Genomic DNA, 60,948 nt, shown 5'->3' with positions numbered 1-60,948 from the left:
AAATATGACGTTTTGGTACCAGTTGTTTTGTTCCGTATTTATTGCTTTTAAGCTTTGGGAATAGGAAAAAAATTGCAACTATATACAGCTTTTACACTGAACTTAGTTCTGCTTGCCAAAGTGTAAGGACTATATACCATTTAAGCACAATTGTTCAATACTGATTTCAAAGTGTTCATCTTTAGTAAGAAAATGTTGGACATAGCATTTTTAAATACGTACTTTTACTCTAGGTTTTTACTGCAGTATTTAGTTAGAAGCTAGAATTCCGAACAACATTATAGATATTTCTGCTATTTTTTCTTTTTTTTTTAGTTTTGATAAACATGAAGTTTGATGAACAAATTAATTTATAAAGGTGTTGCTCCTGCATTTGTGTTGAAAATAAAGTCAGCATTCATTAGATGCCTAACTTGTGTAGGTGCATTGGAAAGCTACAGCCACTTATCCTCATCATGCCCCACGTCCTGCAACATCTTAGAATTACATAATGTTCTCCCATTTCGTTCCTCTCTGATGGGGGGGGGGGGGGGGGGGGGGGGGGCGCAGAATTTTACCTTTTTCCACTTTCTAATTCAACTTTGAATAAACTTACCTAGCAAAAATGTTCTCTTAACCCGAGGGCAAAATTAAGGGAAAAGAAACAAAACCACCTTTCTGCAAGGCCAACGAGTACCCTTACAGTTGGGAAAAATGCAAAGAAAAAGCCATGAGTTATCTATTTTTTATGACATTTTTTTCAGATTCTACATACAGCAAACCAATATTTCAAGGTACACCAATACAACATCCCTTTAAAAGATGAGTAATTTTAATTACTTGAGTCATTTTCTAAGACAATTCTAAACATTACCACTATTACAGAATAAAATTTAGAATTTATTTGATCCCCTTCAACACAATTTTATGTATTTCTTTCTTAGTATGTAACAAAGCAGAAGAAAACAGTAAATTCTCATAAGTACATCAGCTTTCAGTGTCTGGTTTGCTTTTCTTTTTCAAATTACCAAGCCATCTGAGAGATTCAGCTGCTTCCCTTCTTTTCCTCCCTTTTTCCCCTGTCCCCAGTCCCTCAACAAGAGGCTTTATGCTTAAAGTTTTGGAACTTCTATATCACAGGCAACTCCACTTCTAACACAGACATACTATGCAGACACAATCATAAGGAAGTTTGTAAAAAATTAAGGTTTTGTGAAAAGCTTTAATAATAAACCCTGTATATACTTAAATATAAAGTGTACTTCAGTGCACAGTTGACAGGATTTCTCCAAAGTAATTTATTGAAACTAGAACTGCTCAGTACTTCTATGATTAACGTTTTACCTTACCCACCACCACCTAAAAAAAACCTTTTGATTTTTCAATTATGTATATCTAAAGAATTTTCAGTGAGTTATTATACAGAAGATGAGTGCAGTTTCTTAAACTGTAACGCGTGAAATATTTTTACCATACACTCATATTTACACATTTTCTTCTGAAGCCTCCACCTAAAAACCCAGACCCTTTTTAATTCAGTCATTTTTAGAAATAAACTCTATTATAGAATGGTTTCACAGTTCTCAAAGACAATTCCAGTTTATATATAATTATGATAACTTTTAGCATAATTTGTTAGGAATGAACATGCTTCTGAAAAAGCACTTACAGTGTAACCCTGTGTATACTACCTACAACGTAAGAAACATACAAGTTGATTTTTAACTCTGCCTTCTACTCCCCCAAAAGAGCAGCATATTTAAATTATAAAGTGACATTCCATTAGTAAGAACCATCTAGTGTCCTGCATTTAGTAAAGTCAATTCCATAAGAATATGTATGCACTATTTGTTTTTTCCTAATGCATCATAAATATCACCATTTCTATTCATCCTTAATGCAGGCCATATCCTTCGGTTTACTAAGGCTCTTCACTTCATCCAGTAGTTTTTTAGGTGTCAAAATATGAGTAGAACCTGACAAAAGAACATAAGTATTAACAGTATCAGTTCCAGGCCAGTGTTTTTCACAGTATCTGGAAAACTGAAAATACAACAGTTCAAAGTGTCATCACATGTTACCATACAAAGTGCCATCATGTAAGTGTCACCATTAGGCAGGCAGTGACCCTTTTCCACACACTGAGACATCCACACCTCCAGATTAGGACTCTTACTTTGGATACCAGTTTCAAGTCCCTGCTCTGCAGGGTTTGAAACATCGGCTTGAACCTGAGCCACATTTGCTGCATGCAGTTGTCCCAGCCTGCAAGAGATCTGCCCATTTTGTGAAAGGGTGAGTTAATGACAGGCTTTATCCTAGAATCAAGAAACCACCTGGATTAAAGATTATTACGAACAGTAGTTTTCCACAGAAATATCAGTTACAGCAAATTGGCTTTTACTGACTAACGTTTCCTTGAAAAAAATGCAACAAATCCCAAGTCTGGAGCCGCAAAGAAAATCCTCATTATTCTTCAGGACTGCACAACTACCTCCCTTGTTCTCAGAGAAAATGATTATAACTTCTGCCACGAAGGGTCACCCTACAGTTAAAGGGAATTCTTAACTGTTCATTAGGGCTGTCTTGAACCTTTAGTTTTAGCTGCATCAATCTGAATGGGCTAATATTCCTTGAGTTCTGAATCAGGAATACTGCAAGGTGAAAATCTTCCTGTAAGTCGCACGGAAATTTAGCGGTTATCATCTTCCCTCAGAAATCAGGATTATGAACAAAATTACAAGAATCATCTCTATACAAAAGGGAAGACGGTGCTGTGTTTAGTACCGGGTATTACAGTGAAAGAGCAACCTACGCTACACATGGCTTTGTAAACAAGTCTCAGATGAAGAAACAGTCTTGTTATACTACATACCTGTTGTCCTAGTCTTTCCATTGCAACTCAAAACTAGGACCAGCATTAAACCTACCTGAGCCACCACCAATGAAACCAGCAAACAGGAAACCAACCAAAAAAAAAAAAAAAAAAAATCAACCATACACACACACACACACACACAGAGCTACAACGCTATTAATACCCTATTGATATAATACCCTGCTATTATGAGGTAACAGACTCGATCTCAGAATCAAGGCTGTCATGGCTTTAGGGAAGAGTATTTTTTTAATTAGAATTATGGTAGATAGATGTAATCCTTTTTGAAACTCAACACTAATTTTAATTGCCAGACATCGGGCATCTCAAGTGGTTTCAAATGCTTTAGATGACCATGCACTCAGACACCAGCTGCTACTGCAGATGGATACAGGTCTCTGGTAAAGTTCTGTACCTAGGAGCTCTGTTTTGTTCTATCATGCAAATGTTTTAGCACCTAAATTTAGATAGCATTACAGGAAATTATTATTTGAAGCACAGCAGCCAATGAAACAAGCATTTGCTGCCTCTGAAGTATTAACTGAGAGATTGCTACCACAGCTGGAAATCCATGCATTTACTGCCAAACCTTGAGATTAGGGAGATTACTTCAGTTTTCAGGGCATAAGCTATAAATCATGGCATGGTTTATGTAAATTCTCTGAAGAAACCTAACAAAAACTAGAAGATGTTACAAAGTCAACTGAGCAACACTGAAAAAAGTTTTTTGACTTGGGTTGGTTTGTTTGGGGTTTTGGTTTTCTTTAATACTTCCCCTCCTTCCAAAGCGAGTGATTTTGCACTTGTCTGCCAGCTTTCCTACTACTTCCAAAAGCAATGGACAGTAATAAGTCTAGCTGAAGGTAAAGCACAGGCAGATGCAAAAGTCTGTGAGGAAACTAACACAAGGAAATATAGATCTGTTTAAATTCTTTTTGCTATACATCAGGCTACTTTAATAATATGTTTGTCTGATATAATTCACAATGATTCCTCTATAGAGCATAATTGTATTTATTGTTCTTAAAATCTTGCTGCAAAAAAACCATCCAAATATCAAACATTCTAGATAAAACTATGCTCTTAGACCGAAAATATTCTAAGAAATACACTGACTATAGTATTAGTTTACTGAACACAGGGACTGTAAGAAAAGAAACACACAATAGTAAAACCCCTACATACCGCCCTTTTCCCAAGACAAGCTTACCTATAACAACTTCACAGGACTTGTAGACTTGAGAAACTTCATAAGCACTGCGCATCTCAGAATATGTAATTCCTCCAATCACAAATATAATCAGCCTTGCACTACTCTTTCGCTCATCTTGATAACTCGCTTTAGGTTTCTGGCGGGCACTGTAGATCATAAGATGACATTTTTATAGCTTTAGTAATTAATTTTGGTAAAAGTTATACACTCAAGCAGCAACAATGTCTGTCACGCAGTTCATGGTTTGATTACAGTTTCAGCAAAAGAACTCAGACAGATTGATAATTAGAAGAATTTTAATGAAAACAAGTTAGCACATTACTCAAACTATTCAGTTATCACAACGGGGAAAACAAATACAAAGTGAAAACCTTGCTGCACACACAGCTAACACTCAAAGGACTTCTACCAAGCAGCTTAATTCTGCATGCTAGTAATTCCAATGGCATTTTTCACGAGAGGTTCATTTGAAAAAAATAGAGTCTTAGGTATTTCAGCCTCCAAATATGACCGGAATGTCTAAATAAAATAAAATAAAAATCTGGCTGTTATCACGGAAGATTCAGACAGCTAGGAACAAAAAAACCCATCATACTTTCTAACACAGATCTAATAATTGCAGATTCAGATTAAAATCATCTGCAGTCCTGATCTCTCGCTGCTGGGGTGCCTAAAAGATTCCCACATTTCACCACCCTGTAAGACAAGGATCCAGTTACAACACACAGGGACTTGCTCTAGTGTTTCCTTGCACTGATCATCCAGGAACATAAGGACACGTCAACAGCTTGGTTAGCAGTGGAAGCAACAAAACTGTTTTCCTAAGGCTACGTATCTGTACCTTCTGTCTTTTGTTTAGAAAGGTAGAAAATCCAACTCAAGTGGGTCCTTCACATTTAGGATATGTATAATGTTTCCCTCCCTACAAATTCCACCACCCGATTAGTGCAATGAGCATTCCTGTGACAGAAACACTCTTCTCTCTAATTCAGCTGTCTCACTATTTAAATAACACTACCAAAAGTGAAAAAGCTGTCACATACACAGATATTGGTCATCAGGTTCAAAAGCCAGTGGGATTAAAAAGGGGAAAAAGGGACAGTACAAGTTGGCAAGCTAAAAAAATTCCAAAAATCACTTCAGTGCTACTCAGTAAATATGCAAGTACATGGAACACATCATTCCACATTCATTAGCAGAGAATTGATTTCAAGACCTCTGACTTTCCTACACCTTCTCTAAATCATCACCTCACAACAGGGGTCAAATGTCTAACAGGCCCATATTCCTTAATGAGACAGCTACAGAAGTTGAATTTAACTTGCTGAAATCATTAACTTCAAGAAAAACACAACCACTACCACGGCAGAAATAATTTTCAGAAGAAATGAAAACATTCCTTTGCCAAAGTCACCATATACTGATAATCCATTCCTGAAACTACTTCACATGAAAAAGCTCAATGGTTTAAACTTCTCATTCTGGGAATATGGAAATGTTATTTCTAACTCTGAAGCAAAAGGAAGATACTCCAAATAACAAGCTGTATACAGCTAAGAAGAGTTACTAAAGTAACAACTAAGTTCACTATGTTTTAGGTGAAATAAAAATGCAGAGTTTACTCATTAACATCACCTTATATACATTATTTCACCACTTAGTAAGCACACTTCCATAACACTTCAGAATGTACATTTCAAAAACACTGAAAAATGGCTAAATTATATGTCAGAAAATTAAACCATTTACCTTACTGCTCCCGAACCATTCCAGGTAGGAGGACACCGGGAACAATAAGGCCAGTCTTTTGAATCTAGTTTGTTTTCTATAGCATCCTGAAGGGCAAAACAAATATCTATTTTAGAGAGCCACGCAGACCTAAAACCCAACAAGTTTCAACTCCCAGTAAAGAAGTTAACTGGAATCTAATGCTCACACATGCAACATCTTAGGATATCCAACTGCAAGCAGCATCTCATGAACAACACTCCTACGTAACAAAACGCTAGAATACATAATGCTGAAAATTACTACAAGGCTTTTTGGTATCACAAGAAGTTGGAAGCGTATATGCTTTCTTTATAAGCATGATATTGATTCAACTGTTCAGATTTCACTAGCAGCTTTTCATCTCTAGTAACCTTCATATTTAATTTCTCTATAGCAGTATATAAGAGAAGTTCTCTGCAGACACAATGAACATGTGAAAGTCACCAAGAACCTGTGAATGACAGCACTGCATCAACACTAAAGGTCCAGTGAACTCACTATTCTGACATCAGCCGTCAAGTGATGCTTCACAAGAGATTTAAGAACAGATCAACTGAACTGGCAAGTAACATTTTCCAGCCCCTCCTGACCTACAGTTTATGATCTGAATTGCAGTTTAAAGAGGCACTGGAGAAAAAAAAAAAATCCAGATCTTTAAATTACACTGAACACCGTCAGTCACAGGACAAGCTGTTCAAAAGGACTTTTTGCTTTCACTTTTATTTGCTTCACCTTCAGAACAACCTCCAAAAAGGAGCATTGCTAACAAACAGCAGTCCGATATTCTATATTAGAGACAGACTAGAAGTGATCACTTTGCTCAAGAGATGTATTTAAAAAAAGTAACTCAAGATACTACGGAATTTCAAAAGACTAGCTAGAACTGCTCACTTGAGTAAATTTCTGCACTGCACCCATGAATTAACTAGTTGGTAAAATATACCTCCATAACATCTTTGATAACAGGCGTCCACCTAGAAAGCTGAAAAGTTTCTTCTGAAGAACGATCCCTTCTTGGGTGTTTATGCTGCTGAGCAGCAGACTGAAAAAGATTTTCAGAACATGGCTTTATTATACAATGTATTTGTATTTTTGAAACTTACTCCCAGTTATTAGTGGGGGGAGGGGGGAATCAGTAGGACTTTTAAAAGAAATAACCACAAAGAACAATTAATACCTCTAGAATTCAGGATACACTAGAAATACTAACTTCAGAGACAAGCAACTAAGTTGGCACTTTCCAAAACCAACTAGCTCAAGTCACCATCTGATTATTTTGGAGGGAATGTTATAGGTATCTTTCTTTGAAAATGATTCATGTTAATTGTTTAACAGATTTACCACTTAGACATATCATAAAAACAAGAATTCCTAGTATCTGCCTGCTCAAAAAAAAAACAAAAAACAAACAAACCATGAAACACCCCTGGTTAATACCACTAAGAGTTGCTGAAAGAGCTGTAACAAGTGTTTGGGTGGTAGGAAATTACAGAATAAATAAATACATTCTTACTGAAGAGATAACAGGGACATCAAGATATTTCCAATTTCTTATCATATCACTATCACTTTCTATCTGTACATTCTGGATCAGCTTGTCCAAGTTCTCCTGGGTAGTTCCTTCAATACAAGGAAAAAGTACAGCTTAATTACCACGTGACTGTGAATAAGACCAATTTTGTCTCACATTCTGGGCTGTTAATTTAGTCCAGGATATTTTTTTTTTGTTTGGCCAGTCTAAGTTTAACATAGTATTTTACACAAATTTTTTGTAAATGCTCCATTTGTGAGACAAAACTCAATGTTACAGATTCCTTAGACCCACATTCTGCCAATTTCTTCCTCTCCCCACCGACTTAGTTTTCAGGTTGCAATGAACATGGAGACCACCCTTTAACAGCTTCAATAGGAAGTGAAAAGGAGCAAATTTGAGCTGTTGCACACACCCAAGCACAGGAATGATGCTACTTGTACTGCATCTCTTAACTCCTTACCAATAGTATCTTTGGTACTAATTTGAGAGAAGAAAAACTACACAGGATAGACAGTATTTCTTCCAAACTTGGCCATCAACTCCAATACAGATGCTTAGGTTAAAGAAAAATACTGGACTATCCCAATACTTGGGTTGAAGTCCATAGAACTGAGAGAAGAAAAAAAAAAAAAAAAAATAGGGCAGCTTGTCATACCATTTGTGCTAAAGATATAGAGGAGAATAGCTCTAATTTTGTCATAGCTCTCATGACTTTTGTTGAGCAGAACTGGAAGGAGGACTCTCATTGGATCTTTCACTTTTTGACCTTCTGCATCAGTTCCAAGAGCCAAGTCCTAAATTTAAAACAAACAAAAAAAACCAAAACATGGTTTTAGTGAGTAATCGTTAAAAAACAAACAACATTGGTTTGTGTGTTTTGAAAGGCATTTTAATGAAACCATAGGTTTCGTGAAACAAGCTACATCAATTAAAACTGAGCATGAAAAATCTTTGAAATAATTATTTCAACAGTTACAGAATTATGATAACACTACGCAACGCGAACACGTAAAACCATTTGATAACTACAATCAATATAAATAGAAGTTATAGTTTTTAATGAGATGAGGTATTACACTGTACTACTAACCCTAACAAGTGCTTTTCCCAGACACTTTAAAAAGGCTTCCTTCTACAGAAGATAGTAAGACAACTTCATAGGTGTTTTCAACAAAGAAAACAAAGATGATCCTTAAACAAATTAGCCAGATTCAAAGACCAAAAAACAAAAGTAGAAGCATCTTTCACTGGCAGAGTAAGAGCCTTGTATAACTCCCTTAGCTTTAATACTACTACCTCAAAAAGTGATCGCAAAAAAAGCAAAAGGCAGAGACACACTACTTTTGTCCATTAAAGCAACATCTACTCCTGCAAACAAGTGTCACATTCACACACTTCTTTGATTTGTGGTTCGTTTTGGATTTTTTTAAAAAAACATACCTGTTCAGTCTTACAGAGCCTTTCTATGTTAGATTTGAACTTGCTCATGCAATCTTCTGCTATGTTAAGATGAACAACTTGCTAGAAGACCAAAAAACAAAAACCATACATGTATGTATGCTGTAACTTGGTTGTTTTTTTGGTTTGGTTTGGTTTTGGTTTGTTTGTTGGGGGGGGGGGGGGGGGGGGGCAGGGAACAAAAAAAAACAACACATCAAGCAATCATTTACTGGGTACAAGAGTCAATCCTTCAACTATCCCTCAGTACCATCATGCATTTTCTGTGCTTTACCCTTCACTTAAGAGACTAACCCCCATAATACCTTTTAGAACATTACACTACTCTGCTATCTTCAATCCTCAAAGTACAAAAATCATTTAAGTAGGCTTTTTACATACTAAAATGAAACACCTGCAAACAAGTTCTTCTCAAAATTCTGCAGTAGGTGAACATACTCATTTGGAGAAAAGCAATATAGCACACCTAACAGGAAAATGACAGAATGAAACCAGACCTCAACAACACAGAACTACAGTGTATAAAATGATTTATTGTGAAGCTGTTGTTACAAAAGACCCCTTACCCTACTAATCTCTTTACGATAGTGCGGCATCTTTTTCATTAACTGGGCCAGAGCAGATATCGATAACTGTGAAGAAACGATACAAGTTAAAAAAATGTTCGCCCAATATTTGACATACTTTTTTTTTCCCTTCCTGTTGCAGCCTTGCTTACTCCCTGTCCCGCCAAAAAAGTCACCACTGAGTAAGCCTCCATTTCTACAAGTCCATGAATTTACATAGATCTGATGAGCTGTAAATAATTGAACTACCAGGAAAAACAACACTAATTTCAACAACTTACTTTTCCTTCTGTTGCTTTTCTTTTTGATGAAACTTCTTTCAAAAGTTTTGGTATTTCCCTAAGGGGGAGGAGAGGAAAAGAAAAAGAAAAAAAGGAAATCAATGAAATGCAACAGCACCACAGTTCTTAAATTTTAAGATCTTTACTTAAAATTTTAAAAGGACCGCTCAACAAGAACTTCTGAATGAAAGTAAAAGCTGCACATACAGGTCTACTTCACAGAAAAGTGTTCTTTGATACAGGAAACAAAGTTAAACATTCCGTTTATGATACATGCATAATGTCATTTGATGCAGTAACTTGCCAGTACTTTAGGCAAAATAATCCCTTCAGATTTAAACAATTTTAAGATACTTCTCAGGAAATAATTTCCATTTTCCTTAAGAACTGTAATTAATATTAGTAAAATTGCATACCTCTGTGCATACTGTATTTTTCAAAGTATGTTTTCTTCCTGGCATCAGTTATTTAACAGGATGTAGTCTACAGTGCAAGCCATCTTCACTACCGCCTGTACTCCTGCTTAACAGCTCAAATGCATTCCCTCAAAGAAACTTTTATAAACTTGCATAAACTTAGTTTTTGTTATTTATTCACATACTCTATCACATCTGCAATATGCTTGTGCCGAATCTTCACCCAGAGCTCGTCATCTTCCTCCAGAATTGCCTCCCGTTCCTTCCCAGCAAGTCCTTCTGTTTTGTATCTTCCAAGAGAAAATTCAGACAGTTGTTTGGTTTGGGCCACCGCCTCCCCCCGCCATCCCATTCTCATAACTTAAAGAGTATTAATTGTTATGGTTTAGTCAACAGACACAGTAATACCAGTAACATACACAGGTTTTAACTTACAAGCCAAGCTACTGCCCAACACAATAAAATTTACATAAGGATTTTACAGATTACATCTTTGAACAAAGAAGATAGATTAATTTTGGAACGATTCTTGCAGGCAAGAATTCTGGACATTCTTTTGAACCAACACTAACTAGAGTTTCAATCATACATTTACGTGCACCTCAATTTCTCTTCAGCTTCAAATGCCAATTGTGTGCAAAGCAATACACATCGAGATTGCCAAGTGCAAATAAAGTCCCATTCACCAACAAAACAGACTATGTAGGACAAATTACTTCACATACACAAGAAACATGCATTACAGCATTCAGCTATTACTTTTCTACAAATAGAAATAAACCCATACAGCAAGACAGCAATCACACTACATAACTTTTTCACATCTACAGAAACTCACAGTGTATATGGCCAGAAAGCAGAAAATTAAAAAAGTTACAAGATTAATTGTGCAAGTCAGATCGTGACTACCTCGAAAACATACTTTGCTGCATCTTCATACCCAGAAAATTTCAGATTCATGTAATTCTACATTTTCTATGAAATTATTCATTCAGTGTTTCTGACAGAAGATATGCATTCCTGTTTGCTTAACTAAAACAATGAGGCAATCAGACCAACTACAGCATACGAGATCAACAGAAAACAGTCTTACCGAAATCTTTGGTGTCAGAACCATCCAACAGCAAAGCACGTACATTACGTAAAAAGAGGTCATACTATTCCAAGCAGTGATAAAATAACACTTACGAATTGAACAGGGCTTACCTAAATGTGCATCTCAACAGCTACACAAATTAAGTGACTGGAACTATAAAAGTGAGCGTTGCTGAGAAATAACTAGGCTTTTTCTCAGGATTCGATTACTGGTCTTGTTTGCCTTGTCAGGCCAAGAAGGTTGAGAATATGAAAGAAGTAGAGAATCTGAATGTGCACTACCAAGGTTTTGCTTCAAGTCTAGTCTTGTTTTTACAGAAATGCAATTTGTTAGACTGAAAACTTAGAAGAATGCCAGTTAGATCACACCTAATCCCATCTAAGGTTAAAAAGAAGCAGTTACAAATCCAGGAGAAAAGACTAATAATAAGTGAAGCAGCTTGTGTAATATAAACAGGTAATATAGCAATGGTGCAATTCAGCTAAACAATTCCTTAGATTTTTATAATCAAGAATAAAGCTTTTAGATTTAAAAAAAAAAAAAAGTACTTGCTTGTAAGTATCATTTTCAATTGGTAGCAGATCATATGCCATTGCCTGGAAGGTGAGTTCATGAAGTACAGTTGATACCGGGTCAAAGCCACGATCAATTATTATTAGTTGCGAGTGGGTTTTAGCCTAGAAAGCCATCAAATAAATGTAAAGTCAAAACACGCAGTACAAAGTTAATGCATGTTAAGTCTATTCAAGTTACAGTACTACAGACATTTAAAAAATAACTGGAAAAAACTAAAACATATGGTCCAAGTGTTTATCAACATAAATAGAAACAAACGTTTAGATGATAACCACAACAAAGTGGGCTTAAATCTAGTTTTAAGGCAGTGCTCTTAGCCCACTGCAATGCATTCAGTAACCTCACCTAATGAGCAAAAAATCTAAAGGGAAAGAAACCACCACAAAAAAAGGCCTCCCACTGACTTTTCACAAATAGGTTTATTTTTGTTATTTCAGAGATTGTCTATACTGTGCTGCAATACAGAAAAAAAAACCCCAAACAAATGATCTCTATACATTCAATTGAAAGTTTCATTTTGGGATTTAGTGAAGTGGCAGTAGCATCAGATACATTTATTCCTGTAGCACAGTGAAATGTCAGTGTGGTTTACTCCATACAGGCTGTATGGTTTACCCCATACTCCTGCATTTAGGCAGCTACCCTCATCTGCCCCGATCTGTAGTGCCAGATCAAAATTATGTGAAAAGCTGTATCTTTGTGGACAATAAATCCCTTAACGGGAGACACTTCAATTCTGCAGTAAAGTCCCTTCTACACATAGCCCTATAGAAGGTGATGTTAAAACAAGTTAGCCACTTCAGGTTTGCATCACCCCCTAAGTTATCACAGGTCCAATTTTTCAACGACCATTAGTTTGATCACGCAAGTTAGATTTACTTACATACAGATTTACAGTATCAGTTACTACCTTCAAGTTACTTTCATACACAAATACTACCAAATAGCAACCAGTTGCCTTCATTAATAAATAAAATCTGGTTTTGTGGAACCTGTTGTCAAAACATATTCCAAAGATATTTTTTTTCCCCTCAGACTTACAAAGAATGATGCAAACATTTTTGTTCACTTTTACCTTTATTTGGCTTTTCTCATCAGTTTTGTAGTAGTTCTCAAGATTTTCTTCAACAAGCTGTGCAAGTTTGCTGGCTTTATCAGATGGTCCTCTGGGAAAAAGGAAGCATGCAAAAATAAAAATTTCTTCATCAAAACACTAAAAATGCTACCTTTAAAACAGAAAGAACTCCCTAGATTGATCCTCTGATTTCACGAGCAGTTTCTGAACTCCATTCTAAGTATTTCCAATATATTTTCACTCTTACATTACGATTCCACTCTTTGAATGCTTCAGGTATTTCACACAGCAGAAACAGGTTCAGCCAAAAGACTGACATTAGCTGGCATATGACCCAGCACCTAAAATTCTCACTCAGAGGCGGGAAACAAGAAAGAAAAAAAAAAAAAAAAAAAAGAGTCAAGCAATTATTTCTTCATTACCTTTGCAGAGAATAAGGCACCACTTCATGCTACACCACAGAATGCAATTCTTGAGCATAATCTCAGATGCCTATTTTGACTTCAAAGATGCTACTCTTTGATCCAAAGCTCAAAAGAGGTATTCTTCTCAATATCTCTACTACAAAGAAATCCTGATTCCATCTGCCTCAGCAATTTATGAATACCTTGATGCCAAGCAGAGCTGCAAAATTACCAACAGCAGCAGTTCTGTTACAGTATTATGCACGCGGTATATTAGAACGCAACACATTAGAGTGTCATTCTACTGACCAAACATGAAACGGGCAGCTCATTAACAGAACAGGGTATATGAAGTACCCTTATATGAATACACACAGAAGTAATTCACTGCTCTGTCTACACTTCACAAATTCCTATCGCTCCATACTTCGGAGCTGTGGATTAAAAACAATGCACCCACAATAAAAGAAACTATGCTGCAACCTCAAGCTATAACCAAACAATGTGGGAAGTCCTAAAAGTGAAAGCAACTACACTATACAACGTTATTTTTGCCTCACCTTTTATATCGCACACCTGGATTCTCATCTAGTGTGGCACATAAGGTAACAATTTGTTCAGCCATTACTTGCATTACAGCATCTTTATCCTTTGTCTTTTCTAGAGCTGGACTGTAACAGCGGTAGAATGCATCTGGGACATTGAGAGTAAATACCTATGTAAAGCACAACCAAGAAAAAAAAAGGCTTAAGTTGTATATTTTGAAAATATCTGGTAAAAGATGGGCTAATACTTTAAAAATATGTGCTGTAACAAAAAGCCATACACAATCAACTTAAAAAAAATGAACAAAACCACACCCATACCTCAGTACCCTTTCTCTGTCCTGTTGAGCTCATTTGCTTCTTGTTCTCATATTTTTTTCCTCTATTACTCTCTGCCCTTATGTAAGGGACTATATTTTTCAAATTGCTTAGGGTCTATACAGATGGAGAGACCCAAGACAGGCTGAACTAAATACCATCCAGTGCCTCATAGAGAGCCATACAATGCAATATCAGAATGATCACAGAAGGTAGCAAGCTAAACTACCAGAATGATTGTAGAAGGTATCAAGCTAAATTTCTTTAAAATAGAACTTTACATATTGTATCTGTTTATTATATGAAGACTTTATCTCCAAGAACTTAAGTTCCTAAGTTACATTAAACCTTAATAAAAGATTAAGTACTAAGCAGAATAAAAACTTTTTCAACAGTTCACTCAATGGAATGGAAACAAATCACATTGTCAGTAAATGGATTTTCTCCAGCTTCAGATGGACTCTGTAACTATACAGTCAAAGAAGAACATTCATCCAGATAAAGGTGTTTGTTTCATTTCAGCAGATAATCACTTGGACTTTGCCCAGACCTCGGCCTGATTATTTACTCTTACCACCCCAGAAAGCAGGCCCAGGGATTTTAAGTCAGGAAAACCAGCTGACATTCTGTTCTTTTGCTAAGGATTCAAAATGTTCTTACAACCCAAAATACTGAGAACACTGAACTAAAAACAAGAAGAGACTAAGTGCTGCTTATTTTTAACTTTAGAAAAGTAGCTCCAACTTCTAGTTTCACGGCAAGTCCTCCAGCAAACCAGGACAACAAAATCTTTTCATGCCTTATTTGGTAGGGGAAGCTACAAAACTTTTTCTTACAATCAGCTTTAGCAGAATCCCAGAACCAGTTTGAAACAAAGCTTGGGAAGATCACCACCACTGGAAAACAAACCAATCAACCAGGACACTAGTTATTCTCTGATGGCTTCTCAATCTAAATAAGAAAAAATCATCATAAAAAGGAGTGTGTCTTCAAACTAGGAAACTGCATCACAATGAGACACAAATAGCAGCAACCTCTCCTATATTCACCCGCCACTTGGCATACATAAGAGTTCTGACCCTTGCTATGTTCAGAAGGTTTGAAGAACACAAGACTTGAAAGAGACATTAACAGTTACTCCAATAACTCCCCATCGCAGGCAGGGTTTGGGGGCTTCACTGTACCGGTGAGTATCAGAGTGCATTTCAGCCTTCTGTGCCTGCTGAAGTGCATGAGCAACAAATCATTTCTCAACACAATACCCATGTGAAACAACACAGTGGAAACCACTCATTGTTTTTCACTGGTGGTCTCAAATATTTAATTGAGAAAACATGCATTTCCACATTTTCCTCAATAAAAAGTTTGCCAAGTTCTTAGTTTGTTTCTTTTTCAGTGAGGCTTTGGTTTTGTTCCCCTCCCCTTCATCCATTCATTCTCTTTTTCTGATTTTTCACCAAGTAGTTAGTTCTACTCATTCCTATGCACCAACCTACCTAGTCTACCAAAATAACACCTCAGTATAAGCAGTAACAAACTTTACTGCTTGCTAAAGACAAGCCAGAAAAATTCTCTCCTCTTAAGAAACAGATTCTGCCCCTCCCGTCTCTACTGCAACTGACTCCAAGTATTGCAAAGAGGTTAAGTGTGAGCAGCAAACATTTCGAGTACAAGAGCATTTATTTTCATCCGGAAGTTATAGGCATGCACTGGAAATATGCCAAAACAGCAATAGGTCTCACATATAGTTTGTCAGTTAAAAAAAAAAAAAAAACAAACACACAAACAATCTACGATCTGTTTTCTAGAAGTTCAACAACACTTGAAAAGAGTCCTCCAGACTATTTTCTGCTGTTGAAATAAAGTATGAAACCTACCTGAGACTCACATGGGAAGAAGGATATGTTAATCTCCTTGCATCTCCTGATTGACTTTGCACAGGAAGACTTAATTTTATTGAAGAGGTGGTCAGGGCAAACTAGGGGGAAAAAAAGAAAGGATTCCAAGTATAAATCATTTATACACATTCCAGCTGTTAACTCAATTATAAGCTTAGAGTACTCAGAGCAGATAACTCTAAACTAAAAGCCAATTAACAAGTCACATGCAAAAAGTTGCCAAATCTCCCTAGAGTGAAAGGGAATGTATAATCATTATTTTGCATTTGAGACCTTTTTGAAGAAGCATTACTGGTCATTTTTTACTAGTTTTTGGCAAGTGAAGTTGTAGAACACTAATTAGCAGTCGGCAGCAGTGAAGGATATTGATTTTATCCAAGCAAAAGTTTCTGCTATTAATTCTCATATTTGAGAGAGAAAACATATCCCAAGCCACAAAAAGGTTAAAGGGAAAAACAACATCTTCCTTCTTTACACGCCATTTTAGTCACGCTGACTGACTGCAGAGGAACATGCAGTCACATTAACCCCATTTGCACTAATTGTCTCTGCTTTGCAATTTATATCACGCATGCAAGTGCTTAGTAGGCACCTTCTTTCAGGCAAGGGGAAAAAGCTGGCTCACAAGTCTGCAGGAGCTACATAAAATAACCAATTACAAAATATTGTTCTTGCAGCAAACTCTCATGCATTTATAGTTTTGAGTACTATTTTGTTTATATGAGACACATAGTTTTACTCAGATTGTCTTCCTCCACATTCTCCAACATATGGGAAGACTGGAATACTTCAAAAATAAAACTAGATTACCTAAATTGAAAGCTAAGGTCGGGAACAATCAACATTGTTTAATAACTGGGAAAGAAGTGACTATTGCCACACAGCATGATGGCCACAGCTTGGCAAGCCAAATATGGTTAATGACTTGAGTCTCAAATCTTCCCTCAAGAAACAGGACCCAAAATTTTCATGTACTAAATTATAGCAAAGAAATTCAAGAAGCTTACTTATTTACCTATATAAAGTTATCAAACTACAACACAAAAGCTTACTTACAGTCAGTGAAATACACATATGCTGCTTTGTATCTGCTGGATGATTTGGTGATGAAGTCATCAATAAGTCCATCCACAGACTTGCGGGGGTAGAAAAATAATAAAAAAATAATCATTACAGCGTTTTGCCTTTCCTCACACACCAAACAAATCTTTTCCCTCCTCTCCTCCTGCCCTGTTAATTACCAAGTCCTGTTTAGGAATACTGCAAATCAACATACAAGAAAAGAAAACACTTAGATAGAGATTTTTAATTCCAGACCAAGAATAATAAATAGTTACAGAAGGTCAGTCATGCACCAAGATCACTTTAGGAAGTACACAAAGCAAGACAGCTGCATCATTTTCCACCTGTAACAGTGCTGAGATTTATTCTCCCAAGAATTTTTAGGAAACAACAGTAATCCTTTATTAGAGTCATTACTTAGAATTCTGTTGCTTAATGTATTGCATCATTATTTGATACAACATCTCTTTCAGTGAGGTTAGTAAGATCTATGCAATGAAACAATGGAGGCATTGAGCAAAAGGTACATGTTTGCAACATACTCTATGGCAACACTGCATTGTCTTTTCATTACAGAAAATTAAGCAGCACACAAGTATCACACAAAATGAAAAGTATCGTATAGTTATACGTAGTAAATAATGTAAAATAAGATTGCTTTTTCAGTCTGAAAGATCTTGCTCATTCTCTTTAAATTACTAACCTTTTTGGTGGGAGTTATTAAATATATTGCTTTCATGTGTGGAACAGGCTCACGGGTTTTATATACGTTCTCCACCACTATAAATAAGGACATATTACATTTTTATAATTAAGAGCTTTATGGATGTGTAAGGAAAGCACCAAACATACTGTAGTACAGAGATGATAAAGTAACACTAATCAAGTTGTCCACAAGATTAATGGCAAACACCCATCTTTTGCTAAGAGAGCTTTGACATTTTATTTATTATTTTAAATACAGCAAGTCATCACAAGACTTCTTCAACCCTCAGTCTAATGTCAACTGAATTTGTAAGCTAAGTATTTCCAACTATCCCACACAAGCAGAGTTCTGCCCTCACACAGAAAGGTACTGAAATACAAACATGCTCAAACTACGGGGCCCAGTATGAACTATCTTGCCAGAGAACTGCCTTGGCAAGATGGCTCTTTTTCCAGTACACTGAAGGTGAGAGAGAGAATGAAACTATGCAGGGCATCATTTTGGACTAGAGCCTCTTCTTGTCCTTTGTTTGCCTGTTTCCTGTACACTTACTCTGTTTCAATATAATTGCAGGCACAAATTAGACATTTTCAGCAAATCAGCTTCACTCAACTCTTGGTTTCCTCTGTTTAATAAAGTCTTAACTATGTAGCATTGCAACACACTAGCTTGAGAACGTGGGGAGATTCGTGTTGCTCACTAATTTTGAGGGGGAGGAACAAGGAAGATGAGTAATGTCAGATATCTGGATGTAGAAAGACAGGTTCTTTTCAGTAGTGTACTAACTAAAAGGTTTCTTATTGATGAACAGGGTACATGCTCACTGGAAGTTTCTCACAAAGGATAAGCAGTACTTTTCACTACTAAAAATACACTCCAAAAAGTTGAATGTATACAGCTTTGCTATTATTCTTCCAGAAGAATCATGTTATACTAAACAGCTGGAATAAGAGTCTTGCTACTCCTCAAAAAATAAGTCTAAATAATGCTCTCTTGCAAAAGTGTTTCTAAAATCTAAACCTAAAGCCAATTAAACTGGATCACTAACCTTCTTCATATTCATTTCACTTTCAAAAACAGGCACAAAAAGATGTTCAGCAGGATGATACACTAACACACATTACATTAGGGTCAATTGTAAAAAGGAACTTTGAAAACTGTTTTATGATAGGAAAAACATGCTTGATTTAAGTTGTAGGGAAGAAAAGCCCATGACATTTATTAGAAATAAAATATTTTTTGAAACATACATAGCAAAACAAAGTCTTAACTGAATAGGCATACTGCATAACAGATTTATCACAATCCATCTATTAATCACTTTTAACAATGGCCAACATCAAGGCACAGGAGAAACGTTCCAGACAATCTAATTACTATTAACATTGCTTAGGGGCTTATTGTAGTTAAAGCAATCGTGATACAACTGAGTTTCAAGTCTGGGGGTTTGCTTGGTTTTCCTTAAATTACAGAAAGTTCTCTTGTTTTGAAAGGTGTCTAAATATATCTGCACAACATAAATTTAAATTCTTGCCTCCATCACATCCACTTGCTTGCAAGCACCTCTCAGTTTGTCTATCAGTCTCCTGTTCACACTTTGGCTTCAGTACTTAAGTTTCTCTGCATTTGCATCCTAACTCTACCTGTTCATGAGCATCGACGAATTCAAAGCAGCAGATATTACTGATTTACAGAGCACATTAGGAAAAAATGCAGAGAACAATTTGCCTATTTGTGTATGTTTTACTAACATGCCCTTAATTTTTTACTGAGCTCTTGTTTTTCCTTAACTTCAACTGACAGATAATATCATTAAAAAAATCACCCTGTGACAGATAACTCTCTCATTTACCCCATCCTGAATATTAGCAAACACACACACACCACCGGGGTGGGGAGGCAACAACAACACCACAACAAAAAACACACAGCAAACACCACCTAGAACAAAAGAAAAAATCTAAACAAACCAAAACTAAAAAAAAAAAAAAAAGCACACAAAACCAACACCATACACACACAAAAAAAACCACTTACAGCCATCTTTAGCAAAAGATTTTAAAGAGCATTTTCGGTTCTAGGCAGAGAAACATTCCATTTTTCATTAAAAAGGTAAGAAATAAATCACAGTTGGGCAATTACTGTACAAGCCAAAAAGCCTGCTAGTCTAACATCCCATAGCTACTTGCCTTCATCAACCATATTAAGACAATTTCTTGCAAGGGTACCATCGATATTATTCTTTCCCTTTTTCTCACTATGATATTGCCATCTGTATATTAAAAGAATTGTGCTTACCTGTGATACCTTCTGCCAGTAGATCAGTCATTTTGCAGCACTGTGACAATAATTTAGTAGTGTAATCATCTAGAAGAATTATCTAAATATATCAAAAACCACACAAGTATTTAGATTAATCAATCAGTTATAATAAATCCATTTTATTTCCTTAACAGCTTGCCATGGAAGTTTGAAGCTGAAGTTATTTTATTACTCCGTCTTTTCATCACCTGCATATAGCAGCATTGCAGTGGGAAACTGCACTGCTAAATCCTGCTTCACATGTATTGCACAGCAGTAAAATTTTTGAATAATAAAGTACAAATCTTTCAAAAGAAAAGTGAAGATAAACAGAAACAGTTTTTAATTTTCTTTTCAGAACTTAAAAAAATAATTGAGACAACTGACCATTTGTTCTTCCTGTACTAGCCCTTAGGTTTTTCATTACGTTTTATACAGAGATCCGAGTTAACAGAACTGTAATCCATTACTTGGATAGAAAACAGTTTTAAGTGAAAATGCCAGCCATTAAATGATACTTATTTTTTGTATACTCAGTGATACAGATTACAGATTTTTCAAGTGATTCCAACATGCTTACAAAAATTATAGCAAAACTGTACCTTCCATTCTTCCTCTTTCCTGCAGTCATCAAATACTGATGATTTTAGCTCTATAGGAAGAAATACAGTTTACCAGTTAGATGTATCAAATTGTTACCAAAAAAAATAAAATTCACCCATTTAGACTCATGTTTACAGACCTCAAAAAGAATAAAGTTTTAAGAAAAAAAACCCTACAGCAATCAATACCTCTACAGAATGCTTGACCAGAAACTGTTCCTGCCCATTTCAGAAAGTTGTAGCTAAATTTTTCACTTTCACTAATAATAAAGAGCTCCATAAAAATCGGTCTGAATTTTCACAGGCCTGGAAACATTTCACTTTCTATTTTTTTAGTGAGCTCTTCCACTAAATTGATTGTGCATATGCAAAAAAATTTAAGCTTCTCTAATATAAGGCAGGTGGACCAACACACACACAAATAAACCTATTGTAAAAAATACATGCTAACTTCAGATGTCCTTGTTCTTTCTCTAGAATTCCAGAATAAGCGTAAGAATACCAGTTCTTTCAGGAATTTAAAGTTACCTAAAACAAGGTATCCATTATCTTTTCCTACTGTGACAACTTTGTGAAAAATGTCTATCAAAATGCTTGTCCGTGACTCAGCATCTAATTATGACCCACAGCTTTTAAAGATCACCAGAACCGAGCTGCAACTTTCAGGAGTGATGTCATCAGGCTAATTCAGATTTGATCTCACAGTAGTGGTATGTATTAATTAAAAGTCAGAAGATTTCGGGAACTGTTTAAAACTTGGTGTTTATAAACATAGGAATAATGAGGTCTGACAATTCTGCTTTTTTACCAGAGAAGAGAATTTCAGATTAAGCTGATGACTACTGCTGCCTATTGAAATAGTTGGACCATTTTCCCAAATGAAAAGATGAAAGTAACAAAACAGAAGCCTAAAATATAAACAAGCAAACTGAACACATGTTTTGTGATTACTGCCAAGCGAAAGGACTATAAGAAGTTTCAGAATATTAGGTGCACATGCAATAGAAGTACACCTGTTTCCTCAGTGCTTATAAATATGAATATAGTCTCTTATGTCCAAGTCCCTTTGATGTGGCACTATCACAAGACACTCCATCTCTCCCTTCATGTCGTGGTTTTAACCCCAGCTGGCAACTAAGTACCATGTAAGCTCAATTACTCTGCCCTCCCGCAGCAGGATGGCAAAGAGAATGGGGGAAAAGGTAAAACTTATGGGTTAAAAGCAATTTAATAATTGAACTAACAGTAATGAAAAGGAAAGAGGAATAAAAGGGGAAAACGCCCCACGCACACACGAGTGATGGACAACACAATTGCTCACCACTCACTGACCAATGCGCAGCCAGTCCCCAAGCAGCAGTCAGCAGCTCCTGGCCAGCTTCCCCCAGTTTATATACTGAGTGTTCCATGGTATGAAATACCCATTCAGCTAGTTGGGGCCAGCTGTCCTGGCTTCGTCCCCCACCAATTTCTTGTGCCACTCCAGCCTCCTCAATGGCAGAGCATAAGAAACTGAGAAGTCCTTGACTTAGTGTAAACATTACTTACCAACAACAAAAAAAAAAATCAGTGCATACTAAATCCAAAACACAGCATTGTACCAGCTACTAAGAAGAAAATTAACTCTATTCCCACTGAAATCAGGACACCTCAACTTCTAGTGCTCAGAACTCAGTTTCTTCCAGTTGAGCAGCCTACCTGCTCATCCAGCTTTCATTTCATTTCAGCTTCACCAACTCTAACACTGCGTAGCACACAGCACTCCCAAAATGTCACACTTCATGCTTCTCGTGGTTATGTTTTACAAAGATGTGCCAGTGTGAAAGTTTGTATAGTGCAAGTTTCTTTTGAAAGAAAAGTACTTTATGCTTTAGCTTTCCAACATGTTCAAGTTACTTTTTGCACCTGACATTTTTCATAGAAACTTAAAAACCTCACACTCTGCTCCATCTAATAAGCTGACAGAACCACTAGTCCAGAAGTAATTTTAGCAAAAAGCACATGCTTCAAGAGGAATGCAATTGGTCTATTTCGCTGATGCTGCTAAACAATAGAACCCAAGCTCAGTTCTCCTGAACTTTTCTCTGCTTATACAACTCCCCAAAATCCATTATCACTTCCCAAACTTGCCCTCTGGGTTGCTTCCAATTCAGCATTCTTCCCGTTATACACAATTCAGTTTTCAACAAGTTCTAGGGCTGCTTAGCCCGCTGTAAACACTCCTGTGACTTCTTTGGATACATTCTCTAGAAAACTGCAGAACACTCACCACTCCACAGCTGCCACCAAGATCTATTTCTTTTACCAAGAAAAGGTAACTTATTCATCTACCTGAACCCCAGATGCAATACAGGCACATTTCTCCTGTCACTTTCATACTGTGTATTTTTAAATTACATTTTTCTAGGTCTGTACACAAGATGTAAGAACAGATCTTTAGCCTCAAGAAAGCTTCGTTAACCTTCATGTTTTCTGAGAACACTCTTATCAAGGAATTAGTCCTTTGCATTATACAGAGCTCTTTTTCCTAAACTGAGTGCCTGACAGCCTTGTCCAAAATCTGAAATATATTTTTTCTACAATACTTTACCTTACTTCCCTATAAAATAAACCAGAACACACAAATACATAACCCAGTTGTGTCTTGAAGTTAATTTCTGTAATTAAAAGTAGAAGTCAGCTTTCTCCCACCATGAAAAGAAATTTTATTCCAAGCTACCGTGTACCAGATGCAGGGGCAAATACACTGTAACATTCCCACTGCTGTTTGTTTTGTCCTTGACCTGAGCCAGTTTATCCAAATATATTAGTTTTCAGATTCTCAGCTGTCTCCAGTAAGTCTTCTGAACATACCAAAACCAATCATAAACCCAGGTATGAATACTGTTCCACTGTTGTTTAAGGTCCCGTTTCCTTCTCTCAAATTTCATATCAACCACACACCCTAACTACCTTCTCTAGTTTTGTCTTATCTGAATACCTTCAATTAGTTTAAAGCATTTTTCTTCTACTTTTACTTCCCAATCCATTTCAGAACTACACACAACCCTGACAGAACAGCAGACTGCTAAATCCCTGTGTGCGGAAAAAAAAAGCGCCAAATAAAAAAAAACCCCAAAAACAAACTGCACCTTGGCAAAATTAATGACCCATTTATAACACACTTCCTGAAGAAAGGGCTAAACCAGCTTTCACTGTAAGCCAGTGCCCTGGTAAATAAAGTTACAGAAATGCCGAATCATTTAAAAAAATTAATACAGATATCTATGGTTAAGCCAGAATCTTATTACACAAAACCAGAGCACATTTTAAAGTTGTACAAACACAATTAATGCAGAATTCCTTGCGGAAATAACCTTGTTAACAGACACACACACAGAGATGCAGTATATAGTTAATTTTTTAGTTTTAACCACAGGAACTACTGCCTCCTAAATACAGGTAGCTTCCCCTGTCCCCCTAATTGTCAATTTCACTGGCAACAAACTTTGGTGAAGTACCCTTTTCACACACTTCTGCTTAGGTTCAGTTCAAATTGCATCTTACAGAAAGGACTATCATGATGGAAAGAAAGGTTTTTAACAGCACCCCACCAGAGCATAGGTACAACAGTCTTTGTACACACAACAGGTACAACTTCTTTGCCTATTCACAGGGCAAGAATAAGACACACGCTGACAACAACCTGCTAAGTGAAGCAACAGCATCACTGAGCCATTATTTTCAGACAAACCAACCATTAAAAAAAAAAAGCAACCAACTAAAACACTTGCTGCAACTTTAGAAAGCAGCATTTATAGCCTTGAATTATCCATAAACAAAGTGCCAGGCAATGTCTAAAACTTGGTTTGTCAGTCTCCATTGTTGTAGCCTTGGAAAGACAAGAGTAACTCGTTATCTAACAGCCTCTTTCAAAACATTCCTTTTCACAACATTTGCAATATAAATGTTTTTCTTCCCCATCTTGTGTGCACTGGCAATGCTGTTTTCAAAAGTCCTTATACGCCCTGAGGATGCACTAGTGCTCTGATCAAGTTCCCTCTTTTCAAGGTCCAGTTTTCCATAAAACACCTCAGGACAAATCAATCGCTTTACAGTCAAAAACACAAATGACTTCACATAGGACAAAGCAAAGCAACAAAAGCAGGGATTTTTAAAGGTCAAGTTTTAAACGAAGGGCTCTAACTCTTGCAAGCAAGTTACAGGTATCAGCAATCCAGGCCTGAACACCACAGAACAGTCTGTTTTCCTCTTTCTCCCCTTTTTCTATTTTCTCTCCCAGTGACACAAGCAAGCAGGCAGGCTGGAGCTTGCAGGTGGCAGCCGAGGGGAACGCAGACACGGCAGCAGCAGGACCTTCTCATTTCAGTGACAGTCGCTGGGCTGACCGAGCTGCTCGTGGAGTCACAACCTCACTACTATTAAGCCTAGTGTGTGGTGGCTGCTAATGCCTTTCCCCAAAGGTCTCACACGACCTGAAATTCTATTAGCCCTTCTACTCCAGTAAGACTTGGAGCAGTTACAACTTCATTTTCTGTAACAAAGACCAGTAGAACCTGTTCCTGAACATGGTAATAAAAGCCTGCAGTTTACTTATGACAGTACGTGGGGACACCTTCAGCTTTTCCTTCTGAAAACTGTGAAGCCCAATGCAAAGCGGGCAGTGCCACTTGGTGACAGACACCCAGAGCGCCCCTTCTGAAGCCGGGAGCTCCAAAACCGCCCCTTCGAAGCGACAGGGAAGCCCTTGAAAACCTGACTTCAGCTGAACCTCTTCCAGAGCGGGCACGGTGGCTGTACAGTTCACCTATCTCCGAACACGGCAAACACGTTTCCACCCAGGTGCTATTACTGCAGCACCTGCGGCACCGCCGCCAGCCGGGGCCGCCTCCCGCCACCCCGACGAGGCACCAGCCGAAAGAGCCGGGGAAGCGCAACCACCGCCGGCCGCTGCCGCATACCGGGCTCCCCGCGGAGCCGCCCGGGCCCGGCCCGGCCCCTCTCTCCCGCCGCCCGCCTCAGCTCCGCCAGGCAGCGCTGCGCCTAACGCGCCTCCAGCCGCGCCAGGGCGCCCGCCTCGGCGGCCGGGGGACCCCCGACCCCGACACGCCGGGCTACAGTGAGGCGACGCCTCAGCAGCGACGACGACAACGGCGGCGGCGGCCGCAGCAGCAACGAACGCCGCCGGCCCGCACCGCCGCCCACCGAGCGGCCCCAGGCCGTTCCCAGCGCCGGGGGAAGGGGACGGGGAGCCGACCCCCGCACTCACTCTGCCACACCAGCCTCTTCAGCCCCCGCACCGCCGGCGCCATCTTGCTGGCAAGCCCCGCCTCAGCGCCTCTCCCTTCCGCTCCCCCGCCCGGCCCCGCCGCTCCCTCTTCAGAGGCGGCGGCGAAGGGCGCCGCCTGCTCCTGGGGTGGGGGGTGCCGCCGGCCCCGGGCAGCCGGGCCAGCTGCAGGGCCATCTATTGCTGCCATGGCGGCGTCCGAAATTCCCACTGGGGAAGCGCCCGGCGACCAGGGCTCGTCCGCTGAGGAAAGAGTCGCCCGCCGCCCCTCAGGTGAGGCCGGCACGCCGGGCCCTGGCTCCCGAGCGGCGCGGCCGGCTCTGTGTGCTGTGCGGGGAGCGGTGCGGGGGCGAAACCCGCCGCCGTCCCGGGTGCCTCGGGGTGTAAAGCTGTCCCGCCACTGTGGCTCCCTCATAACAGCGGCCCCCAGGTACCCAGGTACATCCGTAAGCCACCAAAGAAAACACTGTCAGTTCATCGAAAGATACCATTTCTTGACACCTGAAATGGCCTGGCAGAAATTTTAGTTTGGAAACGCAGAGGCATGTTGTCAAAGGGGAGCCAGCAGCTGGTACGGATACGAAGAGATGAAAATTTCTCTCCCCACAACACGAAGCATGAGGAAGAGCGGTTCCCAGTTGGCATGGCAATGTGCTGTCCAAAGGGGAGTATCATTCCTGAGAGAAAAGAAGAGCTTTCTAACTGGGCAAAGATGGCAATAATTTCAAATTTACATTACAGAATGTAATTATGTTATGTATCGTGCATAAGCAATACAGGAACCGGATCCTGCAGCAGAAGGGGAAAATCCCACCGCCCGCGGGCCGAGGAGTGCAGTGCCATGGCGGGCTCGTGTCATGGCAGTTCTGGCGAGGGCTGGCAGGCCGCGGGCCAGCGGGGCGGAGGCCTGGCCTCACACAGCCTCCCCTCAGCCTCCCCTCATCCGGGGAGTAAAGCTGCGGTGGCAGTGCTGCTGCAGAGTATTGCTGGTCACAGCAGGGACCAGCCTGAGCTCACCCCCCTCTGAAGGCTGGAACAAAGTTCTGACAAGATGTGTAATGCAAAAAGTCAATCATTAATACTTGTTGGACTGCTTTTCAACTGCCTAGAAATGGTGAGTGCAACTTACTTGCTTTAAAACTGTTTTCAAGAATGATACTGTATACTCTTTGTAAAAGTAAACTTAAAAGGGTAGAGACTACCTGACACCTGCTTCTAGGTTAATATTTTGTTACTATTACACTTTTGCACTGTTTATGAATGACTGAAAAATAAAAGAATATATTAGGATCCGAGGTCTTTCAAAGTCTGCCAACAACTGAAATTGGGATCTAGAGCCAGATGCAGAGAGGAAGACTAAGAAGTTGTAGATCTACATACCCGTACCAAATATCATTGGTCGCATAATTTCTGTACTTAAAGATTCTGAGGAAATACATCATATCAGTATAATGTATTAATAAAATGCAGTGGTTTAATTTGTTGTTGTTGTTGTTGTTACTAACGTTTATTTTTTTTTAATTTTCCAAATGAAATATTTCACTTTGTATTTCTAATTTTTTTACATCTTCCTTTTCAGATCTTTTCAGCTAACACAGGTAAATCTTCAAAATGGTATTTGCTTTTGCCTGCTTATTTTTGAACAGGTCTGAAAAGAACATGCTCATGTGATTTCTAATAAAACATTCTGTAAGTTCAAACAGCTTTATAAACAATTGTTTTTAAGTTTGATTCAGGTTTAAAAAAATCTATCTTGATGTCTTTATAAATTTTAAACCTCATTTTTAGGAGTCCCAATTCTGTTGGGCACTCACACAAAGATTTTGACAGACCACTTACACCTTGACACTAGTGTGAACCAGGGAGAACACTCAGCTGGATAGATTGTGCTGTTAATTAGCTACATAACTGTGCTACAGATAGGATTCAAACTGTCCTGTATTTGCACCCAATTAACTGTTGTATCTTTTTGTACTATAAAAAAAACAACCAAAAAACAAAAAACCACCCATCTCAAAAACACACACCAGAAGCATGATCTCCTAAGCACAAATATTTCCAATGTTTCACAACATTTTGTACTTTCTTCTATCTCATATTTTGTGCCTACAGCTCCTATTGCCTTAAATGTGAATATTGACAAGTTTAAAATATGAGGAATGCAAGATTACATTAAATGCTCTCAGAATTCACTCTCTGGTGACAGTTCACTTTTCTTCATATACTGCCCTGTCAAGGCAATATTGCAATGTTGCAATGTTGCAGTATCTGGACACTTACTGTAGCATATTCTTTTCATAATTTGCCAAACAAGCATTTGATCCTGTTCATGTGTGGATGTTGTTGACACTGGTTGTAAATTCACATATGGATTATGCCCAGTATTTTTTAAAAAATAATTAGACTATAGCATATGAGGGTTTCAGGAAAAATAGCTATCATCACAACCTGATATTATGAGAACAAGCAGCAGTTGTTACAGTAATTAATGGATTACAAAAGTGAACGAAGGAAATAGCACTCCAAATTCAGTGGAATGCCTTTAGTCCGAAAATTAGGTCATGTAGATGCTTGATAAGGCACTGAACAATCTTCTTGTCAAGACTTGACTAAATTCAGGAATGACTGAAATTATTTTTTTATAATTATTTTTATTCTATATAATTTTTTTTTTAGGTTTCTCTGTGTCTATATTTGATGTGACATCACGAAGCATTTACCTCATATGGCCCAAGTTTTCAGGAGCCTCTTCTTACAGAGTCACAGCTACAGCTGTGAATACTGTAGGCCATTCATTACTGGCTCATTTTAGTGATGGTACACTTAAAGGAACACTAACTTCGTTAATTCCCAATACTATTTATGCTATACAAGCAGAAGCCATAGACAAGAATGGAATTATTCTTGCAGAAACACAGATTATGCAGTCAACAGGTTAGTAAGAAAAACTTTGTTCAACCTAATTTCCATTAACATTTGGAGGACTGGGATTTTATCCTTGATGTTTCATTGTACTGGTAGGGAATAGTCCTGTTGAAGCCTTTTGCGAGTTCTCCTACTGAGTACAGTATTAGCATGATTAACTCCATTTCCTCGCTGCTTTTTTTAATGTATATGTTTTCCTTTCCTGCCATCCCCAGCTTGCTCAGACTGCAGCTTTCCAAATCACTTACCCTTTCTTTACGAATGCAGATGTGAAGCTAAATGTATTTTCCACTACTGATGCTGATAAACAGTATTTTTGTTTCATTCACAAAAGAACTTGTAGTATATAAGTCATTGATGGATATTGAATAAGAATATGCATAAACAGAAATGCTTTTTTATTTCATCACTGAAATGTAATTGAAAAACTGTTCTGTTGAAATTCTGTTTTTAAAATAGTTTAACTGGTGATTTTTAGAAATAGCCATTATTTTTCCAGTAGAATTTGTTTCTTCTAAACATAATTATTACAATAAAAATTGAAAATAAAAAAGTAGCAGTGTTTATCCTGATAAATATAAAAAACCCACCTCCGTTGCTAGCTTAGTTATGGGAGAACAGATATTAATGATTAATGTTATGTAAGTTATTTCTGATATAAATCATATGCTATATATTCTTTACTTGACTGTTAGCCAAGTAACTCCCTTAGACTTGCATAAGGATTTCCTTCACAGAAATTTTTATGAATTGTTACTAAAGACAATTTTTTAAAAGAAAAAAAAATCATAGTGCAATAGTTTGCTCAAAGATCGCAAAAGACACACATGCAGATGTTCCATAGGCATGATCACATAGAATATATGCTACCATTTTTACAAATGCGGCAAAAGAGGATGTCTGACTATGGCTGGATAAGAAAGTAATTGGGACTAAGAAAGTGGACGTAATGCTCAGGAGTTGTATAATACTTGCTAGGGTCTCTGAAATCCCAAATTAACTGCCTTACTATAAATAAGTTTGCCTCAAAGCATGTACTTTTGTCCCAAATACTTTTTAATTCCTTTTCTTAATTTTAGGTGGGATGCACTTTCGTTTTATCTTTTTTTCCTCTTCTAGTGAGTTTTTTGCAGCCTTGCAATTTATGGACTTGCTTTACATATGCTGATTCTAGTCTGAAAATCCTGATTACTGAACATAAATTACTTGTGGTTAAGAAATACACTCTCTGTAGTTACTTTGTCACTGCAGTACACAAGAGCTCTTTCTTAATGGCTTGCAGCATAGCATAATAGAAAAGCATTTAATTGCAGTATTTGATGTGTCATGTTATTGTATATCTGCTCTGAGCAGGGGGTTGGATAAGATGATTTCCCATGGTCCCTTCAAAACTAAATTATTTTATGTTGCTTTGACATAGAAATGCCTATTATTCAGCATCCTATTTCAGACTGCTTTGTATAAACATCCACTTCTTCTTTGTATGTATTGTTTTGTATACTGCTTTCTGTAAATATCCAGTATAGTTAATGTGCTATAGAGCAAGCCTAAAAAGAAACCTCTCATTTCAAACTAGGTTAAAAAACGGTAATTTTCAATAGTGATCTCAAGGGTACTAGAGTATTTTTATTGAGAGATGAAAGTTGGTCTAGAACATCTCAAGACTCTGTATTTTGTTGATATTCATTTAAACTTCATTTAACTCAAACTCACAGAAATTTTAGGCCGTTTGTCCTCCACTTTACCTTTGCAAAATGTTCAGAGCACTTAGCATTTCATCAGGCTGATAGAGTTCCCCAATTTCAGTATGTCTATCGTCATTTCCATTTAGCTCCAGACATACCTGTTATTGACCAAGCTTACTCAAAACTTAGCAACAGTATCACAGTGGAATGGAGAGCAGTACCTGGGGCTACTAGTTATCTGCTGACTGCACAAGATGGAGATTCCTTCATTGAAACTGTAGTTAAAAACTCTCCAGGCACAGTGACGGGACTGAAACCTGCCACCTTGTACAGAATCACTATCAGATCTATAAATTCAGGAGGAAAAAGCCAGCCTTCACCTTTCAGAAAAGCAAAAACAGGTGACTTTCAAATTCTTACTCTTATTTCAAACTCTTTAATGTTGTTATAATATAAAGCATTCATGCAAGCATCTTTTTTTTTTTTAATTTGAACAAAATCCCAAACAGTATAGTCCAGACATGTACCAGTACTGAATTATTATAAACTTGTATTTTAAATTGTATTGATCACATTCTCCTTTCAGTTTTTGAGGACTAGAATTTGGCCATCTGACTTAATGACCAGGACAAGAGTCTGAATTAATGCTTTACTTTATGACAGTACTGTAAGTTAAATGTTTAATAGGAAGTTTTACTAGCATTTGTATGAATTTATGTATTTTCTGTTAACAAAATCATATTTTATTTTAATGAAAGACATAACTTGAAGAAATTAAGGAAATGAACAACTAAAGTTATAAAATAGTAAGACTGCGAAACTTAGAGGACAGGAAATGCAGTATCTTCTTGGTGATTTTCATTCTTCTACACATTTGACCTTTCATACTTTGTGCATGAGCTACATTCATTTTACAAAACTTGTAATATCATAATGAATGCACCAAATCAGTTTTCATATTTATTCTGTCAGTCTCACATTAATTTATTTTTCTGGTTTTATTGTCACTGAATCTGTCTCCCAGAGTTTGGTGATTGTTGTTTCTGTGTATTCATTTCAAATGTGGCCCTTTCGGATGGTATTAATGAAAAAAACCAAAAGCTTAATTGGTGTTCTTTCTCAACAGTCCTGGCTGCTCCAGTTCTGTCTGTTAGTTCTCCAAGTTGTGACTCCATTGCAGTGAGCTGGAGAGCTGTGTACATGGCAGCTGGATTCTCTGTGTCCCTCATGAGATCAGATGGTTTGGGCAGAATGCTGAAGGAGAACACCACCAATACGTCCTTGATATTTAAAAATCTAGATCCAGGAACTCTCTATACTATCAAGGCGTATGCCTGGAATGTAAATGGGATTCCTGGAGATGATTTCACGTATAATCAAAGAACAAGTAAGTTTTCTTTTCTGAAACCAAGTAAGCATTTAAAAACAAACAAACAGAAAGTGTTTATGTGTATGAGTGATTGTGTTTTGTTTTTCAAAGACACATTGGGTAGATTTTCAGATCATATAGTCTTTACCCCATCTCAAAGTTCAAGAAAACTTGGATGACATGGCTATGTTTAATGAGTAACACTGAGGCAAAGATACCATTAACTAACACTAAAGTTGTTGTTTTGCTGATTGACTGGATACCAAGCAAAAATTAATTTAAAATCAAATCTCAGAATAAGTGCAGTTTATTATAAGGGCAACTAGCGTGCAGCATGATAAAAGGAAACAGTACTAATTATGATGCACAATATGATAAAAGAGAATAGGAGCAAAGCATCAAATCATTACTTCAAAGTGTTACAGAGACTAAGAAAAGAACGCATCACCAATTACCACCTTAATGTCATCCAGGCCCACACTTCAGCTGGGAAGCCCTATTGCAGCCAGGACCCAGGGTCTCTTGCTAACTGGGAAAATTCCTACGTGGTGCATCCACCTGCAGGCGAGACTTCTGGCCCAGTCCCAGAGCTTGCCCTCCTTTATACTCAGTGAAAAACAAAAATAGTTTACACAGCTAGCACATGTAAACTTTTAAGTTTAGGCTGAATGATCTCATGATTCATAAGGTTCACACACACCAGGGACATTGGCCCGAGCGTGGTGGAGTTACCATCATAACACAGCTGCACACAATATTTATTGTCTGGATGGTCCTGCTCATATCTTGCTTGTTCACGGGGCTCAGGACAAACACCACCTGCTCATTAAAGTAGTCCTTGAGCTCCCCAAGGTTACTAAATTAAACAATTCCTAATTAAAGACAAAGACTTTTTCATAAGCAGTAATCAATTTAATAAATTTTCACCACAGCTGTACCCAGGACAGGCCTGGGTAAGGATTACACAAGCTTATTCTGATTTGAGGATTTTTCTAACTGTGAGAAGCAAATACTTAAATAAGGCAGGGAGTTTCAACAGAAAGTTTTGTGACAATGTACAACTAGAAACATTTCCCGAAAAAACTGTTACTTTAATATGAATGAGGGTAAGGTCTGCACCACAAGAATTGTATTTAGTTTGCAAGTTATGAAAAAGAACGTGTCTGTAGGCAATATGCTAAGTTGTATTTTTCTGTTCCAAACTGATTGATATACCATAGGTCCTAATGCACCAGCGGATGTTAAAGTAGCTTTTAATAGTGGCGCTTTAAGAGCTATTGTTTCTTGGATGCCAACAGAAGGAGCTCTAACTTACAGTGTGACAGCCTCCAGTGGACTCTTGAAACTGAAGTGTAACACATCTTCTGCCTCCTGCATGGTGCCATCGCTCCAGTGCGGCTCTGAATATTATGTCTCTGTCACAGCATACAATGATGCTGGAGCCAGTAAACCTACTGATGCAGTAAGCTTAAAAACTAGTATGTGTCATTGATCCTTATATAGCTTATGGCATTTTAGCATGTATTACCTTAATTTCAGATATAAATTAGTCCATTACAATTCATGAGTGGTTCTCAAACAGTTATTTCTGCTGCTGAATTTGTGCATGAACTGTGCCATATACCTTTCAATTACAGGGATAATAGCCTAAACTTTCTTCATGTTCCTGTGAGGAAAAGCTTGCAATGGGTTATATATTGTTGGCTCAACCAGTAAGCCTGCATTTTCCTCTTACCAGAAGTACCTGTTCTAAAGTCAGTTTTCTGAGTGTAAAACTCATGTAAGGAATAACAGATCTGTCCTACTGGGTCAGGTCTGTCACAAAGAGATTGGGAGAAATCCATGAGGAAATAGCATTAAGGACTTGCCCTAGGCTGAGGACTGTTCTAGGCTTCATCTGGTGGTTAGTTAGTAAGGAGGTCAACAAAACCACATTCAGCTAAAGTAACACCACTAGAATAAATTAAGAGGCCATCAACCATTCTCAAGCAGCAGCTTTGTCAGGACAAAAGGTTCCTGCTTTCAGCCACTTCACACCGCTGACAGAGGTTATTGCTTCCTGATCTGTTAGGTCAACTGCCAGTGTACCAGAATCTAAATCATTTTTTTTACTATGTGCTACCTTAAAGGCAAAACGTTATTTGCTTAATTATTTGATGTAACCTGCCTCATTTTGACTTCTCATTGATGTGAGTTAGAGATCATCCATGTGAGCAACTCAGAGATGGATCTAACGGGATGAGCATGCCTTAAGCAAGAGACAACTTTTAAGCTGTGGGCTGTAATCTTCTCAGCCAGGATTGCTCCAGCTAGATCATGTATATTCATTGTAATAGCAGCAAGCTAAACATTTTGAACTAGACAGAAAGTAAATGTTATTTAAGCAAAAGCCATGGGGTTCACTGTTTAATGTGACATTTTGGCATGCCACCAGAAAGGAAACCTGACCAAAGGACAGCTTTATTCAGACACAGCCAGTGAGTTTCATACTTTCATATAAGGGGTTTTCACATAAAGGCTTTTGGATGCCAACTGCTATTCAGGCTAGTATTCCGATTGTCATCCAGAACTACTATTTGTGAGCACAGGCTGTACCAGTTTCTTTTGAAATACTGCCTGGTGCCACTGGTTTTGTTCACAGGGGCTCCTTAAGCTCTTTTCTTTAAGACAGGAAGGTTGCATCTATTTTGTTCTGTGAGAGTCGTACTCACTTTTTTATCTAAATGTAAGGAGCATCCTCTATAGAGACAGATAAGTTGCTGTTTTCTTGAACAAGACAGAGCAACTGTTCAAGCTGAGTAGAATAATTCATACATACATGGTTTCCCCTTATTCCCCAAAAGTGTAACTTCAATAAAAATACTATGTTTACAATTCTTTTTTTCTTTTTTAAAACGGTTTTTTTTTCAGTTCCTTGTGCACCGGTAAATATATCAATTGAAGAGGGTGAACCTGGCCGCTTGTTGGTATCATGGTCTCACGTCAATTTCGGACATTATTACGTGGTTTTTGTGAAGAGTGATGATGGCTTGGAAGTGCACTGCAACACATCACGTACTCAATGCCGTTTCCAGTCAGACTGTGGCTTCACTTATTTCATCAGTATCTTTGCATATAACAAGGCAGGGCAGAGTCCTTTAGGTGATGTATTCAATTACACTACCGGTAAGTGGCAAGGAATTCTTGCAAATTCATTTTGGATCCTTTAACTGGGTTTATTATAGAGCTGGTTGGATGTTTTTATTGGAAGATAGTGACTTAAACTTCTGGTTTTATTCTGGTTTTGGGCAAAACACACATAGGTTGGCAGAGAAAAAGAACCACTTCACATTGCAGCTGAATTTGGCTTGCATAGTCAAGTGCAACAACATGCTTACAAACTTGAAAACAGTTTAACAATTCACAATCATCAGGCATGGATGTACAAATAACACACTGCTGGCATAACATTTGCATTCTAGTCCCGTTTTTTCTGTTGTGGGTTTTTTGGTTTGGGTTTGGTTTTTTTTTTTTCCCCTATTGCCTTAGGAAGGGTGTACCAAAATCTTAAACTTCCTCATAGAGAGTTTTCATATTTGGAAAGTGAAAAAGTAACAAAAGCTCAATGGAAAGCTCTGAAGAACATTGTTAGAGTTACTTAACCTCTAGGTGCTTTGATATTTTAAATCCAGGATATACATAATTCCTGTATGTCTTTGTGTTACCTATACCTTCGAATGCCCTCTCTTGATTTGGAAGGAGGGGTAGTGAGTTAGTTCTGGGCGTAAGTCTGGATGAATGAGACTGTTCGCACAGTATCAGTCACCTTTGGGTACTTAAGACGTGAAGCAGATCGGTGAACGAAACGCGGCTCTCGGGTTTCGGGCCAGCTGCCGGCCGACGCTCAGGCCGCCCGCCCTGCGCTCTGTCCCCAGCCCCGTGCTGCCCCAGCGACTTCAGGGCCGTGGTGGCCTCCAGCGACACCGTGCGGGTGACCTGGGCCCCTGTCCGGGGTGCTGAAATCTACCAAACCAGCGCGGCCGGCCGCGGCGGGCTGCGGCTCTGCAACGACACCGCCACCGCCTGCACCCTGTCGGCTCTGCAGTGCGACACCCGCTACAGCATCACGGTTTATTCCTTCAGCGAGGCCAGGGGCAGCAACACGTCCTGTGCGTCAAAGGACGTGGCAACAGGTATTACCATCATTCTTATTTTCCTTTAGCAGAAGTAATTAGTCGGGCGCTGCAGTGATTCACAGATAAAAGGCATTACTGGGGTGCTAAGTTCCTGTAACGGATAAAAATAATAAATAAATAAATAAATAAATACATACATACCAGAAGTCTAAAACTATACTGTAAGCAGGGACCTAAAACCAAATTTGGATTGAAAGCTTCTGATAGCTCCAAGTTTTTGAAGAATCACATTTACAATTCATCTCTGAGTTTGCATGCAAAATCCTTTCATTATCAGTTCTGTCACAAATTCTAAATTCTCACCAGGAGTAAACACTTCAGGATCATATACTTTTCCAGAGTAGTTTTTTAGCTCTAACTGGAATTTAATTTTCACGTGTAACTTAAATAGTATGGATAAACAATCTGTTCAAATACTGTTCACGTGAAATATTTCAGCTCCCTGCAGTCCTGAAATTAAAAGTATCTCAAAGGAGGCGCTTTCGGTAGTCAGCGTGCACTGGCAATCTAACAACGAAGCAGCTACATACATTGTCACTGCCAGAGGAGAGGCTGGACTTTGGCATTGCACGAGCTCTGGAAATTCCTGCACCCTAATTAATCTTCCCTGTGGATCTGCTTTCTCGGTTAGCGCTATAGCAAGATCACCAGCAGGACAGAGTTTACCAAGCTACAGTGTCCCTTTAGAGACAGGTATGTGGGAATTGTAAATAGTGGAAAATGTTTAACAGCTTATTATTAAAATAGTTCTGTGTCTCTATATGTTTTTGGCTTTTTTTGTGTGTTTTTTGTTTTTAATTACAGTGTGTGCGTATTATACTATCTGTTGCTGGATGTCCTCTACTTAAACGTGTGTGTCTTTGTGTGTGAGAAGGAAGGATCACTTGGCGCTTGCCTCATACTGAGAAGCCTTTGTGCAAGCAATTGTCACGTGGCACAGCTAACTAAAATATAAGAACATAATCCACTAATGTAATGCTTAACTTCCTTGTCAGCATTTTGACTTTTAACATTTCTGGGAAAGGCAATGAGGTAATGACAACAAATAGTGTGAAGAACAGATTAAAGCACATCCTACTCACCATTCCTGCTATTAATTTGCTAGCAGAGTTTTGTCCTGTACCAGTCACCCAGACAATCCCCAAGCACAGTTCAGAGGTTAATGTACACCAGGATTTATTTTTACAGGCAGTTTGGCTGCAGTTATTTTGCATTGTAGATGAAGAGGCTTTAAACAGAGATGGACTGAGCTATATGACTTGAGGGGTAGAGATGGACCCTGACATTCTGATCACAATTTTTGGTGATTTTTAGAATCTTGGTGAATAATGATCTTATTAAAATTCTAGGGTTATAACTCACTGTTAGAGACAAATCGATCTCATTTTGTTTATTAGCTTTCCAGAATAGTCAAGTAATACTAATGTTTGCCTGAAAAGTGCACACCTTCATGCCTTTGCTCTTGCTTATGTACTATTCCAGTTGCAACCCCCCAAAATAACTTCAATTTTCCAAGTATGAAAAAGAACTGACTTCTCTATTTTTTTTGTTCTTTTTAAGCTCCTTGTTGCCCTAAAGACCTGATACTAACTCAAGTGACACAGTCTGTAACAAATGTCAGCTGGTCTGTTGGGATGGGTGCACGGACATACGTAACAGCACTGGAGTCTCCAAAAGGACAGGCAAAGTGTCACACCCTTCAAAACTACTGTCTCCTGGGATGCATCGCATGCGGCACCAATTATACTGTATCTCTGAAAGCAATCAGTGAAACGGGTTTGACATCCAGTTGCACATATCAAGGATATTCTTCCAGTATGTAAATGCAATGGGGAAGAAAAAGACTCAATATACAACTTGCTTTGTGTAGTGTTCCTCTCATACAAATAGTGCAGCTGAAATTCAATACATAGTTAATACGGTTGCAGTTCCCTCTTGAATAAACGCACTTTGGGTTATTTTCACATGTAATTTAAGCCCTGTTCTTATAACAGCCATCAGGTGGAAATTTAAAGATGTTTTTATTACGATGCTCCAGAATCAATTTTTAAATTTAAATTACTACAGCATAATAAACTTTTAGAGACCACAAAAAGATTCTGGGCACTCTAGGGTAGCCCTGGTGTCTCCGTATTCAGGAGAGAGCAACAGTATTCCAGCGTTTAAAACAATGGCTGAATTCCAGCTCCATAATACGAGTCCGATAGAACATTTTCTTCCCTAGCTCAGTTCAAAAATTATTTTGCCTTTCTATGAAATAATAATTTCTCATTGAAATGCTGTTATCTAGTATGATCGAAATCATATCATCTGGTTTAAAGTGCACTCTATGAATTTGTAACGTATTGTGGGTTCACAAAATTTGCTTATTAATGTTTTTTATTTTATTAGGTGCTTGCTGCCCTTCTGGAGTGAAGCTATATAGACTTGGCAATAATGGTATCAGGGTATACTGGCGAGCTTCTGATGAAACGATAAACTACAATACTGATTTACATGGCTCAAAAGGCAATTTCACCTGTACCCCTCGCTCAGGTCTAAGCCACTGTGATATCACCGAGATACCTTGTGGAGACGTCTACACAGTGGTAGTATCTCCAGTTACTGATAAGGGGATGAAGCTTACATTTTGTCCTAAAAAAATATATTCAGGTAAAATTTAAATGTCTTTGAATGATGTATTTTTGTCCACGCATGTTAGATGGTTACGTTGTAATCTGAAATTATGTGAGTAAAGATGGCATGGAATGGAACTTTTCTATTCTGATGTTGAATCCAGAATAAACTTTATGGGTGCTATCTTGCACTACCTGTGACAGGAACTTCTTAGGAGCATTTTGGGACTGGGCATGCTTATGTACACAGGTGCCTCTTAACTGGATCACCCATAACCTGGAGAATACAGAGAAGCTAATTTTCAGGTGGGAGGTTAGTAGTGGTTAGATACAAAAGCAAATAAATGAGGATTTTTAATTGCTTTGTTTTCTAACTTTATAGAATTTCTGGGTTTGAATAAAGAAACAAATCAAGAACTTCTACAAATCATTTCTAAGCACATTTCTGAAGTAAAAATTGTTTAAAGCGGTAGAAATTCCCTTGGGATTCCTTTCCCAGGGTGTAAATTTAATCCATTATAAAACCTACTGCTATCGGATGGGATTGCACAGTTGTATAGCATGGACTACATTCAACAGACTACTAATATTTTCTGGCTTACAACCTAACACCTAACATTTATACTTCTGTTTCATGTCATTTCAGTAACCTGTTCTGGAAGCTCTGTTGGAATGGGTAAGAGCACACAGTACATTCATTCCAAATCCATGATGTTTGTGAAACATGTTACCATCATGTAACTCCAAATAAGGTGCAGATAATGTACATATTTGATAGTCAAGGCTTGTGTTAGTGTTTTGCACGTTTGTCTCACTGCCCATAGTAACATAAAATTAAAACCAAAAAATCTTACCTATATTGTGGCCTGTATGCCATGGTGCATTCTACACTGTCACAACATTTACTATTTATCTGATAGCACATAATAAAAAACAGGCTTATCTCCTATAGCCTTGCCATATGCCATATCCCATTACAAATTAAACTACGTTGCACTTCTGATTATTTTTTTTAAGCATATATAAAAAAGCATGGCTTACCTCAATCTATACTACCTTATTTCTTCTGGGGTTTCAACAGGATAGTCTTGTGCTTTATTTGCCAATGTAAACTTGCAGCAACTTCAGCCACTGAAACAAACATTTCTCAAGGCAGTTGCTTTCCGTAACTGAAAGTGTCTTAATTTCTGAATTCTGTTGTAGTGATTTATAGAGGAAAAAGCAATGCAGAACAACATATCTAGAGGAAAATGCTGGTTCAAATAAAGAGGTAAGTTATGAGTCGTAGTTCAGATTAGGATCAAACTTCCCCTGCTAAAGAGCTTTGGGATTGGAGAGATAAGCTTCACCAGTATTGTATACCCTAAATACAACTGGTCTTTTAAAATCCATCATAATTACCTCAGAAACCTCAAGTTGTTTACTCCTACTATCAATACTGATTTGTCCTCTCCTCCATTTACAATAAAACCCTATTTCACTTCATTAAGCCTCTTCTAATACCTCCTATAGTTCCCCAGAAAAGTATTAAAAATACAAACAGATCAAGATACTCTTTAGCACTCATTTGCTTTCTTCTCTGCTAGCTAAAATTGCTCATTCTCCAACAAAAAGTACTGGTGTTCTGGACTATTTACTGCCCTTGTCTCAAAAGGATGGCAAGAAGTCACTGCGGACTTTTTTTTCCTCCCCAAGGTTGATCATCTCTGCTGCTGTTCTCCTACAGCTGTCCTGCATGTTAAGGTTCTTGGTAACACCATCCTCCCCAAATGCTCCTCTCAGTCTTTCTTTCCCTGAAGATGGAAAGATGACATCGGTGCTTAGCTGCATCAGTCACAGCTGCTTGAAGACTGGGAGGAGGGAAGCTGAACAGCTAGCCATATCCGAGATCTAACCCAGGACATCACACTTGGGCCCCCAACTGATGAGATAATTTTTAAAGTGCAGATGAACACTGATAGAGATCTCCGTAGTCTTGAACTGTAATTTTCCCTGTAAAGCAATCTGTTCTAAAAGCTCTTCCAAGACAGTTATGAATCGGTAGGTGTGTTCTAGACCTAATGTATCAATGAAATAGTAAAGGCTGAAAAAACAATTAAGAGTGCAATCTCACTCCTTAAAAAAAAAAAAAAAGCAGCTGTTTAGGTGTACTCAGTTAAAAGTAGCTTCAGGCTTAATCAAGTATTCTAAGGCTATTTCATTTTAGTTTAGATTTTCAAAAAAAAAGTTTCCTCCTTTACAATTTTGAGAGTGACTCATGAGGGTAAACATAATATTCTCTTCACATCAACTGATGTGTTTTGCTTTGTGGCTAACGCAGAACTGACAGTTATTAAAATTTTAATTCCCCATTTTTCAGAAAAGGCAGAACCTTTGCTCATACTCCCCAGTGGTTTCTTTTTCAGCCAAAATAGAAACCAAACTTCTAGGGTTCTACATACACATAAAAAGTAAAACAATGACTCAAAAATACCTTACAAAGACAGTCTTAAGAAGCCTATGTATAAAGTTTACCAAAGGCAACAAGGTTTTTAACACTACTTTCAGCTTATAGAAACAGACACCGTGCATTCTGAAGTTTCCTTCCTTCACAGAACGCGGTTGTACTGTGTATCACAGTCACTGCTTCTGACCACTTGCACAAAATAGTCTCATGGGAATCTCACTCTTCAATACAGTGACTGTAGATGGCCCAAGAACTGCATGTTCCTTCTTAGAACATGACCTGCATTTATTCCCTGCCAAACAATTCTTTAGGAAGCATTATTTAAAACTGCCCCCACATCACTTAATGAAAAGTTGGGTTTATTTCTCACTGAATTTGAAAAAACAATTAAAAACGTAAAAATAAGTATTTTTCACAACTTTCTTCCTCAAGGGTTTTATTTAAGTATTTTTTCTTTGCAGTCATCATTGTCAAACACTGTCACCAAAGTCTAAGTGTCTAACCAGGTGCCTCTCAACTGGATTTTCAGAGGTTTCCAGCAATCAGTTTCTTTTGGAATCAAATTTAAGCCACAGGTTTCTTCATTTCATATAAACAATTCTGGTATTTCCATGCTCTAACAGTAACTCTAATGTATTTTAAGCAATTATAAACTGTTGGTGTATTTTTTTTCTTCATTCTTCCTGGCATACAGACACAGACATCTCAGAATTGTACTACAACCTTGACAACGCTGTAGTACTATTTTTGTCAGCTCCTCTCACTTTTCATGATCAAAAGCAAGAAGTGTAACTGTAACAGAACATATTATTTGCATGTCTGTTAGGAGAAAAATACGAAAAAAAAAAAAGAAAAGAAAAAGCGAGAAGCTGAAAAGGAGTCAAGATTGCAAGAAAAACCATGTCCATTAAACTCAAAAAGTAGTTCAAAGATGTAGGCAATTTACCAACACAGGGAGGAAAAAGAACACAACCAGCCAGCCAGTCCCACACCTCCTACGGTGGCTGTGTGTGCTGCAGGCGTTGGTATCCAAGGATCAGATGTTGTTTAATAATAATAAACACTGTCAATATGTGAAACATCACTGGCACCGAGATGATTAAAAAATATTCAGTCAGGATTAGTTTCAGGTTCTCCCCACACTGCGGCAAATGCTTTTTTATGGGTCTCACTGACTTGTTTTAAGATCACAGGAAAGAACAACTACATGTAGTGTTTTCATAGATGTAGTTTCTGTATGATTTAGTAGCATGAAGCTCTGGTTTTCATGAGGCCAAAAAAGCAACTAACCAGAAAAACCCAATAAACCCCAGAATAAAAAAACCCACCCCCCCAAACACAAACGCAATGCTACAAACTTCTTAAGAAAAACTTGAAAATCAACAGAATTCCTGTTGAAGACCCAGGGGATGACAGCATATTGGTATGGGAAGTAAAATGAATGCTTTCGGAACAGCAGAGTAACAAATTAGGTGATTAAGAACACATAGGTTATTTCATGATAGATGCCTTCATTAATGCTTACTTAATAAAATTTCAATTAATTGAATAAAAATGTATTAGTTGCAATTACACAGATGAACACACGCAAAAAAAATTGTACATATTGTTCTAAATACAAATTATTTGTAATTGTATTTGACACAGTGGTAGTGGCTCAAAACTTAGGCTGTTTTGAGTCCAAGAAAAAAACTGGCAAAAATCCTTGAGTTGGTTTCAGATTTGACCCAAAATTGCTGAGACTTGAGACACTTCCAGCTATTGGGGAGTGGGGAGGGTGTGCGGAGATACAACTACTATAGTTGTAGCAAAGCCTCAGGAGCGGCAGTTAAACACTGTTTGACCCTGCTTAGTAGCTGGCGCGTATGTAAAGTTATGTGTGCTTCCCAACAGCGCAGGAAGGGCTCAAACCTCTGCCCAAGCCAGTGGAAGTCATCTCATTCTTTCTGGTTCCCCTGCAGAGACCCCGGCTATTTGTGTACCCTCGCTATTTGTGTACCGTCTTTGCGTCAGCACAGCAACACTCAGCTGTCAATACCGCAAGTATGAGCTTGTTCATGTTTCTTCATCAACATATAAATGGAGTAAACAAACTGTGGGTACACATGGTGTAGTAAGTGCCCCCCAATACAATCGGCTACATTGCCCTGCCATTCAGGCTACCTTTTCCAGTACAGGTGGACGATCGCAACACCACTCCTATTGTGTTTAGAAGCCAAATACATACAAGCCCTTCCGTACTGGCCCGTTACCTGCACAGTTATGGGGCAACGGGTAGACATGAATCTCTGGGGCCAAAGCCTCGACCCTGTTTAAAACAAAAAATGCCAGTTCGCTACTTCTTAAGATCTGAAACATTCAACTGAGTAGTAGCTTCAAAAGAAAAAACTAAAAACTAAGTAGAGATGTATTTCTTAAATTATGTTATTAGTCCAGATAAGTACTTCCTTTTGGAGCCACAGGGAATTTCCAAGACAGATTAGGCCTCAAAAGGAATTACTACGGACACGTGGCGGAACTGCAGCAGCTTCAGGTTCATAACGCTTGGTTTGTTGGGCTCGTACCCCACCCGCGTCCAACAGCAGCTCTCCAGCACACCCCTGGGGAAGCACTCACACACCTCTCGCTGCAACTGGCAGAAATTTTCTTCTCGTGACCCCAAGCCAAACGCCCACTGCAGCTGTACCGCTGGCAGCTGCCTCGGAGGCTCCGCTGACCTCACCAGTCCTGACCACAGCTGCTGTGGATCCGTTCCTTCTGCTTTCAAGGAAGGTCATGTGGAATAAAATTGGCATCAGAAAGACAAAGAGGAACTGAAGAGTCCCTCTATCCAAATCCAAGAGCTGCAAGACACTGAATCCCGATGATAACTTCGGACAGGTGTCTTGGTCTGTCATTAATATTGTGCTATCCCTTACACTGCTAGCTTGAGCACATAATACGGATTAAATCCAGAAGTCAGAAAGGACTATTTATTGAAAAATAAAAGTCCCCAAATTACTGCACTCATAAGAGATACTGGCACAAGCTGGTCTTCGCACAAGCTGTATCAAAACATTCACTATCTTCATGGTAATAAGGCGGCGCTCTCCACCTTCGGGTCCAAGGTTGTTTCTCAGATATCTGGAATTTGCCTGCAAATAAACCGCTCTCTCCCTGCATTTCCCAATGGTGGGGGGGGAGAAGGAGCCCTGAAAGAACAAGCAAGTCAGTAACCCATCTTCCCTGACGGAACACTGGCCTTGCAGCCTCCCTGTCCGAGAACATCATTGGTTCAGAAAATCACAGACTGAAGGTTAAAAACGCACAAGGCCAAAAGCCTTCTAGTGACAATAAGGTAAGTAAAGTTGCCCTCACTGTTTCAATAGAATCCCTGCAATCCCCTGGCAGACTGCAGACAGTTCTAACCATCTGCTAGCCAGGGTATTTCTTAAGTGACCAGTAGTTTTTCTCCTCCTCTGTTAAATGAGAGCTCAGTATTTTAGTTTTACGCTGCAATGGAATGAAGTTGAAGCTTAAGCTTTCTGTCAAACTCATACTTAAGATCAGGTAACAAAAGTGTAAACAGTATCTGAACAACCTCAGTATTAAAAGATTTCTACTACTAAGGATCATGGTGACAAAGGAAAGGCTAACAATTCAGAAAACAGTAAAATTAGGGAGGAAGAAAAAACTGAGTTTGTAATCTTTTGCTTCCTTGAATCCTATGGAATGAAGCATATTGTTAGAAATTCAAGCAATGTTTGTTTTCTTCTAGAGGTTTAAAAAAACAAACAAACAATATTTAAATATGCCTACATGACCTGCATCACACAGAAGCAAGAACTGCATAAATAACAATTTATTTCTAGCTTCAGGTCACTTCATGATCATGAATGAGTCACAATTAATGTTCTTCCTATTTTGGGGCTGCTGCATTTCTCTGTTAGTTTCATCTTCCTTATAAAGGTCCTCGCTACATGAAATCCCTTACTCGTACCAAGTGTCACTTAGTCTGAAAATGAAACGTGGAGGAACCCAAACACTCTTCAACTGGCAAGGAACATGCAGGGAAAAGCTGACACCCAATACAAAGGAATTAATTGAGAGTTTATTCCAGATGGTTCTCCTCACTTAGTATACAAGTCATCAGAATAATCTATCAAATAGACTTGGACTTTAATGATATGATTTTTTTTTCTATAATGCATTTTGGTTTTTGCTTCTAACAACCTGTTTAAAAAAAATCTGCCAGATGAAATGTTCAGCACAAACTGCAAACCTTACTATTTGTAGAAAATATGACTTAAAAAAGGACACTATCAGGTAATTGTTATTTTAAATGTTTACACTTATAAAAATGCTTTGGAAGCTTGAAACGGAAATCCTTTGTAATAATTTTCTTCTTCCTACCTCCCTCTTCCTGTCTTCAATGCCTTTATTAGCCCAGGATTATCATAAATGACAAGAGTGCAGCTGCTGACTAAACGCATTAAAAGACCACAAATGGGTAAATTGTGGTTTTTAAAAAAAAATATGGAAGCATGTAACCTTTTTTCTTCCAAACAAATAAAAAGCATAGATGGCTACGGTTCTCATCTGTCAAACTTTACAGTGTCCGCTTGAGGTAGCCTTTCTGAAGATTTCCTAAACAAGCCCCAACATAACCTAAATCTTTGCATCAAAACCACTATCTCCTTGAAAGTCCACTCTCAACACCAGTGGTGATCAACAACATAACACATTTTAAAAGCTTTTGAAAAACAGCAGGTACAGTGGACATAAATGTTAATTCTAAATCTCCAGCCCTCAATGTACATTGTATGCACATAAATATCTCAGCTATAATACACATTCAAGATCCATCCCTAAAAGCCATACCATTATGTAAAGCACAGCCATGCTAACTTCAGGATACAAACCATAATTCCACGTCTACAAAATGAAAGTAGAATTAGTGGCAGTTTATTGCCTCATACAAATTTAACCAACATGGCAACCATGCCAAAGGAATTAAAACATTTTCAGGACATATGTACAGACTGTACATTTCAGAAACATCTGAACAATAAAAATGCAAGAACAATCTCTGCATTACGAATTAAACTAAACAAATGGTTTGAAACCGTCAATGCATTGAATGGGTTTACAAAGGCACTTCCCTACCCAAAATAGGAAATGACAATCTGCAGCCTAGAGGGAGGTTGGAGAAGAGTGCTCATCAACTACTGCACAATCTCAACTTTAAGAAAAAATAAGCAGGATTTAATCAAACATTTATAGGATTCAATGTGATCCACTTCTGAAAGAGTTCACACAGTCTCATCTTTGTTTTTATGTTGCTTTTCTTGGCTCTCTCGTTCCGTGCTTTGGCTCCTTCGACGATCGTGTCTGTCTGAATGGTCCTTGCTATCACTGTGATCATGTTTGTGGGAACGTTCTTTGCTTCTGCTACGCTTTCTAGATTTTTCTTTGCTGGGACTCTGGTCTCGTTTTCTGGACTTCTCAACACTATCTGTTCTTCCTCTGCTTCTGCTTCTACTTCGTTTATTTGACTTCTCTTTACTTTCATTTTTATGCTTACTTGATTTCTCTTTGCTCCTGCTTCTGCTGCGCTTACCTGTGTTCTTACTTCGGCTCCTACTCCTATGCTTTCTTTCCCGGCTTCGACTTCTACTATGTTTTCTCTCTTTTTTGGAATCCCTCTTGTCATCCCGGTGTTTCTTGTCATCTTTGTCATCTTTGTGTCTCCTCTCTTCCGTATCACCCTTACTTTTCCTTTCTTTCGACCTTTCTCTGGATCGATCTTTTTCCCTCTCACTACCTCTTTCCTTATCATAATCCCTCTCTTTTTTCCGGCTCCTTTCATTTTCTTTCTCTCGCTCCCTATCCCTGTCTCTCCTATCTCCTTTCCTGTCACGACTTCGACTACGGCTTCTGTATCTGTCCCTGCTTCTGCTTCGCCTCCGTTCGAGTGTGCGATCAGTACTCCGAGATCGCCGCCTTTCTTTTTCTCTCTCCTTAGCTTCACGTTCTAACCTCTGCCGTTCTCTCTCTCTTTCTAGTTCTCTATCAAAACTAGATGATCCATGGCCTTCCCGATGATGACTTCTGCTTCTGGATCTTCTGGGAGACCTCCTGGGACTGATGGATCGTCTTGGAGACCTTTTGAAATAAAAAATATTCAATATGAAACACAATCTTTTAAAGTTAAGGGCCTTTCTTTGCTTTCCAGTTTACACTTTAGGTGCACAGTCTATATATAATCTTAAATACCAAATATAATCTGATTATTTTAATCCATTAGCAGCCACAAAAATTTTGCCTATTGCCTTAAAACCAATCTCAGTAAGAAAACAACACGTTACTGGTACTAAGTAGTTCCAACATTTTAACATTCATTTTCAAAACAACACGCATATGACCTTGAACGTCTACGTTCTGCATGCCGGTCTATTTCTTCCATTCCCTCCTTGCCATCTTTCTTGATTTTTCTAGGTCTGCTTTTAATTTGCTGGTCAATGGTTTTCTGGACTGGCACAGGAATTCTTGGAAACAACGTTGAAAACCATTCAAGCTTAGTGAGGAAGGAACGAAGCATCTCCCCGATGGTCATAACGCAACCCCCACCTGCCTTCACATCCAGGTCCTGCAAAATACAAGCAAAAAATATCCTGATGGTCAAAAATGTTCATTACTGATTTAAAAAAAAAAATGCTGCTACAATACTGCCCTCTTGAAGTCTCATGATTATGAAAGTTTACTTGTCTCATATTCTAATACATTTCCTTAGAGAAATTCAAACTCTGCACCCTTTGGATTTGGCAGTACGTTACAGATAGGGAATGGGACTTAATATATATGCATGCAGGCACATACTAATCCTGCAGCCATCTGGATGGTAAGGGACTGTCGATGAAGAGATTAACGCAAAATCCCCTTACACAGTCTGGTTATATGGTATGATCTTGCATTTTATTTAAACGCCACAAGTTGAGAAGTCCTCTCAAACTACATTTAATACTCCATTTTGTGGATGTACAACTGCATACCATCATACCCAACCCTGTGGCCTAAATCATTTAAGAACTACATCATTGCCTATCTGAAAATGATCATAGGAAAACCTCTAGTACAAAATGGCATCCTAACAGAATTGGAAGCAATAGCAAACCAACTGCCATGAAGCAGTGAGGTTTCTAATTTAGAAATATGTAAAAAAATAAATAAATGAACAAATAATTGGAAACGCATAATCCATGATGACCATTGTCTCTGAAAAGGGTCATTACCGCATGAAGGCCTTCTTGCTATGCCCTCTCACAGCTCAGGACATGTTAGTCAGCTATTGTCAGTCCCAAACCTATAGTGCAAGCACACAAGGAAAGTGAGATTTGTTATCTAAACAGGAAGAGAAAATCTAAATGTAAAACTGCTTGCACTCACACACATTTAAGTGTTCAGATATACAGTTTTTCCAAATATAATTCGCTGCAGAGATCTAAAGAAGAAAAAAAGGAGTTAAACGTAGCACCTGGAGAGTACGTACAGTTGAACAAAATAAACATAAGAAACATTTTTATAATTAACCCTGTGTCTTGGGAAGTTTTTCACAGCAGCATGACAAAGGATGAACTGCTTCCCCATATTTAAGAACTGGAGAAAACCCAAAATTCCTGTAGGTTTAAGTAATTCCATATGTATAAATTTGCTTCGTCCTATTGGGCTTGACCAGGACTGGGGAAGAAACTCAAGACAAGCAGCCCCACGCACTTTTTCCTACATAACACAAAGCTACTGAAAGTGACTGGGAAAGAAACACTAATGCCAAAAATAAATTGGGAGTTTTTAAACAACAACAAATATATGCTGATAACCAATAACTGCATGGACTGAAATGTAAAAACTGAAAAAGGTGCTTTGAATAATGAACCAGTTAAGACCTGCACAATGAATCGCACTTGTGATGGCTTTATTATCCTGGAAATCAAGTTGTTTGTGGGACCCTGCGAATGAAGCCACCCCAATCCTCCTCATAAGTTACAATGCAACATTGCAGAGAAGAGTTCACATTAACTAGCACCACCTGAGGGAGAAGGAGGATACCACAGCAATGCAATCAAGATTTAAATGTGGTTTGATTTTTGTTACAAACATACAAGACAGGTTTACCTGAAATAAAGCTGTTCCCTTTGCACAGTGTTTTTGATACTTAGCATGAAATAAGCTGTTTAAAATATTTAAATACACTGCATTGCAGTCAGATACATGCATAATTAACACTATTTTTAATACGAGTATTTGGACATCATTTGCAATCACAACATTTGAAATTTCTTGAAGTAAATGCCTAATGTCACACTGAAGAGGGCAACTGATCATTCCTGTTCCGTTCTTAAATCTTGAACGTAATTTAAAACCTGCTCAATAAATACAAATTGCAACAGCAAATATCAGACTGCATAGTCAACTTCATAGACCGAGAAACCGCACCCACCAACTCCAACTCCACTTCTCCAGACAGTAAATCAGGGCTATGGTACCAGAGGTATTCTCCTTCTTTACTGTTCTTCAGTTAACAACCTGTGTTTCTTTTTTTGCCCCGTTAGCAAAGATATTAAGGTTACCAGACACAATACCAACTTATGCAATAATTAGGCTGTTTGTTTCTCCTCTGAAGAGATCCTGGGTTTAGTTATTCCAGGACCCGAATAATAACCACAGAGATTTTTGGTAATGTTTTTCAAGGTGAATGTTGGTTTCTACTATACACTTCCCACTCTTCTATGTAAGCACGAATTGAATTCCCCCTGTCCCAGTAATAAATGCAAAATACAAATGTAGCACTCTCAGGACTTACTATACCTTGCTTAAAAATAACTTTTTGTAAAAACCACACAGAAGCCACATTTACCCAGCCTGCTAACTGCATTCTGATTTAATAATCCTGTTTCACACAGGTTTGTAATATTTGACACAGTAACATCCTAACCAATGGAAAATTATGTTAAGTATTTGAAACCTAAGAAAAACGACCCAGGTCCCAGCTCAGACCTGCTTTCTGCACTAATTAATGACATTTCAAGAACATAACATCGCAACATTCAAACTACAGAAAACCGTATCAAAACAATGTTTAAGCCTAAAAGTAGTAACATGAAAAGAAACAAAAGAAAACAAATTATTACCCTCGCCGACATACCTCTTCATCGTCAAGAAAGGATTCAAACCAGTCCCACAGATCTGTAGGTGGCTGTGTGTACCTTAAAGTACAAAAAAAAACCCGTAAAATTTTCATACGGCTTTGTGTGTATTAGATTAGGCATTAGTTGATTATATTGACACTCACCTAATATACATAAATCCAAGAGCCCTAATATATGGAGAGTCTGTATGAGTTATAAGGCCCATCACTTGCTTACGAGTGAGTTTCAGTGTAAATAGTTTGTAGAGCAGACAAAAGGCAGTAGACACAATTCCTCCAGTTCCAACACCACGTACCTTTCAAAAGAAAAAAAATGTAGGTGACAATACTGAAGTCTGAAAGACATACCCCAAATCTACAAAAGAATGATAACTTAATATAGGATAAAATCTAAGTCTACAAACTGAGCTATGCAGAAAAAGTAACATTACTTGCATCCACAGCTCTGGAAGCAAGGGGAATGTATCAACTCTTCGTAATAAATATAATAACATCTAGGGACTGAGCCAATATACAAACAAGTTTTAGCTATGCTTGGGATATTTATTTACCAGACAGAAAAATTTAAGGCGTCACGTACTTCTACTTACCCCTCCACACATCCCTGTCTGGCCTGCTGTTTTTCTGCTCCCTTTTTCCCATGGTTCAACATGCGTAACCTGAAAGGGGAGGTGAGGGGGAAGAAAGAGCATTACAATCACAACCTCCATAATGTTTAACTGCCTATGCAAACCTAATTTAAACTACAGATATCCTAAATCAATCTTAAATAGCTTGTCTTCTACCAAATACAAGATCAAGTTTGCTTTGCCGTTACAGCAAAGCACTTGTTTTGTTTAATTACCACATTAATTATAGCCACAATTATGAAGTTTAAACAAAAACAAAAAAACCCCACACCACCAAAGCAAGCACCCATGTTTATCCTATACTGCATGAACTTTCAAATACTTGATGACTAAACCCCATCATTACTATTTTCTAAGGTGACTAAACAATCACCTTTAAATAAATAAACTGTCTCTTAACAACTTCAGTGATACCTGCTGACGTACAGCTGAAGAAGCCAAAACCTATAGCCTTATGTTCATAACTGAGCCTAACTAGAGATTCGAGTATTGCCTACAGTTAGGACACAAGATGTCTATAAAGTGTAGTATTTTAATCTAAAAAGCCAGTTTTTTCTTGTAGACTGGCCTGATGATCTTCGATAAAACAGTTCCCAAGTACTAATGAGCAATGCTTGCCTAATTCAAATCTTTTGAGATGCATTTAGAGATAAGTGCATGAACACAGTTAACCAACACCATTCCTTACATTTCACAATAAGAGTCATAAACAAGCTAAGAACAATAAAACTGCCTACGCTATATTTGAAATTGTAAAATTCAGAAAAGTAAGGCCTGGCTCAAACAAGTATATTTCCTAAACACATCAACTTAAAAAAAATAAATAAAAGCAAGTCAAAAAAGCTACAACCCTGTTATATTGGATTGGGGATAAGTCTGTGGCAAGTTATACTGTAGTTCACAAATTAAAATTCTTTAGCAATACATGAAACAAAACTGGTTATGTACACAACCACATGAAATCAAGAGATAATTTAACGGCTGGACTCATTGAACTGGTTTTTTTTTACAGTTGCTGTCTTATCTAAATAAGAAACATGACAGATGCCAATAGTTAGAATTCAAATTCCACTGTAACTTCCTGTATTAGCATCATTATGAGAAGTTCACAAATACTACAGCAGTAACGCTGCGCATCCTTCTGATTATTTATGGTTTTGCCTCTCAGAGGAAATGAAAAGTATTTTTTCTAGTCAAAGGATCAAGTATGATACTATCACGATGTAGTTGTCAATTTTCTTAATTATGGTTATATTTATTGGCCACAACCAACATAAACATGCTGGTTTTGACAGATATCAGTAATAAAACCCAAAGCTCTGAAAACAATGTTTATTTCAGAAGAAAGTATTTGAAGTTTTGATCCTACAAAGACTGCTGTATTTGCTTAACTTGTTGGAAGCATACAGATTAAATGAAGTTGAGGACATGCACACAGTGCTAAAGATCAAGGATAAAGAAAGAGGAAGTCATCCACTCTGCAAATACAGAACTGAAACAGGAGACCAATCCTACAAGTGAATTAATTCAAATATCTAGACAGAGTCCCTGTCTTCAGAGATTGTCCCTACCGCTAGCTGCCTGTATCACTCAAGATCATCTTTCCTGATAATCCAGCACCCAGAATTGTTAATTTTTTAATTAGCCACTGATTTTGGTTCCCAAACAAAGACAAAAATATTCAAAAATCCCTGGTATAGTGGATATTGCACTCTCGCACTCAAAAAAAAGCAGCCAGCAATCTTTCAGGAATTTAAAAACACTAACAATTTAAATTTTCTGCCTATCAATGAAGTACCTTAACCATCAGCTTATCTTCTCCCTCACATCTATTACCCATGAGTAACTAAGGGGCTGAGTTTTCTCTTTATTTAGCATGCAGTTTTGAGTCACGGTTTGAACTGTCAAGTTCAGTAGGCAAACTTTATGTACATTAGATTAATAAGCAGATATTTAATGGTATGTCAAAATTCCTCCCCAATTTAAGATTAAGCCACTTATGGAATGAAACACAGACAAGCAAACTATTTGGCCTACTGCAGCTGAGCTCTACCAATACCAAGAAGATGAATCCCATCGAGTATTTTTACTACATCTGAAAGGGTCCATGTAAAATACAGTAACCTCTCAAAATTTTCTTAAAATATGCTTCTTTTATAAATTTTTCAGCTCTCACCATCACTTGGAAAAATAAACTTTGCTGCTTTCCATACTGACAGTCAGAACGAATTATTTCTCTCCCATACACAGTAAGCAGTAAATTAACTCTAGAGAAGCTTTGTCAACAATCTATATTACTCAAAGTATTAGGAGAATTAAGTAGTCAGCTCCAAATGACAGAGCACAAGCAGACAAGTGCTGTCATTAAGAGGAAAAACGGTAGCACTGTTTTCATAAGGAAGTGCAAACAATGCCAAAAAATTCAAAATACTGCCGTGGAGTTACTTCTTACAGTTGTAGTGCCTTAAGTACCTTGACTTGCCCAGGCTAAATAAGACAAAAAAAGTTGTGTTTGGTTTTTTTATTACTATTTCAAAGTGCATTGAAACCCACTGACACAGTAACATTATCAAACAAAATAAATTCACCTGAGAAAAATATCTCAGTAAGCACCAAAGTACAGCTGACTGAAGACAGCAGGCTGAATTATCTAAGTTTTGCTCTCATGATCGGAACAAAGAATGTGGCTGTGTTGATGAGCATTAATTATGCATACCTCTACCTGGGAGACTGGCTTGATGGAAGCCTCGCTGCAAAACTGATTCAATCCTGCTAACAAAACAAGAACTGAGACATGGGTGCACTAATACAGTTCAGTTATCTCCCCAGCACATCCTACCTAAAGCCAAGAGAAGCGCTAAAATGAACTAGGTTTTTAATTGGGCCTGGAGGAGGGGGATCCTAACCTCTAACTGAGGAAGAAGACCACGTGCAGCCAACCTCCTGCTGAAACCACCTACAGTCAGCACTGTACCTTCTGCGCAGTTACACGGCATGGCAACTGCTAGGCAGCGGGGCCTGCTTGTCTCTAGAAGCGGCATGCAGATCGGGTCCCCTCCCCACTCTCTCCGACTGCGAGCGCAGTCCTTAGACGGCCATTTCATCCCCACTGCCCTGGCTCACGCTGCCCACTTAAAAACCGACTTACAGCTCCGTAATTCCAAACGAGACGCGACACGCGCCTCTTTTGTAAAAGAGAGAAGGCAGCACCTTCGATTCCCCCGAATAAGCGATTAAAAAAAAAAAAAAGAAAAAAAAAAAAAAAAAAAAGAGAGATCTGCTCCCGTCCCTTACCGCAAGATAAGGGGCAGGAAAGCAAGAGAGAGAATCCGCAGGCCGCAACCAAAGCCTCGCCCCTCCACCAGCCCCAGCCGCGGGGAGGCCCAGGCCAGGCGCCAGCACAGCCCCGAGGAGTCCGCGGCGCCCAGGGCGCGGCCCGCGGGCTCACCTTGAAGTAGATCTCGTCCACCACTTCATGGTAAGTCTTAAGCTCATAGAGCTGCACCTTGAAGTAGGGCGACGAGAGGATGTTGGTGAGGATCATGGGATTCAGGTTCATGGTCTTCTCGTTGCCCCAGAGCGGCAGCACGTTGCCCTGCTTGCCTGAGGCCGCCGGCTTAGCGGCTCCGCTCTGCAGCTGCTGCTGGGCCGGCGGGACGGCGCCAGGCTGGTGCTGGGCCGCCTGCTGCCCCTGGCAGTTCCCGGCGCCGACGACGGGGCTGTTGTTGGCCATGGCGGCTCAGGGCCCGGAGCGGGGCGGCGGCACGCGGCCTGCGAGGCGGACGAGCGGCCGCGCCACACCAGAGCGCGGGCTGCCGGGCCGGGCGCTGCCTCCGCCGACTGCTGACAAGATGGCGGACTCTGCGGAAGTGACGGCTTCGCCTTCCGGGGCCGAGCCGGCCAATCCCCGCGGGGGAGCGCGGCGGCGCGCGGCGGGGGCCGGGGGGAAGGGGACGAGGAGGCCGCGCGCCCCCTCCCCCCCCGCGCCCGGCCCCTTCCCGCGGCCCAGGCCGAGCCGCTGCCCGCCCCGCGCCGGTCGGGGCCGCCCGCAGTAGCGCTGGCCCTCGGCCGGGGCCCGCTCGGCCGCGGGGCTGCCCCCAGCCAGGCGGCGCCTGACGGCCAAGCCGCGGGCCCCGCGGCGGGGAGAGCCCGGCCGGGGAACGCGAGGGGAGCTGGCGGCGGGCCGGGGGGCAGCCGCGGCCACCACCGTGACGCGCCGCCCTAAGCCAGGCACTCGGCACGGCCACCCCTGCCGTGGGGAACGCGGCCAGGGCGCCGCAGGAACGCGGAAGCGAGACCCGGCCGCCCGCCGCTGCCTCCACGTTAACGGAGAAGCCAAGAAATAACGACGGGGTCGCTCAGTACACAGGGATCTCGGGGGAAGAACGTGTGTTGCGGGCTGCAGGGCCGGGCCTGGTCACCTGCAACCAGGGCTGGTGACTGGGGGCCGCGGCTTGGCGAGGGTCCGGCAGCTTCCGAGAACCTGGCCATACCCCACGAGAACGCGCACTGTCCCCTGTCCACTGCTGCTACATTCAAGCTGGACATCCCTATGAAATTACTGATACCACGTACAGACTCGGAACAATCAGATTTGGGTTAATGCATTTGAAAACAAACAGCTGGATTTCACACAGTAACTGTCTACATTTAAATGCTAACAGAATGAAAGAGGGGAAAAAAACCTCCAGTTTTACCTGAAATATATCTGATAGATGAGTTGAACTTGAATTGTCAGATTACGTTTAATTCATTATCCAAAGGTTTCCAATTCCAGATTTTGAATTACGTGCTTTCTCGCAAAAGCAAAAATGACCCTAGCTGTGTACTTTGGTGTCAGGCTTGAACCTGAGGTACGAAAGGGCAGCTGAATGCACAAGTCAAAAGAATTGCCAAGAGATTCTAAACATCAGATGATTGTCCAAAAAAATAACAATGTCCACCAAAATGACTGTACCCCGGGCACAGGTGGACAAAGCACGTTCAGAGGCACACACAGAGAAGGGCTCCATGTTGCTCAGCACACCGGGAAAAAGGCGCAGGGGGAAGCTGGTATGGAAACAGCATCCCTACATGTGTGCTATTTATTTAAAACTAGTTTCGATTTTTCAATTTAAAAATGAGATAAATACTGCTGGAGGCAACATTTGAGTATCTTAACTCTTCATTGCACCTTGAAAACCTGAGAAACAGTAATTCATCTTGGTTTTTCTGGCCCTTATACCTTAATAGCTTGCACTGCAGCAGAAAAGCGTTCTTATCAGGGCCTTGACAGTTAGCAGTTTCTCCAAGCTGCTCATTTTGCTATCTAGTGTCATCACTCCCCGCTTCTAGGAATAACTTCATCAGTCTCTTTTTGGCCTCCTCTTCCCATGTTCACGAAACGTCATTACTTGTCACAGGACTCTACCAACCCGATGTAGTATATACCCATTTAACAATCTCATATAAAATTAAAGAATCACAAAATTAATTCTAAAAACGTGTCCTTACAGTAGTGAAGTAATCATGTTCTGGAGACAGTTAGCTAGGGTAGTAACTTTTATTTGAAGCTCAGTGTTTTTTTTGTTGTTGTTTAGGGTACCCTTGATTCTTTGAGCTCTTCCTTAATTTGTCTTGTATAACCAAGACAGCCTGTATTTCTATTGTAATTTATATTACCCAAATGGTGTTTTCACACATTTATCTTTTTCTGGTGGAATAATTAGTCCATATGTTCCAAACCTCAGTGTTTTTGCTCTGTGTAAGACAACATTTTTGTACTTCTTATGCAATCCCTCTTTGGGGGTGATACTGAAACCTTTGACATAGCTGCAACCTATAAATCCATTTGGTCCAAATTAGATTTTCTTCCCTCAGGCATCCCAGCTGGTCTTAATACAGAATAAAGCCAGAGGAAAAAAAAATATAAATCAACAAGGTGATGTTCACTTGCAAACTGCAAAGAACTGCATATAATTATAGAAAGTGAGAGTATGGTGATCTATGTATGCAAGGGCCTAGCCTCACTTCTCATTCACACAGATTAATTCTGAATTTTCTCAAACAGGCCTAATCTGTTAGTCAAAGCTGAGGAGAAAGATGCTAGTACTTAGTCACTAAACATCCTTTGAATCTGGTTTGAGAGGAATGGTTGGTAGCTCTTGAGTTACAGATTAAGCAGTACTGCATGTATTTTCCAGTCAAATACCAGTGTGGACTAGTCGTCTTCTGGCAGTAGTGCTGCATTAAGAGTTCTTAGGCACTGCAACTTTAAAGGGAAAGTACAGGTATTACATACAGTTGTCTTATCCCAATTACTGAAGGATAAAATAAGTTTTAGCAGTTTAGGATTTCTTTGTTCATGACTTTCTACTATGAGATGCATTTATTTCAGTATAGTCATATAATTTGTCACTCTTTGCATGGTACAAAAGTAACAGGCTTCTCTAAAAATAATCTGCTTAAATTTGTTGGCATAATGTACAGAATACAACCTGAATATTCAGATTGAAATTACAGATTGTAATGTGAAAAATACCTTTGAACTGAAGTTTCTGAGGAGCCTCATTGACTTGGGCCTCCTTTGAGCAGGGGGAGCATTAGATAACCTCTAAAGGTCCCTTCCAACATAAATTACACTACGATTCCTTGAGACTGTTAAGTAGATATACCACTGCATAAAGGAAAAAAACCTCAAAACTTTAAACAGACTAAAGCAAAGGATATTTTTAAATGTGTTTTTTTTTTTTCAGTGAGAGAATAATAGAAGAAATTACTTGATGTAGTGGGGAATAATCAGAAGAATTTTTTAAAACCTTTTTCTATCAAGAATAAGATCAGACACCCTGGAGTCAAAGCAGATTTTCCAACTTAAAACTGCTAATAACCCTCTCCATCTCTTTCATATTGCCAATCTTCAAAAGATTGGATCTCTAATCCAATTTAATTTCACCACCTAATATGGATCAAAAAAGATATTTCTGTGATGATATTATTTGATAATGAAGTATTAAACATCTGATAATTCTAAAGGTTTCACAGTGGTATATTTTGGAATGAAGTCTCACAAACTATTAGGAAATTGCATGAATGCACAATGTGTAATGAATTTACTTTTACTGTATACTGTAACTTTACTGCTGTCCTTCCCTATACCTTTTTGTGTTCTTAAGAATGTCAGACTGAATTACAAGTAGAATTTTACAGGATACCAGAATCTATACAATTTTAAGCCAGGAAGTGAAAGACTTCTATTAATAAACTTTACAATATCTCTCCAAGGTAAGAAAATACTATGCACAGTTTACAGACTGCCTAATTGAGACATAGGTACTAAATGATAGTTTAACCTTAAACAATGACTCAACGGCCAAAAAGAGCAACTGAGTTATACAACAAAGAGCCTCCAAGCTATCTTTTTTTTCATTGTACAAGGTATTAAAACCCTTATTTCAATTGCCATGTATTTTCTTTTCTAAAAAGCAAAAACCTAATTGAAAATAAAAAGTCAATTTATTAGACTAGTCAAAGAGATTTCATAGGAACCATTCCCTATACAAACATAGTTTCTGTGCATGACCAAACCGAGTTCCGCAGGTCTTTAAATCTTGTTGGGGACAAAATCCTATTAAAATATTTGACCAGGTGTATATATACTTTAAAATACATTTTCTATCCATGTAAAGGTTGGTAATATTATAACACTTATTTAAAACCTGTTTGCAATCCAAACTGTGATTGAACTAGCAACTCTCAGGCTGTCTTACTTGCATACACTGCTGTTAGTGCTTCGCTGTTACAACAGATGAATAACAATGGTAAAATTGTACATACAGCTCCCTATTTCTACTACTCATAAACCAAAATAAATACAAAGAAAAGCTAATTGCTATTGTATCCCAAAACCTGAAAAATAAAGCTCAAACAGAACAGAACCTTTCCAGTAACTTGAAATACCTGAAAATGTCTGGGTTGCCAGTTTGCAAGGACGCTTGCATACACTTTCTAGTTATTAAGTAAACAACATAGCCAACCTGCTGTTAGCTACCAATGTGCTGTCAAGGCCACATCCTGCAAAACTTGAAATGTGTAGCCAAGACTCAAGTTTAAGTCATTAGTCAGGTATCAGCATATAACGGTGTAGTATTTTCTGGAAACTAAAACAGATTGAATTGTGGTCTAATGTAGTTAACAAATCTTCTTTAGCCTCCCTACCACCTGAATCACCCTCCCTCTGTCCAGCTCCCGGCACAGGAGGCACACTAGCGTTTTCATACAGCAGCCCCCTGGGATGCACAACAGCTGTGACCAGGAAGGGCCACAGGACAGCTGGAGAAAGGCTTTCCTTCCTGCTGTGCTGGGCACGCAGATGCCAGCTCTTCAAGACACAAATCTCGCCCCAGTGTGGAAAATACTTAATGAAATCTTGCAAAAGACGTCGATTTTTTTTTTTTTTTTTTTTTTTTTTTTTTTTTTGGTAGCCTCTCCCTTACTCACCCCAGCAGAGCTCTTCCACTGCCTGTCACAGCCGGTGCAACTGTGTTAGTTCCCCCTAAGGAGAGTAACAGTCGCCTGCAGACACAGGAGCTGGCCCGGGTCCCACAGAACCTGCAAGAAACAGCACGAGGCGCAGTGAGGTGTTTTGGTGTGAAAACTAAGGACACCCCTTCCTGCTCATCACCCGTTACTGCCACAGAGGGAGGCTGGCAGGGGCAGAGATACGTAAAACAGGTGGCCCGCTGGCTGTGCGTGTGATGCCGATCAAGGGTCTGGCATTACCGAGGATGGGAAGCCATCCTCCTGCGCTAAAAGATATAAATAAATGTGCTGCCGCGCGGCCGCGGGGAGCTGCCGCCGGGGCGGGGGGGACTCAGGGTGGCCGCTTCCCCGGGGCTCCCTCGGGCAGGGCTGGCTCGGGGGTCCTGCAGGCGCCTGAGGCCGGGCCGGGGGAGGCCGCGGCCCCTTCCCTCCGGCGCCCCGCCGCGCTCTGCCCGCGGAGGGGACGCGGCGGTGGGTCAGCCTTCGGGGGAGCCCGCGGGCAGCGGCGAGGAGGCGGCTGGGGCGGGCGGGCAGCGGGGCCTGAGGGAATGGCTGTCGGAGGGGCGGCCCCTGGGCGAGGGCCGGGGCCGGGCCGGGGCCTGGCTGGCGCTGCGCTGGCGCGGCGGGGCTGGGGCGGCGGCGGGCTGCCGGGTGCGGGGCCCGAGCAGGGCCGGGCGGGCAGCGGGAGGCGCGGCGTCTCCTCAGCCGGGTGCTGGTGAGGGGAGCCCAGCGGGCTCGCTTTGCCCCTGAGGCGGCGGACGGCTGGCCTGAACATTGAGCCTATTTCCTGGTTGTGTACATATATTTGTATTTGTAGTTACGTGTGAGAGACAGTACGGGGCGGTGCAGCTACCGGCAGGCGTGCCCTGCTGCCGGGTGCTGGAGCTGGAGCTGGCGCCTCAGCGCCGCGGGCAGCCCCGGGCCGCCTCCCGCCCGGGCGGCCCCGCCACGCCGCGCTCGCCCTTCGCTGGGGCCCGGGCCCGAGTGGGGAGGGGGCCTGTGAGCTGCTGTGTGTGCTCCGGCGTAGTGCTTAGTGAGGCGTGGGAGGGCTGGAGGTGCGCTAATGGTTCTGACGCCATGTGGCATTAATGTTGGTTTACTTAAAAATGCAGGCGCTAGTACCAAGGCTTAGCTGGTAGTGAAGTTGAAGCCTAGCAGACCACCTCCTCTTCCACAACGCAGTAATTTATCAGGTATTTCCTGCTGGTTGTTACATAGTAGAAGTTGTATTGAGCCATACATACAGAAACCTAGATACAAAATTATCTGAATTGGAAGGTAAAACGAACGATAGACATGAGACAAGACAGCAGGCGCCTGAGTGAGAAATTATTTTTCTGCTCTTGTCAGAAAAGCTAAGGAAGATTAAGTATGTTGCAGTTGTGTAAACACTATGTAGGTGTGCTGGGTGAAGAGTGACAGATTAAAAAAACTT

At 39.4% G+C, this 60,948-nt stretch overlaps 4 protein-coding genes across 10 annotated transcripts in view; 2 read left to right on the top strand and 2 right to left on the bottom strand.

Moving 5' to 3' along the window:
• Positions 1-710: 710 nt before the first annotated feature.
• Positions 711-26,017, bottom strand: STXBP3 (syntaxin binding protein 3). Its single transcript, XM_056356264.1, has 19 exons — positions 25,948-26,017; positions 20,679-20,728; positions 20,074-20,155; positions 17,773-17,849; positions 17,064-17,142; positions 15,987-16,087; positions 13,807-13,961; positions 12,843-12,933; positions 11,744-11,868; positions 10,281-10,385; positions 9,680-9,737; positions 9,399-9,464; positions 8,815-8,895; positions 8,030-8,168; positions 7,354-7,460; positions 6,784-6,882; positions 5,820-5,905; positions 4,068-4,216; positions 711-1,955 (listed from the first exon to the last, which is right to left on the bottom strand). The coding sequence occupies exons 1-19, from the start codon at positions 25,988-25,990 to the stop codon at positions 1,864-1,866; spliced, it is 1,785 nt and encodes a 594-aa protein (XP_056212239.1). The 5' UTR covers positions 25,991-26,017; the 3' UTR covers positions 711-1,863.
• A 206-nt stretch (positions 26,018-26,223) lies between these two features.
• FNDC7 (fibronectin type III domain containing 7) lies at positions 26,224-40,829 on the top strand. 4 transcript variants are annotated; one of them, XM_056356500.1, is made up of 14 exons: positions 26,224-27,079; positions 27,545-27,563; positions 28,642-28,899; positions 30,722-30,976; positions 31,702-31,962; positions 33,243-33,422; positions 34,855-35,109; positions 35,859-36,116; positions 36,558-36,812; positions 37,680-37,934; positions 38,511-38,771; positions 39,381-39,410; positions 39,938-40,004; positions 40,321-40,829. In XM_056356500.1, the coding sequence occupies exons 1-13, from the start codon at positions 27,017-27,019 to the stop codon at positions 39,976-39,978; spliced, it is 2,391 nt and encodes a 796-aa protein (XP_056212475.1). In that variant the 5' UTR covers positions 26,224-27,016; the 3' UTR covers positions 39,979-40,004; positions 40,321-40,829. The 4 variants fall into 4 exon arrangements, with proteins under 4 accessions (XP_056212475.1, XP_056212476.1, XP_056212472.1 ...); XM_056356497.1 differs by having other exon boundaries at positions 26,226-27,079; positions 33,165-33,422; XM_056356499.1 differs by having other exon boundaries at positions 26,227-27,079; positions 33,165-33,422; positions 40,430-40,829.
• A 4,419-nt stretch (positions 40,830-45,248) lies between these two features.
• On the bottom strand, positions 45,249-54,862 carry PRPF38B (pre-mRNA processing factor 38B). Its single transcript, XM_056356502.1, has 6 exons — positions 54,442-54,862; positions 50,955-51,023; positions 50,509-50,660; positions 50,362-50,422; positions 47,585-47,808; positions 45,249-47,324 (listed from the first exon to the last, which is right to left on the bottom strand). The coding sequence occupies exons 1-6, from the start codon at positions 54,724-54,726 to the stop codon at positions 46,472-46,474; spliced, it is 1,644 nt and encodes a 547-aa protein (XP_056212477.1). The 5' UTR covers positions 54,727-54,862; the 3' UTR covers positions 45,249-46,471.
• Positions 54,863-59,472: 4,610 nt separating this feature from the next.
• HENMT1 (HEN methyltransferase 1) overlaps positions 59,473-60,948 on the top strand; it is an 8,302-nt gene continuing 6,826 nt past the window's right edge. The window contains exon 1 of one of the 4 annotated variants that reach the window (XM_056356509.1): positions 59,473-59,984. The gene's annotated coding sequence lies outside the window, so the exon portion shown is untranslated. The other 3 variants (XM_056356508.1, XM_056356510.1, XM_056356506.1) reach the window with 3 other exon arrangements.

This window comes from Falco biarmicus, chromosome 11, assembly GCF_023638135.1.
Source record: "Falco biarmicus isolate bFalBia1 chromosome 11, bFalBia1.pri, whole genome shotgun sequence".
NCBI classification, from domain to species: domain Eukaryota; kingdom Metazoa; phylum Chordata; class Aves; order Falconiformes; family Falconidae; genus Falco; species Falco biarmicus.
Note: the sequence above shows the minus strand (reverse complement) of the source record. Positions and strands in the feature narration are given on the sequence as shown.

Excerpts from the sequence above, each read along its gene's own strand:
- STXBP3 (XM_056356264.1), bottom strand. The coding sequence starts at position 25,990 with ATGGCGCCGGCGGTGCGGGGGCTGAAGAGGCTGGTGTGGCAGA. Across the intron at positions 17,850-20,073 it reads ACTGGCAGAAGGTATCACAG|TGGTGGAGAACGTATATAAA; the intron begins GTAAGCACAATT and ends CCTTATTTATAG. Across the intron at positions 1,956-4,067 it reads GTCCTGTGAAGTTGTTATAG|GTTCTACTCATATTTTGACA; the intron begins GTAAGCTTGTCT and ends TTCTTTTGTCAG.
- FNDC7 (XM_056356497.1), top strand. The coding sequence starts at position 27,017 with ATGTGTAATGCAAAAAGTCAATCATTAATACTTGTTGGACTGCTTTTC. Across the intron at positions 37,935-38,510 it reads ATATCAAGGATATTCTTCCA|GTGCTTGCTGCCCTTCTGGA; the intron begins GTATGTAAATGC and ends TTATTTTATTAG. Across the intron at positions 38,772-39,380 it reads TCCTAAAAAAATATATTCAG|TAACCTGTTCTGGAAGCTCT; the intron begins GTAAAATTTAAA and ends ATGTCATTTCAG.
- PRPF38B (XM_056356502.1), bottom strand. The coding sequence starts at position 54,726 with ATGGCCAACAACAGCCCCGTCGTCGGCGCCGGGAACTGCCAGGGGCAG. Across the intron at positions 51,024-54,441 it reads TGGACGAGATCTACTTCAAG|GTTACGCATGTTGAACCATG; the intron begins GTGAGCCCGCGG and ends CTCCCCTTTCAG. Across the intron at positions 50,423-50,508 it reads CTTGGATTTATGTATATTAG|GTACACACAGCCACCTACAG; the intron begins GTGAGTGTCAAT and ends TTGTACTTTAAG.